The 72,089-nt window shown below is 46.9% G+C and overlaps 2 protein-coding genes across 6 annotated transcripts; one reads left to right on the forward strand and one right to left on the reverse strand.

Moving 5' to 3' along the window:
* The first annotated feature begins 23,916 nt into the window (after nucleotides 1-23,916).
* LOC103634135 (glutamate receptor 2.9) lies at nucleotides 23,917-30,138 on the forward strand. 3 transcript variants are annotated; one of them, XM_035961028.1, is made up of 5 exons: nucleotides 24,110-24,241; nucleotides 24,404-24,455; nucleotides 24,540-25,834; nucleotides 26,345-27,052; nucleotides 29,410-30,138. In XM_035961028.1, exons 3-5 carry the CDS (start codon nucleotides 24,962-24,964, stop codon nucleotides 29,911-29,913), a joined length of 2,085 nt encoding a protein of 694 aa, XP_035816921.1. In that variant the 5' UTR covers nucleotides 24,110-24,241; nucleotides 24,404-24,455; nucleotides 24,540-24,961; the 3' UTR covers nucleotides 29,914-30,138. The 3 variants fall into 3 exon arrangements, with proteins under 3 accessions (XP_020397242.2, XP_035816921.1, XP_035816920.1); XM_035961027.1 differs by having other exon boundaries at nucleotides 24,128-24,241; nucleotides 24,385-24,455; XM_020541653.3 differs by having other exon boundaries at nucleotides 23,917-24,455.
* A 9,657-nt stretch (nucleotides 30,139-39,795) lies between these two features.
* Nucleotides 39,796-41,864, reverse strand: LOC100382127 (uncharacterized). 3 transcript variants are annotated; one of them, XM_008653430.2, is made up of 4 exons: nucleotides 41,328-41,864; nucleotides 41,095-41,224; nucleotides 40,533-40,933; nucleotides 39,796-40,457 (listed from the first exon to the last, which is right to left on the reverse strand). In XM_008653430.2, exons 1-4 carry the CDS (start codon nucleotides 41,461-41,463, stop codon nucleotides 40,090-40,092), a joined length of 1,035 nt encoding a protein of 344 aa, XP_008651652.1. In that variant the 5' UTR covers nucleotides 41,464-41,864; the 3' UTR covers nucleotides 39,796-40,089. The 3 variants fall into 3 exon arrangements, with proteins under 3 accessions (XP_008651652.1, XP_008651653.1, NP_001168359.1); XM_008653431.3 differs by having other exon boundaries at nucleotides 40,539-40,933; nucleotides 41,328-41,863; NM_001174888.1 differs by having other exon boundaries at nucleotides 39,827-40,933; nucleotides 41,328-41,618.
* Between the last annotated feature and the right edge of the window lie 30,225 nt (nucleotides 41,865-72,089).

The following is a 72,089-nucleotide window of genomic DNA, read 5'->3' on the forward strand; positions in this document are numbered from 1 at the left end:
CAATTCGATATACTGCATAAAAATCTGTTACCAGCTGCATGCACACGAATTTATGATGAAAATAATGTGCAATAAAAGGAAATAAATTACACGCACAGAAACAAAAAATCATATTTAATGTTTTATTTCCTTCATAAATATAAGATCCCTCCAACAGCCATGCAGCTAAACACATTAAATCTAGTTTATGATATATACTGATACAAATTATACTACATGATGTAGATATTTATGCAATTCGTTACACTGCGTAAAAAATCTGGCATGTTGTTCACTGGTGGACGCATCTCCGGGTTAGAGCGTAATAACCTTAAGTTTTGAGCATAAAATCCCTCAATTATAAGCGTATATGCTGAGCCAATGTGAGAGGTTGATAGATCTAATTGGTTGTTATTACGATCCTATTTTTATGACAGATCCGAAAAACATGGCAGCCGCATGCATGCAGTTATACAGATCCAAAAATTATGGCAAAATGCATGCATGAGTCAAACATGTTCCCTTGCATGCGCGAGTCAAACATGTTCCCTTGCATTCGCGTAAATTTAGGAAAGATATGTGTGACGGTTTCTATTTTAAATGCTTTATTTCTTCCATAAATTTAGGATCGCTGCAACAGCCATGCAGCTAGACTCGTAATTATTATTTTATGATATATAGTGATACTAAATATGCTACACTGTGTAGATAATTATGCAATTGGGTATACTGCGTAAAAATCTGTTACCAGCTGCATGCACACAAATTTATAATGGAAAGAATATGCAATGAAAAGAAATGAATTGCATGCATAGAAACAAAAAATCGCATTTAATGTTTTATTTCCTTCATAAATATAGGATCCCTCCAACAGTCATGCAGCTAAACGCATTAGAACTAGTTTATGATGTATATTGAAACAAATTATACTACACGGTGTAGGTATTTATACAATTCCTTACACGCATTAGAACTAGTTTATGATGTATATTGAAACAAATTATACTACACGGTGTAGGTATTTATACAATTCCTTACACTGCGTAAAAAATCTGGCATGTTGTTCACTGGTGGACGCATATCCGGGTGGAGCGTAAAAACCTTAAGTTTTAAGCATAAAATCCCTCAATTATAAGCATAAATACCGAGTCAATGAGAGGTTGATAGCTCTAGTAGGTTGTTATTACGATCCTATTTTTATGACAGATCCAAAAAACATGGCAGCCGCATGCATGCGGTTTCTATTTTTATACATATCCAAAAATTATGGCAAAATCGTGAGTGTTTCCATTGCATGCGCGCAAATTACGAACATCATAAATTAAGGAATTGCCTTTCCAATGTGCATGCAGTAAACTGATATACGAACTCCGTGTTCAATCATAAAATCGTACAGTTTTTAGCATAAATAGTACATGTGGTAGGCATAAAACACAATAATCGAAAAGAAAACTGCGCCGGATCGGAGGATGTCACGCGTGATCATCGCTGCGCGCATCTCGCGCCTTCCGTGACGTCGCTCGCTCGAACATCGCGCCTCATGCGTCGCCGTCGCTACTCGCACGTCGACGGGCGTCGCTTGCTCGCCGGCCTTGGAAGTGCCTCCTCCTTGGTGCTTCGGTGACGCCGCCGCTTGCCCGCACAAGGGCCCCGCTGTGGATCGAGGAACCTCCGCCACCGCGCGTCGAGGTAATGGAGTTGTGGCCACCGGCCTGGGAACCGCCGCCACCGCACAAGGGCGCTGTCGCCGCTCGCCCTCTAGATCGGGGGCCGCCACCGCTAGCCTGGGAACCGCGGCCATCGCATGTCGAGGTCGGGGAGCCGCGGCCACCGCAGCCACTAGCCGGGGGTCCACCGCCGCGCGCGCTATCGGGAAACCGCCGTCGCTAAAGAATCGAGATGGGGCGTGAAAAATTGATCCCTAGCACTACGGATTTTCTTTTATAGACGTCTGGACCTGGTCCGGCTCGACCGGATTGCACTGTCTGCCCTGGGCTTCCTTTAGTTATTGGAAGCCCAGGGCTCCTAATATACAATCTATATATATATAGAGAGAGAGATGTGTGTAAATATATGTATATATAGATGAAACATATATAAATATATGTGTATAATTATGCTCGTGGGTATACCTGCGGGTTTGTGGCACCCACGGATAGCGTGTATGTATAGCATATTGTACCCGTCATGGGTAACATGTATCGGTGCAAGTTTAATATTAAATCCATGGGTGTGGGTTTATAAACCCTATACTCCATCCATGCATGTGCGCGAAACACACTAGACGCCTTACAAACAAGACTCAGCAGTAATTATGAGTAACACAGTCTTTATATAGTAATTTATATATAGTAATTAAAGCTCTTTATTTAGTTTTAGTCGCTAAAACCAAATAGAGGATTCTAGTGACTATACTTTAGTCACTAAATTTTGGAAGAGCCATTAAATACACCAAACGTGCCTTACAAGTCAAACATAAAAGTCACTCGCACCTGGCTCCAACAACTCCAACGGCAAATCAAGCCAGATTGGACCCGCACACCAGTGACCCATATGCAGTTACTTCCAAGATCAGCCCACGAGAGAAACCCAAGAGTATCGAGTAGATATAATATAACTAGCATATAGCTCGTGCTAACACTACGATCCTAGAGAGGGAAGAGGTCGACAGCGACAGCGACGACATGAGGGAAAGGGTTGACGGTGGTGGCGGCACGAGTGAGGGAGAAGGGACAGCCCAGGATGTCGGGATTGCGAGGAGGCAGAGAGGGAGGGATGAGGAATGATCTAAATAATATTGTCTATTGGATTTTAGTGAGTAAGAGAGAGAGAGTGTTATCTAGCGATCTGAACCATTGATTTTGAAGTGTGTTAAGTATGAGTGCAATTTGTTTCGTGGATTTAGTTGAGATTATGAATGTGGGATAATTTGGTTGAGTGGCTTTTGTAAAGTTTAAATTGATGAATTATATAGTGTTATAGAAGATTAAAGATAGGGCCGGTCCTGAGGGAGGGTAGGGTGGCAGCCGTTCTGAGTCTCCGAAACTATGGGGCCCTAAGTATGTACCGAAACTTTGGGGCCCTAAGTATATACTATAAGTATATGATGTATGTTACGATTTTTTAGTAATTGATTTTAGTTTTTCACCATTCAGTAGCATGTTCATTAGCTACAGCTTGTTGAAAATCTAAGAAACGAATTGATGAGTCAGTCACAGTCTTACAAGAAACAAAAACAAATTGTCGCAGACTGCTAATATGACGCGGCGACATGTTGAGTGTGCGTTCGTTAAATGACTAGCCATATTGTATAGTATACTAGTCCTTGTATTATAATCCCTCTGTTTCAAAATAGTATCGTTTTAGTTGTTGATTTTTATGTCTATATTCAATTAGATGGTGATGAATCTAGACACATATATAAAACGCATACATCAGATGGAGTATATGTGTGTGTTTTAATCTGATAGATTAATTGTTGATCATTGAATATTCTAATGTCTTCATTGCATATAAAATCTTATTTATTGTATCGATGACTGTTCCATCGGTCGAAAAAAAGCTTTTTAAACTAAAATTATTGGAGAACTGTTTGAGATCAATTATATGTTCATAAGTTTCTATATATAAGTACATATATTATACACATAGATATATGTGTACACATATGAAGATGAGACGGGCCTCTATATTAACTTTAATTTAAAGAAGGTACGTTGCAATCAGTAAACCTTTTACTGAGCTGTTCATGCTGTATAATCACTGGATGCTAGAGAATCGATCGACGCCGCTTTCGTGTTTGTTCTGCCAAATGCAACCGTTGTAAATTCGCGCGAGATCGATCTCGACAGCCGCTGCAGAAAACTGACCGTTTCAGTGTGGCCGGGACGTGAATCAACGCCGGGCGATGATAGTCGGCCGGCCGGTGTTCCAAACTTGCGTCGTCGTCGATATTGGCCACTGGGTTCTCAAATTCAGCCTCCAGAAGTTGCTGTCTCGAAGACTTTTGACCGCACCAAATCGTATGGTTCTATGCCTCCCTCACGCATGTGGGCGGTTGACGCTCGAGAGCTACACGCGGCTCCCACGGCGCCACAGCCACGGCCGGCTTGAAGCCCTAGCCGCGCGCGGCCGGTCGTCCCGTGCCGACACGAAAGTACGTACGCCGGGCTCGCATTGCGTGGTCCTAGACTCCTGGCCCAAAGGTCCAATCGCTCTTCAGGTTCAACCATGGACATGCGTAGACGAGAGGGATCCCTAGCCTCCTCAGCTCCCACGGCACGGGCGGCGCTGTACTGTATGTATGTCCGTGCAGCGAATGCGCCACGCGGTTAATAAGCGCGCGCGCGTGGTGACCGCGACCGCAACCGCGACCGGCCCTGGTTGGCGCGATGGGCACCTGCCCCGTAAGTGCGTGTGTACTTGTGATATCGGCAAAGGCGTGGCGTGTTCTCGCTGCATCTGCATGTAGATAGATAGGTCGGCGCCGCACCGTGGCACTCAGGGCAACTACTAGTCGTCTACTGGCGCCGAGCGAGAGCATCGGCTTCTCCTTTAGGTGACTGTCACTAGTAGAAAAGAGCTCAAAGCCTGCGGCACCCATAAATTATCACTGGCGGTTTCAGTTATCACGCGCCAGTAAAAAAAACAAGGTGGACCCGACTTAGGAACCGCCAGTGGAAACCTATTTCCACTGGCGGTTATCTTAACACAACCGCCAGTGGAAATAGGGTATTTCCACTGGCGGTTCTGTTACACCAACCGCCAGTGGAAACCTATTTCCACTGGCGGTTGGTGTAACAGAACCGCCAGTGTAAAGACCCTATTTACACTGGCGGTTGTGTTAAGATAACCGCCAGTGGAAATAGGTTTCCACTGGCGGTTTTTCAAACCAACCGCCAGTGAACTGTCTGTTATAAATACCCATCTTCCCCGCGACAGTGAACTGTATGCTCGCAGCCAGCTTCCATTGGAGGCGATTTTGGAGGTCCAGATTTCACAAAAATATAAGGGGGGAGGTTTTGGTCTTCATTTCTTGGAAGAAGGTGGATAAGAAAGGTTGGTTTATGTTTCTTTGTCAATTTTTGTTCATTCTTGCTCAATTTTAGCCACATTTTGGATCTAGGGTTTCACATGTGAGAGAGAAGAGTATAGATTGGTAATTTTCTCTATTTTCTCAAATGAGGTTGCATAAGATGGTTAGTTTTTGTCTATTCCCTCTCTTTTTCATGTTTAGTTGCTTAATGAATGGTGAATGTGTTGTATGGAAGATTAGTTATTGTTAGTTATTGTTTATTTTTTGCTCAATTTTAACTACATTTTGAAACTAGGCTTTCACCATATGTTAAAGATAGGTTTGGGTATTAATTTTTTTTTGTTTATTAGTTGCTAGGAAAGTTTGGCTTATGTTTCTTTTGCCAAATTTTGTTTATTTTTCCTCCATTTTAGCCACATTTTTGGATATAGGGTTTCACCATGTGTTTTATGTTACTTTTTTACAGGTGGTGATGGAGAGGACATCCTGGATGTATAACTTATCAAGGCTAGATCCATCATACATATCCGAGGTCCATAGGTTTATTGATGTCGCTACGAACCATGCTTGGAGAATAAAGACAAAACACATATATTGTCCATGCATGGACTGCAAAAATGCTGCTGTATTTAATGACACAGAACAAATCATATCTCATCTGGTATGCCGAGGATTTATGAAGGATTACACAATTTGGACAAAGCATGGAGAGGGTAGCTCTTCGCCTTATACGACTGGAAACCCTGAGAACATCGACGACAGATTTCAGTTCGTTCACGAGACACACCAACCTCTTCCACAGAGCGAACATGTAGTGCAAAATGTTACTGATCATGGTTACGCTGGAGGAAATGAACATGATAGACCTCATGTTCTGCCAAGTGTTATGGATGAGGAAGATGCAGAGTTGCTAGAGGCAATGTTGCGTCGTCATACAGATCAATCGATGTTCTTAATGAAAGGTATGGAGTCCCTAAAGAAGGCAGCAGAAGAGCCTTTGTACGACGAGTCTAAGGGTTGTACCAAAGAGTTCACGACGCTCCGGTCTGTGCTAAAGCTGTTGATGTTAAAAGCTAAATATGGTGTGTCTGATGCTGGCTTCGATGCGTTCTTGAGTATTATCGCAGACATGCTTCCAAAGGAGAACAAAGGTATTATTAGTAATAGTTAAGTATGTATTTATGTCATTAAAGATGCAAATGTGTTATTATTGAGTATAAATAGATGATGTTTATAAAATTCCTTTACAGCAATTTCAACGAGGAAACCCGGAGAACTTGACCGAAGCTGCATTGTATGGCATAGTCGAGGACCTCTGCACATTCATATTGAAAGAGGTCATTCCCGCAGAAGGAAAATATCACGATGCTTCCGGGACATTAGCTTTGCCAGAGTTCAGAATACTAACAGAAATTAGTAGATTATCTCTTAGCCGAGATAGTTATTAGAGCTTAGGTGAAAACTTATGATGTATAGAATGCATGAAGCATATATGGTTGTAAACAGAATACTTTGATGTATATAAATGTATGATAGAATTTAATTTCATGTTGCTTTCAATATCAATATAGATATATATATATATGTTTGTGTGTGTGTAAATAAATATATATATAATTCAGTATTGTTTGAAATTTTGAAAAAAGGCGGGAAAACTTCCACTGGCGGTTTTATAAAGAAAACCGCCAGTGAAAAGTGCATTTCCACTGGCGGTTCGTTAAGAAAACCGCCAGTGAAAATGCATTTCCACTGGCGGTTTTCTTTATTCAGCCGCCAGTGGAAATGCACTTTTCACTGGCGGTTCGTTAAGAAAACCGCCAGTGAAAATGCACTTTTCACTGGCGGTTCCAAAATAACCGCCAGTGGAAATGCTGATTTCCACTGACCCCTAGCACTGGCGGTACTGAAAAACGCCAGTGTAAATATGTTTAGAACCGCCACTATAGAGCTTCTGTGTACTAGTGTGTCCAGTCCGGCAGTCCCCATGCATGAGCCATGAAAGCGGGAGCGGCTGCAGGTCAGCTGGCAGCGGGTGCGCGCTCGTCTGGTTCCGCGGCACTCTCGTTCCTTCCTCTCGCCGTCCTCCTCCTCTGCCTCGTCGGCGCCGAGCAGGCGCCGGCCCTTGCTGCCGGTGCCGGAGACAGGCGGGTGGACGTGGGGGTGATCCTGGACCGAACGACATGGCTGGGGAACATCAGCTGGGCGTGCATGGAGCTGGCCCTCCATGACTTCTATGCCGACGCGAGCCACGCCAACTACAGCACCAGGGTCAAGCTGCACCTCAGGGACACCCCAGCCGGGCCGAGCGCCGTCGACGCCGCGTCGGCAGGTACGTCCGCGCGCGGTCCGCCTACTGCGCTGCTCATTCCATTTCGTTGATTCGTCTAGCAGAGCCTACCTGCTGTGCGCTCTTATTATTAATATCAGCATCTGCACAAGACTTGAATATATGTTCGCTCGCAAGAAATCACAATGCGAGCTTACCCCCCTGATCGGAGTAGACTGCTAGATATTGCGCCGAAGCTTGTTGGACTTGATGGAAGAGCTCACATTATCGGCTAGCTCAGCTTTATATATGGTTGTGTTGCACCTTAGAACATCCGGTATGAAAAGTTGCGTAACATACTGAAAATTTAAGGTGGAGTAAAGAAGATGGCCCTTTATTTGGCTCTTCTAGCTAGAGTCGGTCAGGTCAGTAAACTGGATCTTCAAAGCCGGTCAGTCCGCCATCCGAACCTGGCCTCACCAGCTTTCTATTGCCAGGGCAGACTTTTCTTAAATTTCAAACATATTCATTTCTAAACCGGGATTTAATGTGGGAATTTGCAAAACGCATATTGGTTTTCTTTTCTACTAGAATAAAAAAGCCTGTCTCTATACATAAGAGGGTCGTGGTTGATTGACTTATCCAACATCCAATCAATTAAAAATACATCTACAATCTCTTTGTCTCATTTTTCTCTCCATTCGCTTGTTCATTATGTCTCCGTACAAGATTTGACGGTGTTCTAGGTGTCCTTATCGATCCTAAGACACCCTCCACGTGCTTCTCCTTGATGGATCTTTGCGGGAGTGTTCAGGGGTCTACCCGACGAAAAATATGATTGATATTGGCTTAATCGATCTCTAGATTAGTTTAATCGGTTCACTAGGTTCCTCACTACGTTCAAGGTTATATGTTGATTGTGTGCATGCTAGTCCTTGCTTGTGTGTATTGGATCTCTTCTAATGTCAACACACGTTTTGTCAACTCTGCTGTGAAGAAGACTATCAAGTTCTAATCTACTAACAATATATTGGGTAGTGATAGATCTAAAGATAGAGAGAATCACATTGATCCCTTCAATTCTAAGAACATCAACCATCTGATATCACTTGAACAACTTCCTAATGAGCTTCATCAGAAGATTCAGAATCAAGCTTGATACCAATATGAAAGCTTTTTTAAAGATTTGTACTAAAAAACAATGGGACAAAGTGACTCAGTTTCGTGAGCCTGACTTTGGTGATATTGTTGCTTCTACATCCACTATACTAGAGGTAAATGTTGATGAAGAGGTAACCAATCCTCATTCTACACCCATGCTAATTATTCTATGATGTTGTGAGATTAGAAAGTTATTATTGATAATAATATTGTAATAGGATTATAGCACACTTGATAGATTACAGGGTAGATTGTGAGCGTACTCTAGAAAGGGCAAAAGTCAATGTGGTTTATTTATCTTCTAACTATTATGTGATTGGAAATGATTCAACGATGGCTCAGTTTGAATTTGCTACTCAAAGTGTCGTCTTTCACAAGCCTAAGGATTCAATTAGTCATCTCAAGCCACTACATGTTGGTGGATAGTGGGGCAATAGTAAACTTCATACCATATTAACTTTATAAGAAGTTTAGTGGCATGGATAGATGATGTGTTGATCAAGACCAACACGATGATCAGTGGAGTTAGAGGAGGTGATCCTATTCTGGCCGAAGGAGTTGCATGCATAGAGCTTATCGTCAGAACCAAGACTTAGACCATGGCCTTCTTTGTCATAAAGGTGCAATGTAGCTATAATTTAATACGTGGGTGTGATTGAATTCATGCAAATTGGTGTGTCCCTTATAGCTTGCACTAGTTTCTCATTCAATGGGTGGGGGTGATGTTGTAATTGTGCATCTAGATTCATCAACTTGTGTTGCTACAGTCAGTGCTCCTTCACTTGGGGGTATGATGGTATTGCCTTCTTGTCTGGTCAGGACCTTACTATTTTTAGTTTATTAGTATCACTAGGGAAGGTTTTGTATATGTCTCTTTAAATCCTATTAATGATTGACTCAATATCATCATGTAATCATTTAATAGATGCTAATATTAAATGGTTAAAGCATCATGTTGAGTAATATCAGACTTCTAAGATTGATGCATGTGAAGTTATAAATGCATTTGATGAGCTTGATAAGCTGGGCCAAGGTTTCATGTTGGCTGACTTATTACAGAAATTTGATATTGGGGATGGCTTCATGGCTATGCCAATGTTTATAAATCAAAACCTAAAAGTTGATTATAAAGTTGAGTCAATTGCACTTCTCAAAATGTATGCTGATTGCTTTGCATGGAGTTATACTAAGATACCTAGATTAAGTCAAGGGCTTGTTGAGCATCAGCTACATATTAAGCATAGATTCAGACATCATAAACAACATCATCACTCCTTTAACTCTATTATATATGATCAAATTAAGCAGAAGATTAATCAATTGTTAGAAGGAGGTTTATTAAGCCATACAGATATGTGAAGTGGGTCTCTAATATTGTGACAATTGAGAAGCTCGAAAGTTGAGAGCTTGTATTGATTTTAGATATTTGAATAGATATACTCTAAAATATAAACATCCAATGCCTATAGTCGATATTCTTATTAATGATGCTTCTAAACATCGACTTATAATTTTTATTGATGTTAACTATCATACCCGGTTTTGGGGGCAAAACCGAATGCATAGCCTATGTGTGACAGGATCCATTTTTCACACATATGTTGACGTCACAAGTGTAATATATTGAAAGACAATGCAATAAAGGTGTAAAGAGAGTATAGTAACTTTATTACATCATCCATACATATGTGTCTTAAATAGTATCATCATCAAAAAACAGCGAATAAAACATGGGCGATCTTCCACAGGAAGACGACTGGCGCATAGTTAGACTTAGTACTCATCGGTAAAGTCTTCATCACCCTCTGATCAAAATATTAGCAAGGGGTGAGCTCACTTATGATCGGAGCTCAGCAAGTGGGAGGAGTAATGCAAGTTTAACAAGGTAGGCTATGGATAAGCGTTAAGCATTTTAGTTGGTCAATATTTTACTAACAACGCCTGACTTACTAGTTATAAGTGCATCACAAAATTCCCAATTAAACATAAGTACAAGATTATATCTCAAAAACACTTAATCAAACCATTTATAAATCATTGGATCACGATTTATTTTCCATCTTTAAGTTCAATTATCATGTGAGGGTCCAGGTTGCTCTTAACCGTGAGCACGGCTGACATATCAGTTTTACACTCTATAGAGGTAGTACAACTTTAACCACAAGCCATGTATCCCATCTAGCCTAGGTTGTACGGACCCATAAACACTACCGAGGTGAATGGCTAGGGATCCATTATGAGGCTTTCATAAAATATCCTTACTACAAAGCCACCCGCTAAGGTTTCCACGTCAGTATTGATGGCCCTCTAGGCGACGTAACTTAGCCAAGGATACCACCCTATGTTAACATGAGCTGCCATCAAATCACTACCGCCCCCTCTTGCCCATCTTTCAGGTAGGATTGCTAAGCACTAAGTCTATAGAGCTAATTACCAAAGCTAGAGCCATTATAACACTCGTGGTTGCACGGTTATCCTGGGTGGTCACTCCATGTTCCATTTAATACGAAATGAGCTTGTTTAACCATCAGGTTAACATCATAATACAAACTTCATTTTCCGGAACAATAGTATCATTAAATAGTGACATCATAATTATCAAGTTGAGCAGTAGCAAAAATTGCTAAGCATAGTATCTATCCTAGGGTAATCAAGGAATAGGGTTGGTAATTCTAGGAAAATCATATTTAGGTAAATCCCATCAAATTATGCAAATATCCAAAAAGTAAACATTATTATATGCATTGCTTGGGTACAAATAGAAATATAGAGGGAGTATCCACTTGCCTTGCTCGAACGTGTCCTGCGGGTCGTCTTCGAACGTGTTTGGTTCCTCTACCATACAGTCAGCTTCTAATATCGATTCGCATATCGTACATACAAAAGAATGCATACACCAAATAAATAAACATACACCATTACATGGGTAACATTCATCATTACATGAACAATCATATACCACACAATTATACTTATGAATAATGCCTAAAATAAACGTAGTTCATATTCATTTAAAATTATCTTTTTCAATGAAAAAATATCTAAAATAAAACTGGGTTCGTAACTACCATGTAAACTTACTCCCACCTTAAGATCCTTTATTAACTAATTCATCTCTCCCTTTCTTTTAGAAAGAAAATTAGATGGTTCATAAAAATTGATGAACAGATTAATAAAGTGTATATAATTAGCCATGGACAAACCAAATATAAGTTTAAATCCGTAATTTGTGGAAACGATAATTAATCTATTAAATACATATACTTTCAATTTAGCGACAAATGATTTAATTTATAAATAATAAAATTATGTTTATCAATATTAACTATCATTTTAGTTATCTTTTGAACAATTTTACTAATTGTAATCCAAAATAACTTACAGGAATGTGCAACTCATCGCAAATACTAACCTAAAAATGTTTAGTATTTTGATTACGAGCTAACCAAAACAATAAATAACTTAATTGTACTCACATATGCATGTCTATATTGGAAGATATTGCGCAGGGCTAGATAACAGATTAAAGGTAGACTTTGGGGGCTAGTACATAAGAAAACATGGTTTCTAGTTAAACTTTTTTAAATATTATAAGTATGGATGCAATATTTACAAAAGTCAGGGACCAAAACAGAAATCGTCCATCTTCTACCTCCGGCCAACTCTTGTGCACAGGGAGCTGAGGGTGAGCGGGGTGGCTGAGCAAGGGGCAGGGGCAGGGGCAGTGGCGTCGGGGATGGATGGTGGCGCGGACGGTCCGGTTACACGGCGCGGTCGAGACGCAGGGGCACAGTGCGACTCGGATGGGGGCGGACGGTCTGAACGGCGGCACGGGCAAAATTCTGGCGAGCAGGGCGTGAGCGCGGAAGAGAGAAGGGACAACGGTTTTGGGCGAGCTCGACAGGGGAGGAGCAAGGGCTCGGCTGTCCAATTTATAGAGGGAGAGGGATGGCCGGCTGACTATCATAGCCATTGATGGCGCCGGTGTCATTAGGGGGGAGTGAATGGGGGAGGGAGATGAAGAGTCGTCCATTTCTGGCTCGGAGGGAGATGAGAGGGCGTAGGCCGGGCGGTGGTTCGGCCGGGGTTGGGCACACGACCGGGCTGGGGCAGGGCGCGGGCACAGGACGCGGCGGCGGCGCGAGTCGCGCGCGGGCGCGACGCGAGGAGGTAGAAGGGGCCGGGGTGGGCCCCGCGTGTAACTGAGAGAAAGGGTGAGGGGCCGGTTGGGCCGGTTCAGCTACCCTAATGGGTCGGTTCAACCGGTCCGGCTAGGGTTTGGCATTTTTTCTTTTTCTTTTATCCCTATTTTCTAAAAATATAAATAAATATATTTTTAAATGTTTTTGAAAATTCATAATAATTATACCCAAAAATATTACAATTAAAGAATTTATTTTTGGACCAAAGTTCTCATATTAATTAATTGGGTTTTCAATATAAAAGAAATTCCACAAAAACAACCATCAATCAAATATAAGCAAACAAAAATTATTCTAAAGGTAAATAAGATCAAACAATTCAAAGAAAAAAATCTTTACTATAGTTACCACTAATAATCTAAATGCATTATTTTAGTTGATGGTTTTGAGGTGTTACATTAACACTAGCTATAATTAGATTTTTATAACTAGAGAGAATATGTTCAAAACAACCTTTATATGTCCTATATTTATTGACCCCTTTGAGTGGGTTGTCATGACATCTAGATTGAAGAATGCAGGCGCTACCTATCAACATTCTATGAATTTGATTTTTCATGATTTGGTTGATGTGATCATGGAAGTCTATATTGATGATACCATGATCAAATCGGACGCCCATACATCTCATTTGGCCAAAATATATCTTGTTTTTTGAGAGGATGCAATATGGTTTAAAGATGAACCCACTCAAATATGCTTTTGGTCGATCTATTGGTCGAAAAGTTTCTATTCATTATTCTCGATAAAGGCATATAGATTGATCATAAAAGGTAGAGGCTATCAATAGAGTTCAAATGCCTACATGCAAAAGTTCCTAGGAAAGGTGAACTACTTGAGAAGATTCATTGTAATTTTTAAATTTGTTCAAGAAAATTATTCATTAGTCCTATACTCCGGTTGAGAGATGAATCTAAATTTACTTGGGGAAGGGGGCAGAACAGCAAGAGTCATTTGAGATGATAAAGTAATATTTGTCAACACCACTAGTTCTTCATACACCTAGTAGAGATATTCCTTCTAAATTATATATTTCTTCCAAAGAGAAGACCATCATTGTTGTTTTGACACAAGAAGGTAAAAATAAAGAATATGTGACTGCTTATATTGGTGGACGTCTTCTTGATAAGATAAGGTACACCCATATTGAAAGGTTTTGCTTGTCCTTATATAATGCTTGTGCTAATATGAGACAATATTTATTGTGCTACTACATGTGTTATTGCTTGCCAGACCAATGTGACTAAGCACATATTATATCGGTCAATCCTTAGTGAAAGGATTGACAAGTGGGCATACCCATTAATTGAGTATGATTTGACCTTTAATTCGTTGAAACCATTGCAAGGTCAAATCATTGCTAATTTCATTATTTAGCATGGTATTGATTTAGGAGATCATATCAATTAGCTAAGTTCTACCCCATGGAAGCTTTATTTTGATTAATCGTCTTGTAAAGAAGGCCAAGGTGTTGACATAGTCCTTAATTCTTCTAAAGGTATTGAATTTGAGATGTTAAGCCAATTGAATTACTATTGCACCAATAATCAAACCAAATATGAACATATCTTATTTGGTTTAGAAATTTTGCAATCTATGGATGTAAAACATCTTGAGGCCTTTAGTTCCTTGTTGGTCGTAGTGCATCAAGTAGTTGGTGAGTTATAATGTTTAGAGTAATTACTCAATATTTATCTTGATGGATGCCTTGATTTTTTCTTCTTTTACTAAATTTTGAATTTGACATATTCCAAGGTATGAGAATTATAAGGCTAATGACATGAGTGGATATAACTTTTCTATCAAAAAAAGATATAATGCTAATGTTTTCATTTGACTCTAATCGGTTAGATTCACCCAGACTAGTTTTGGGAGTCAACTAGATCGACTTTTCTCTCTTCCGCATAAGTGTGCCCAACCTAGCTAGGTCAGTCCCTAATGGTGGCTAGGTCGGCTTTCCTAACCTAGTTAGCACGGCTCTAGAAGTCAGCCAAGTTAACTTCTCGGTGGAGGACCAAACTGGCCTATTTTGAATACTAATGATATTGAAACCGATTTGGATGATTGGAGAGCTCTCATAGTAAAACATTTATGTGATACAAGTGCTTAAGTTAAAAGGAGTGTTCGGTGAAGTGCATTCAAGTTTATATTGAATAATGATGAGTTATATAGAAGGACTGTTGAAGACTTCCTATTATACAATCCAGGATTTGATCAAGCAAGAATATACATGGGAGAATTTCATGAAGGTATGTGTGACACACATCAATTGGCTCTAAAGATAAAGTTGTTATTGTGTAGAGTTGGTTTTTATTGGCTTAATATGATGGTTGATTGCTTTTATTACTACAAAGGTTGTGAGAAGTGCTAACGATTTGAAAATATTTAGTTGATGCCTATTATTATGCTTCATCCTATTACCCAAACCATGACCTTTTGCGGTTGGGGATGAGTTTATTGGCTAGATTCATCATTTGTCTTAGTTCTTATGGATTACTCCACCAAATGGTTTGAAGATGATCCCTTGAATAATATGACACATAAGGAGGTAAGTTCATTATTGAGCATATCATACATCTATTAGGCATCCCTCAAATATTAACTATTGATTAAGAGACATAATTTGTGTTAAAAGGAGTGCAATATTTGTCAAATTATATAAGAACAAATTACTCAAATCATCTTCATACTAATCTCAAACTAATGGCCAAACCGAGTCTAGTAATAAAAATTTGATCAAGCTTATCAAAAAGAAGATTGGGGATAATTCGAGGATGTGGCATGAGGTTCTATCTAGCTTTATGTACACATCGTGTATCTAGACATGGTGCTACTAAAGTTACTCCTTTTAAGCTCAATAGACCTATCGGGCACCCAAGAATGGGGTGCCCAAAGAAAGCCCAAGAAACTCCCCAAGAATGGCCCATCCGACCAAGTCCCCCGTTGAACAAGTTTGCGAGGCGGAGCGGACAACCAAGTCCCCCACCGAGCAAGTCTACAAGGTGAAGCGAACGACCAAGTACCCCGTCGAGCAAGTTTGTGAGGCAGAGCGGACGACCGAGTCCCCTGAGCAAGTCGGTGAGGCGGAGCGGACGACCAAGTCCCCCACCGAGCAAGTCTGTGAGGCAGAGCGGATGACAAAGTCCCCGCCGAGCAAGTCTGCGAGACAGAGTGGATGACCAAGTCCCCCTCCAAGCAAGTCTGCTCGACAGGGCGGGCAACCGAGTCCCTAGCTGAGCAAGTTTAAGCATGGAGCCAGAGCTGCAAGCATACGTCGACCACATTAGTACCGAAACCTCTACAATGACAAGTATGGCAGAAGCAACAAGATAGGACACCATATCGAACAAAACAATCCACATGCACTAAAGGACAACACCGATCCTACAAAGGCGAAGGGGAACCATGCCGTGTCAGCCGAGTCCCAGGCTTGCACCATGCGACCCGCCACGCATCACCATGAGGGTGTTAGCCACGAACCCGCCGCAGGGACAAGAACAATAGGTGTCACCATGTCCGGGAGAGCTACTTTGAGCAACAAGCAGAAGGGGCTTGGGCAATGGATGAAATACTTCTTCTTCTCTCTCTATCTATCTCCCTCTCCCTCTCTCTGTAGAGGGAATAATGTAAGCTTTGACCCTTGGGATACAAAAGGGAAGGACCCTCTTCCTCTCAGATGGATAGGGACACAAGCACACAAGTTGTAACACACTCAAAGCAATACTACTATCATCACTACACTGGAGTAGGGTACAAAACCTAGACCAGTATAAACCCCGTGTCCCAAGTTCTTCATTCGAGTCCCAGTGATTAACCATTTAGAGTGAGTCCGCGCTAGCACCCCTGTTGAACACAAATCTTACTGCCCCTGGTTTCTGAAACCACGACAAGACCATTTTACCTATCGAGGTGAAATTGGATCCATATAGTCTTTGTAAAAAATTGTCGCCTATTATATATCATGATTTGATGATGAACAATATTGATGAGGTAACAAAGAAGAGATTGAAAGGAATGTGGACGCCTAAGAGGGGGATGAATTAACACAACTATTTTCCCACTAATCTAGGCCTCTTATTTTTCTCTTAAACGAAACCTATGTGGATAACCAAGCATTGATATGTGCAACTAATGTCTTGCCTAAGTGTTACTATCTCCACCACAAAATGAGTTTTGTACCCTAGGTTCTAGACCTATCCACTAGCCTATAACTAAGCTAATAAGATAAAACGTAAAACACGAGGAAATAATATAAATGTGGAACCTTAAGTATGGCAGAGATACAAACTTTTGATGACATGCCTGTGTTTTTGCTAAGGTATCAAGAAGCGTGCAAGCTTCTTAGTATTTTTGTTGGGGCCCCTACACAAAGGGTAGCCCACATGAGGACCAAGCTCTCTGTCAGGTAATTCCATATATAGTTATGGTCCTTCTCCACACATAAGTGATCTTGTTCTGGCCTCTCTCGAATACTCCACACCATCTTCACTATCGAGCTTCTGACTAAAACGTTATGGGCCTTGTTCCCTACGTCACATGATGGTGGCGCCACCATAAATATAGTTGGTGTGATCTCGCAAGACACGATCCCTCCCGGTACAACTACAACAACGTGTGCATGTCTTGATGGATAAATTGGTGCATGCAAACACCAAGGGTTTGAGGATGTCTAACCTAACTCCTAACAACTAGGCATAACCTATACCAAACGCTAATAATTAGTCTCACTAATCTAAGCACTTCACAAAGCACCTATGATAATCATCCAGTGATTCTTGGATCACTTGTGTGTTTAAAGCTAATGGACTGTAGTCTCAACTCTTTTTGCTATGTTTCTTAACTCCTACATTTGAGAAATGTTGGTGGTGGCACTATTTATAGACCCCAATCCCGAAAGAGTTGTTGGAAACGTACACACTTTTATGTGCACCACCAGACACATCCGGTGTGTTCCATGCCACCTAACTGTTGCAAAGTAGCTTTTGAAGAGTAAACTCTAGCCAGGTGGTGGAATGCACTCGCCTAATCCTAAGAGCAGAGGCAGCCTAGGGTTTGCCTAGTGAGATGAACAAACACAAGAACACACAAGGGTTTAGAGTGGTTCGGGTCATCAGAGCGTAATACTCCACTCCACTGTGAGTTATATTGGTGAGAGCTTGAGAAAGCCTAGGACTGGATGGAGATGTCTCCATGTGAGTTCAAGTGAGTCTATCCCCGCCCTGAGTCCTTAGACGGGCTTGAGGGCCAGTCAAGTGTGTGTCCCCTTGCTAGGCATGTGTCCTCCCTTTTACAGCCTAAGGGGAGCACGTAGAAGGGAGATGGACCACAACAAGTGGGCCTAGGAATAAAATAATATGTAGCAAGGAGCAATAGATAGAGCTGGTGAACCAAAGTATTCCCTTGCGGTAGACAAATATCTTCTCTTGATCACCATGTGGATTTCCTGGCCAGACTCACCTTGTCTTGTTAGCGTGTGGGCGAAGGTTGTGGTGTAGACTGCGATGTAGATTGGTACATCGATGTGTGTAGAGGGGTACATGGACGGTGTCATCTCATCCCCTCTGCCTTTCCGCCTTGCAGTCGGAATAGTAGAAATCATGATAAGGGTCACCCATGTGCGACGCAGCGAGTCAATGGTATTGCCTTAGTAATGTGTGGGTTATTAGCGTGGCCCATGCTTTGCGGACTGTGCATGCTACCGACCACAAGTGTGGAGATGCGTGTATCCTGCCCGCATTCAATACGGGTGGTCCCCACACCAGAAGCACGCAACGGGCCATGCCTGGCGGCTCCTGCCATGCGCCACAGGCCACATGCTAGTACCAGATCTCTATCTGAGCAAATAGTAGGGTTGGGAACGCATGTAGACGTGGCGGCGCTGGACCCCTAGATGGGGGTCCGATGGGCACTTGTGGAAACCCGAGCCTCACCCATAATGGCCGGAGGTTTGGATGGCACATGTAGAAGTCCATGTTCCTGTAGGGGTCTGGCCCCAGGTTTGTAGCCGCAGAGTGCTTTTACTCTGCGTCGGGGATTTGGTGGGTCCTTGCCAGGGTCTGGGACTCCACCGTGGGGGCCTAGACCCTTAGTCCGGCTGAACTACCCGTCACCCCATGGCTACGGACAACCATAGGGGTCTCGCCTAGATCCAGCAGGAGTGGGTACCCCAGTATTGGGGTACCAACAGTAGCCATTAGCGACCATTGAACCTATGGGTATTTTTATCATCAATGTAAACAATAGCAAACACATTATTCCAAATGGGTATGTTGATCATTAATCACCAAAAGCTTTAAAAAATATGTTGTGGTCCATTTTCCTTATATAGATTAAATGCTCACAAGTATATGGAGAAAGATAAGACTCAAGTTGCCCGAGCATACAATAAGAAAGTTAAAAGTAAGCCATTTCAAGTCAAAGATCTAGTGTGAAAATTTGTACCACCAATTCGAGCAAACAACAACAAGTTTGGCAAGTTGTCACCAAGTTGGGAGGGCCCTTATAATGTGAGCAAAGCAATATCTAGAAATTCATATGTTATAAAGATGTTGAAATATGATGGTCTCTCTAGAGCAACCAACGAAAGATACTTTAAAAAGTATGTTTTCAAGTGTTACCTAGAGTACTTTCTAAAGAATGACCAATACTTATATCGCCCACCATAAATATGGCCAATACATCATCTTTAGATGTTGGATAGTTGATAAGTTGAACATGATCATTGTTTAGTGTTTTTAGGTTATTACGTTCATGCATTAGGCACCTAAAAAGGAGGGGGACATGTTAACACGCTAAAATATCTAGCTTAGAAATTGTGCAACATAATTAAAAGCATAAGGTAGAGTGAAACTTGGCCTAGCCATTAACCCCCGTCAAGCTAGGTTCAGAAGTTGACCAGACCATCCTCCAAACCCGGTCAAACTAGTTTCCTATTGCCAGACCATCTGTAGTAACCATTGTAAAACTTGGCCTAGCCAACTTCTGCTGGATTTTCAAAAATGATTTGTTTTCAAATTGGGGTTTGATGTCAAAACTTGCAAAAATATATTTGAGTTATTTCGTGCTAAGATAAGCATACTATATATATATTATCATGACTAATTGAGGTATCTAACATCCAACCGATCATGAAAGGAACATGGACGCCTAAGAGGGGGTGAATTAGGACAACTATTTCATGCATGAATCTAGGCCTCTAGTTTTCCTACTAGTCAAACCTATGTAGATAACCAAACAAGCATGTGCAACTAGTTTTTGACTAAGTGTTGCTATCTCTACCAAAAAATAGAGTTACACAACCTACACCACATTGTTGAGAAAGACAACTAGCTTGTAGTCTTTTTCATCTTGCTCCTCCTACTCAAGTTTAGCACTTCTTGTGACGTATCGAGTATTCCACTATCGCTTGTTTGCTTTACAACAAATCCAAGGCTTTCCACACCTGGCGATTGCCTAAAGCCAATGGCCAAAGCCCAACTCTCTTGTTCAAGGTTGCTAATCTCTTTTTAGCTCTCTCTAGCTTTTACGACCGGAACATATGCTCAAAGATCACTCCTCTATCTGTTCTATTTACTCTGTAACACATAATCTCATAGTAAGAATTATCTCTTACCAAGAGAGGGGTAGAGGCACTATCAACTTGCTAGGAATGAGTTATAACAATGCTAGGCACTTAGACAACTTACAACCGTGGGAGGGGGTATATATAGCCCTAAAGCCAAACTAGTTATCACCAATTCTATAGATTCTAGTCGCAATGGACCAACCACTGTTATAGGTTCAGTGCACATCGGACCTCTAACTGTTCCTTCTAGGTTAGTGACTGTTCTACAAAATTGTCAGCTTGTCAGCACTCACCAAATCGAACGATGCACCAATGGACCTTACCACATCAATGCCACATCATCTGACCATTGTTCAAACCCTTTTGACCATTGTACATACTATTGGTATGGTGCACACCAGACTACGGTGCAGTGCACCATCTTCCTGATTTTTTAAAACATCCTTTCTACATACTCGGTCAGGTGCACCATCTGCTTGAGTCCATCAAACAACTTCTCTGCATTCTTGGTTTGGTCCACCATTGGACTCGGTCTGGCATGCCAAATGAAGGTTTATGGGAATGCTACACTAGTGCAAAACAAAATTTTCGAGCCCATAAACCAAGAACTACTGATGTTATAGGTCATGGAATTACCACTAGACGTGCAAGGCGGTGGAAGCCGTCTCGATGTAGACAAACGCATCGAGCAGTACCGTGCAGTCGCCGGTGTCCTTCACGTCCTCGTGTGGTTCGTCCTAGTACTCCAGATGCAGCACCTCCAAGGTATCCACACGTACAGGGAGGAAGCATCGCATACCGAACTGCTAGGTTTGTGATGGCGGCTAAGCGAGGGCGAGAGGGGCATGGCTGCTAGTTTGCAGATGCTGAATTAGGTTAACCCTAACTGTGCCCTCGCTTCTCATTATATAGGGGTTATGGTGGGCTTCTAATTCCGAGGCCCATCAGCAACCCTAAACCCAGTCTATTTCGGATCCAATCCGAATTAGACTTTCTTCCCCTTAAGTGTGTGACACTATAGGTTCACGTACACATAGGCATGGCCCGAGTACTCTTACTTGGCCTAATAATTGACAACGTCATCTAGCAAGACATGTCAACTCCTATACACACATAAAGATCATACCAAACGAACCATTGCAACATTACGTACATGTTGTTCCCTTTGTCTCACGATATTTGGTCTGCCTCTAAGCTGACCTCTCTTTCTCGATATTGTGAATTGTAATCCTTTCAATGGTTAATGCTTAACCCTAGCACGACCATGCATTTCTTGATCCAATCGCTCAAGGGGCCCAGAGATATCTCTCTCACGAAAAGAGAGACAAATTCCATCTTGACTAACCATGCCTCACAGCATGCTTCCTGACAAACCGAAGACTACCTTTATAACTACCCAGTTATGAAGTAGCGTTTGATAGTCCCTTAGTAGGTCAATTCACATCTTGAGAACATGCGGCAATCTTAGGTCTAAGAACACATTGTACATGTTGCAAAAGAGAACTATATTACAATATCTCACGTTGGGTCGGTCCAGCCTCATGTCATACATGCGCCCATATTATTAGCTTTGATATCTTCATGTCCATAACATGTGAAAAGTAGTCATCAACTAATACATGTCCTAATCATGGACTCGGACCAAGGACAACATTTAGAATAACCATACAAGTAAAGAATCTCACAAACAATTCACATAATTGCTAATCAATACAAGGTGTCTTCCATGGATATTCAATTAAGCAATTTATATATCATGGATACAAAGAAATATGCTTATCTATATGGTTATCTATAGGGCATATTTCTAACACCAAAGTCTTTTGCACCCAAAACAAACTTTGCAACTTTGGTCTGGTGCACCACCAGACCTGGTCCGGTGCATACATCAGTAGCTAGACCATTGTCCATTTTTGCATAACTTCCTCAACTTCACTTGGTTTTTCTTTTGGGCACTTTTATGACTTAGACACATATCTCTTGAGTCTACCCAAACATTCTAACCCGATCCATTTGTTCCATCCCACCTCCAACTCATTTTTCGTCTTTTCTTCAGCCTTTGCCTTCAACTGACTCCTATAACACTAATCTTCAATTCTAAGAAATCGGGCTACTCCATTGAGTTCCAATATGTTTCTATGGTCATCAAGAACATATTCAAACACTGGAATGACCCAAAGTCCAATTCCTTCTTGATTTCTCACTTTTGAACATTCATATCAAAGTCTGCACATCAGTAAGTCCTTTTAGATTATTTTCTTTGATACCTTCATTCTTGAACTTGTGATCATGCTTCTTCACTTCTCTTGAGTTAAAAACTTTAATAGTATAAAAATAAATATGAAATAATGATAAAAATTCTTAACATATTTTTCTAACATAAGTTATGATGTCCTCAATCACCTCAAAAAATATGAAGTTGAATTTCAATTTGTACGTGGACAAACAAAAAGGACAAATCTCCCTCTGTTAAGATTTGTCTTTTTCGTTTCTCCATGTAAATTTGAATTTCAAGTTCATATTTTTAGGTGATTGTGGACATCATATCTTATGTTAAAAATATTAAAAAAATTCATCATTATTTTAGATTTAGTTTTGTACCATTAAAATTATTATCTTATCTGATCTCTAACCTATCAAAACAATTATAAAAACATAATATATTTTTCGAGACTAAATTATGCTATTAGCTACTACTCCCTCCGTCCCAGTATATAAGGTGTAACTACCTATGGTTCAAAGACTAAGAAATGTATTTAATTCTTTCTATATCACTGTATCGATGTACGTGTGTCTAGAGAGAGCACGCCTTATATTATGGGACGAAGGGAGTAACCAACAAAAATTTGAAATGAAAACCCAATTTGTACATAAAGAGATAAAAAAAACAAATTTTGTTAAGGGGTAAATTGAACCAACACAAAGCTGTGGAGGGGTAAAATGAACTAAAAAATATTTTAAGGGGTTATGTGAATATTGTCCATAGGTGAAGGGGTAATTTGGAATTTCTCCATTAACAATTAGCTAGTCTATTAATTGATCTGTTCTAAAAATTTTAACTAATTTTTCCTGCTAATTATTATTACTTTTAGAGGTCTAGAACAGGGTCTTAGAGTGTGTTTGTTTCAATAGTGAGCTATGAAAAAAGTTGTTATGAGCTGTCTGTTGTGAAAAACTGCTATGAGAAAAAACGTTGAAAGTCATTTGGTTCGAACTGCTGTGAGTTATCTATTGTAAACAAACTATATATTATTTATATGCACTTTGTTTAAATCTCTTAACTAATATATCTAATATAAAAACAGATTTCACATTTATGTTCATGATACTTTTACAAATAAATTAAATTTAAAATTTCATTTTAAATTATTTTTTAAAATATTTTTATTTCATTTATTATAACACTTAATTATTTTTCATCATATGTTGGTCTCTACTTGCCTCATCTATTTATTAATATAATGAACTCAGATAAACAGTAAAAATAGGGTCCACGCTGCTATTAATTTTTCACTACACAAAATATGTCTTTTTAAAATAGCTGCAAAAAAAAGCTGAACCTACTTTTTCGAAGTAGAAGCAGTTCTAAAAGCTCAACTAAATCAACGACAATCAATGACAATCAACGATCGTGTCTAACAGTTTATCTGTACATCCAAAACACTATTTTAGACGGTAGACTACACAAAATTTTGAATATGAGGTGTAACCTGACGTGAGAAAAAAATATCGTGCCCACTGCGGTGGTCGGCTCGAGCCAAGCCAGAAAGGACCCAATAGCCAATGTGGTCTGTCAGTCGTGGGCTCGCCGTTGACTAAAGCAGACACCAGCTCAGCCCAACGACGGCCCAGAGAGTTCTAGCCCATAGCAACATGCCAACATCCCGCCCCGGAGCTCTCAGTTCTCACTTTTCGGACGGCAGCCGACGACACTTCCGGCGGGCGGCGGCGAAAGATTCTCCTTCTCCCGCGCCGCCGGGACCCTATCGACTCGCTCCTGCTCTCCTTGTCGTTTCATTTCTCTCGGCATTTAGGTTTGTGCACGCAAATTGGGGTTTCCCATGGTTCCATGGACGCCTGAGAGCTACAATGCCGAATACGTAGCTCATCCTTGCTTTCATTTTGGATAAGCCCATAGATGCTTATTTTAAACCTTGTTTTTTTTCTGCTTCTGAAGTTTCCCTTTTGCATCCTAGTCTCAGAATCCCTGGATCTGCTGCAGGTTTCAAACTAATTTTGCATGCTCAGGTAGGATGAATGAATGTCACCGAACTTTTCGGTTTGATAAATCATTATTCGCTGACATGTTTGCGTCTTTGGGAACTACTGCAGGTGTTGATTTACTGAAAAATGTCCATGTGCAAGCAATCGTCGGGCCACAGACATCTACTCAAGCTAAATTTCTTACAGAGCTTGGGAACAAGACATCAGTTCCAATCATTTCCTTTTCTGCAAACAGCCCGTCCCGGTCATCCAGCCAGACCCCATATTTCATCAGGACAGCATGGAACGACTCCTGCCAAGCTGAAGCTATTGCCTCACTTGTCCAGAAATACAATTGGAGGGAAGTCATTCCTATCATCGAGGACGATGATTCCAACACTAGATTTATCCCTGATCTCGTTGATGCCCTGGGACATGTCGATACTCGTGTTCCGTACAGGTGCAAGATCCATCCTTCTGCTGGAGAAGATGAGATAAAGCATGCTATATCAAGCTTAAAAGAATATTGGACAAGTGTCTTTGTTGTGCGCATGTCATATCAGTTAGCCCTTAAGTTTTTCCAGCTTGCTAAGGATGAGGGAATGATGGGCCAGGGCTTTGTCTGGATTACAGCATATGGTTTGACAGATATCTTCAATGTAGTTGGTTATCCTGCACTTGATGTGATGGAAGGTGTTGTTGGGATTGAGCCTTATGTTCAAGAAACTGCGAAACTAAACAAATTTAGGCAAAGATGGTGTGAGAAATATAGGTCAGAAAATCCTGGTACATCAATTAATGAGTCTATAACGTCTGGTCTGTATGCGTATGATACAGTATGGGCAATAGCATTGGCTGCAGAGAAGGCCGGATATGTTAATTCTGATTTTGTGCTATCTGAAACAAACAATGGTTCCACTGATTTCAACAAAATAAGTACTTCTAGGGCTGCTAAAAAATTTCATGCTGCATTCTTGGAGGTTAATTTCACAGGCATTACTGGCCAATTTGTCATTCAAGATATGCAGTTCCAGTTAGTATCAACAACTTACAAAATAATCAATGTAGTTGGTCATGAGAGGAGAGCAGTTGGTTTTTGGACTCCAGGATTGAACATATCCAGAATTCTAGAAAAGAAAGATGATATCAGTACTATTGTATGGCCAGGAGGCAGTGAGAAGACACCTAGAGGATGGCTTTTGCCAGTGAATAAAGTACTCAAAATAGGAGTACCTGGGAAATCTGGGTTTAGCAGTTTTATAAGATCTGAAGATGGTATCCCCAAGGGTTTCTGCATTGACATATTTGAGGAAGTTATTAGTAAACTGCCCTACAAAGTTCCCAAGCACTATGTGGAGTTTGGAAATGGAAAAGGAGAAAGTAATGGAACTTATGACGAACTCGTCTACAAAGTTTATCTTAAGGTATGTATGGTCTATTTTTCATTTTTTCTTGCATTTTATTCCTTGTTATTGTTACAAGCATTTTATTCCTTGTTACAATCAAACTGGAGGTGTTAAAAAACTGGGCAGGTATGCTCAGTTGTTACATGATCAGAAATGATCTGAACTTGGCAATTTGTTGTCCTTGTTGCTCTTGAGTGCACAGAATTAGTAGCATGTGATTAGTCTACAGATTGTCGATGTCAACATCTAAGGTAGCTTACAGATGGAAACCAGTGGTTTTATGGATGGAAACCACTGCAAAAGGGGCAGAACCTGCATGAGCCGTCGCTAATACTATTAAGTATTAAGCTTCTAATTTAAATAGCATATAGCACTTGTAATATGTAGCTGGCTTGCCTGTTTAATAGGAGTGACATCAGTGACAGTGACAATATTTTATTGTCCCCAAATGTTTAGCACTTTATTCTGTGCAAAATGGTTTAGGTTTCTCCTAAGTCTAACGACCAGTTCTATGTTAATTGCTGGCAGGAATTTGATGCGGTAGTAGGTGACATAACAATTTTAGCCAACCGTTCTCTATATGTGGACTACACTCTCCCTTATACTGAGTCCGGGGTACGCATGCTGGTTCCAGTTTGGGACCGGAGACAGAAGACTGCATGGACATTCCTAGAACCTTTAACAGCTGATCTATGGTTACGAACTGGAGCCTTCATTGTCTTCACCGGCTTTGTAGTTTGGTTTATCGAGCACAGAACAAATCAGGAATTCAGAGGACCGCCAGCCACTCAAATTGGATCACTCTTCTACTTCTCCTTCTCAACATTTGTATTTGCTCATAGGGAGAGGATTGTGAACAACTTGTCAAGAATTACAGTAGTAGTTTGGCTTTTTGTGGTGCTAATATTGCAGCAGAGTTATACTGCAAGCTTAAGCTCAATTCTCACTGTAGAACAGCTTCAACCAACAGTCACCAATTTAGATGAAGTTATCAGGCGAGGGGATTATGTTGGCTACCTCAGTGATTCTTTCATGCCTGAGCTTTTGAAAAGGTTGAAAATTAATGAAACAAAAATGATCGCTTTCAGCTCTCCTGAGGAGTACAATGACGCCCTATCAACTAGAAAAGTTGCCGTCATTGTTGATGAAATACCATATCTCAAAGTGTTTCTCTCAAAGTATTGCCACAACTACACTATGGTTGGGCCAACTTACAAATTCGATGGATTTGGTTATGTAAGTAACATTTCTTTGACTTCTCTACAGTTGTCTGTTTTCAGTAGAGCTAGGTGATGAATCAAGTAGCATCTACTTTGTTGCAGAACTCTGCTATTGTACTAGATCATACTTTCTAAAATCTGATGCTGTGAGAGTAGTTTTTGGCCTTTGAGAAGAAAAGAGCATTTTTTTTACGAAGATTGAAGTTTATTGTTGTCTGGGATTCTTGAATCCTGTAGATGTAAAATTGGCAAATGATGAGCTGAATAATCAAAACTCGATCTGCGGGGATAAGACCATCCCCACGGTATTATATTAAGAAGAAGACCTTCCCATGCAGGTTGAGAAAACCCACGAACCTCGGTCCCACCTATACACAGCAGCATCGTAACCCATGTGAGAACGACCGCGACCAGGCCTTGGGCCTGTGCTTTGGCGTGGAACAGACGATGGGATTTTTTAACCACATCCTAAAATTCGCTCCCACGGGGAGTCGAATACTCCCCGAATCCTGAACTTGAGGAGTGCTACTACCTAACTAACTCGACTAGAGGTTCTTTCACATGAGCTGAATAATCATATTTGCCTTCTTGTGGAAATGAAACTCAACGAGCAAATTTTATGGTTATGTGGTGCCATGTTATTGACTTCCTGATGGGAGGGTGGGAGGGGGCATAAAAAAAGGCTTACATTACATGTTTTTAGAAGTATTAAATAACACAAATAAATTTACTTTACCAGATTTTCACGCAGTTCTCATAATTATCTGGTGCTAGTTCAGTATGTCAATGAGATTGCTAACCACCTAATCCCAAATTATGATCAATTTAATTGTCCCCACCTCTAGGGTTTGTGCAAGTAACTGGCGCACTGTTACATTGGGTCTTTATAAATGATTAATACTCCCTCCGTCCCAAAATATAGCTCTTTCTAGCCCATTCCTTCATTCAAATTGTCGGGTACCATAATTAGAGGTACCCCAACACTCCTAAACTCGGCTGGTAATCACCATCAGCACAAACTGCAGAGACTGATGGGCGCAATTCAGGTCAAGGCTTCGTCTACTCAAGGGACGCGGCCTCGCCTCGCCCGAGCCCAGCCTCGGGCGGGAACTCACCAACCGACCGTATCGCAGGTGCATTCAATGCAAGGATCGTCTGGCGCCTTATCCTGACACGCGTGCCTCAATCGGCAAGGTCGAAGTGACCGCAGTCACTTCGCCCTCCCACTGACTGACCTGACAGGAAAACAGCGCTACTCGCCCCCCTCCGACTGCTGTGCCACCCGCCAGGGTGAGGCTGACAGCAGCTGAGTCCAGCCTCAGGCGCCACAGGAAGCTCCGCCTCGCCCGACCTTGGGCCTCGGCCTCAGGAGAAGTCTCCGCCTCGCCCGACCCCAGGGCACGGCCCCCGCCTCGGCCTCGGAAGGTGGTCTCCGCCTTGTCCGACTCCAGGGCTCGGCCTCAACTTCGACCTCGGAAGGTGGTCTCCGCCTCGCCCGACCCCAGGGCCCGGCCTCAACCTCGACCTCGGAAGGAATCGCGTCCTCGCCCGACCCCGGCCTCGGCCTCAGGAGGAGTCTCCGCCTCGCCCGACCTTGGGCTCGGACCGACCACGCCGCAGGGGGTACATCATTACCCTACCCCTAGCTAGCTCAGGCTAAGGGGGAACAAGACTGGCGTCCCATCCAGGCTCGCCCCGGTAACAAGTAATGATGGCTCCCCGCGTGCGTCCATGACGACGGTGGCTCTCAGCCCCTTACAGAAGCAAGGAGACGTCAGCAAGGTCCCGACAACCCCAACAACTGTGCTTCTACAGGGCTCAAACGCTCCTCCGACGGCCACGACACCACGTACACAGGGCTCGAACGCTCCTCCGACAGCCACGTTGGCATGTACATAGGGTTCTGGCTCCTATCTGTCGGACACGTTAGCATATTGCTACACCCCAATTGTACACCTGGACCCTCTCCTTGCATCTATAAAAGGAAGGGCCAGGGCCCTCATACGGGAGGGTGGTCGCGCGGGACTCCCTCTCCCTCGCGAACGCTTGTAACCCCTACTGCAAGCGCACCCACTCTGGCGCAGGATAACACGAAGCCGCGGTTTCCCCCCCTTCGTGTCCCGTCTCGCGCCAATCCATCTGGGCTGGAGCACGCAGCGACAATTTTACTCGTCGGTCCAGGGACCCCTCGGGGTCGAAACGCCGACACAAATGATAATGAATATTAACATACATGCAAACTGCATTCATATATTACTTAATGAATGTGTGATTAGTCTAAAACGAATTATGTTTTGGGATGGAGGACTAAGTCACATGGTGTTTTAAGAATAGCATGTTTTTGTGCTTCTCATTTCTGTGCTATTCCTTCAGGCATTCCCTCGAGGCTCTCCACTTACGTCTGAAATTTCAAGGGGAATACTTGAATTAGCATCAAATGGCAGAATGGATGAACTGGAGAAACAGTTGTATGGCGATACATCGTGCCCGGACAAAGATGACTCCCAAACTTCAAGCAGCCTTACATCGCGTAGCTTTCTTGGGTTGTTCATCATCACTGGGACATCTTCATTACTGGCTCTAATTTCGCATGTTATTGCAACTCTTTATGATCATCGGAGTCATTGGATCAACGGCGGCAGTCAGATATCATGGCGTGAATTGCTCGCTGTTCTCTTCAAGATCTTTCATGAGCGTGATAGCTCTAATACTCCAGATAAGGAGGAGCCTGGAATGGAAGGTATATATCCTACTGCAGCTGAGACTCCATGTAGCATGTCTACTCACGTCATCAAGAACGCTGATTCAGGCACTGATATGGTAAGCACACCAGATGACCAGAAGAAGAAACTCCATGCAATTGAATCGGGGTCCTAGTCCACCATCATTTGCATTCATGCATTTCTGAGGGGGTAATGGTGTAACTAGCATTCTTTAATCTCGCACTGCGAGCACCAATATAACTCTATGGGCGTATTGCATATCATCCAGTGTGATCCCCCTCAATTGATGCCTGTAGTTTCGATTCGTGGTTAATACAAGTTTGTTATCATGTACTGCTGATTGTTGTTATGGCTAGTTAACTAGAAAATTTAACATCGTGTTGACGCCTTTTCGGAGCGCCAAACACTCAACAAGAATCGTGGCGGTGCCCTCTGTACAGGGGCGGACGGTCCGCGCGCAGGGGCCGGACGGTCCGCGGCCTGGTGCGAGGCGCGGTGGTGCTCTCTGCGCAAGGGCGGACTGTCCGCGGCCTGGGGCCGGACGGTCCGCGGCCTGGTGCGCTGCTGGGACTTCTGCCTGACGGTCGGACGGTCCGCGCCCTGGGGCCGGACGGTCCGCACGCACGCAGGGACGGCGGAAGATCGCCGACGGCGCCTGGATCTCGCTCCCGGGAGGGACCCCGTCGGGGAGTAGAGATCCTAGGTGGTGTCTAGGCTCGGGCAGGCCGACCTAGACTCCTCTAATCGACGTAGAGTCGAGGAGAGGCGGAGAATTTGGGGATCGAGTGGCTAAACCTAAACTAGACTAGAACTACTCCTAGGATAAAATGCGAATAAAAGTTGTATTGATTCGATTGTTGATGATTACAAATCGGCCGTAGACCTCTCTATTTATAGAGGAGGGGGGCTGGACCCTTTACACAACTGATTCCGAGCTAATCCCGCGAATATAGCTAACAACCGTAGCACAAAACTCGGAACCCTAATCTGTTCTGCGCACGCGCGGACCGTCCGGCCCACAGGCGCGGACCGTCCGGCCTCAGGGCCGGACTGTCCGCCGGCTCAAAATCGGTTCGAACATATGCCCCCCTGCCTTTTGGTGGAGCTGGGCGAACCAAAAGCAACTAACTCGATGTGATCACATCGGTTTTCTTAGGCATCTTGCCACATACTAGGATGGTACTGTTTGAGGAAACGCCCATTCAAAGCCTTAGGTAAATCCTTGCCTTGTAATGTTTGTAGTAAATAAGCGTTACCAGACATCACCTGTTTCACTTTATAAGGACCCTCCCAGCTTGGCGACCATTTCCCGAACTTTCGGTCTTTATTCCTTAGAGGTAGAATGGTCTTCCACACCAAGTCTCCTACTTGGAATGATTTTGCTTTGACCTTCTTGTTGTAGGCCCTGGCTACCATGATCTTGTCCTTTTCTATTGCTCCCAAAGCTATCATCCTCTTGTCGGTCACCTCATCAATATTATCCATCATTGAATTATAATAATCAGTAGCAGTTAGATCATTTTGTTTGGCAAACCTGACAGCATTCAAACTTATTTCCACAGGTAACACTGCTTCCTGCCCATAGACAAGCTCAAAAGGAGATACTTTAGTAGCACTATGCTTAGATATTCTATGAGCCCATAAAGCTTCAGACAAAATCTTATGCCAATGTCTAGGATTATCAGATACCTTTTTCTTTATCAAATTAATCAACGTCCTATTACTAGACTCGGCCTGTCCATTGGCCTGAGCATAATATGGAGACGAATTAAGCAGCTTAATTCTGTATAATTCAGCAAATTCACGTACCTCCTTTGACATAAAAGAAGTACCTTGATCTGTAGTCAAGGTCTGGGGAATGCCGAATCTATGAATAATATGCTCAGTTATGAACTCAATTACCTCCTTGTGCGTCATGTTCTTTAGAGCAACAGCTTCAGTCCATTTGGTGAAATAGTCAGTGGCAACTAACACAAACCGATGCCCCTTTGATGACGAAGGATGAATTTCTCCAATAAAGTCTAATCCCCATCCTCTGAATGGCCAAGGCTTGATGATAGGATGTAATTCGGCTGCAGGGACCAACTGTAGGTCGCCGAATTTTTGACACACTTGGCACCCCTTGTAGTACTTGAAACAATCAGCTGTCATACTAGGCCAATAAAAACCAGACCTTCGCAACAACCACTTCATCTTTGGAGCTGATTGATGGGTACCACAAATTCCTTCATGTACTTCGGCCATGGCTAATATAGCATCATCTGGGCCCAAGCACTTAAGCAGGATATCATTAACCGTTCGGCGGTAAAGTTCATCACTCATCAACACATACTTGAAAGCTGTTCGCCGAATGTTCTTATCTGTCCTGATATTGGGATTTTGCAAATAATTAAGTATAGGTGTCCTCCAATCACTTGTATCGGCTTCATTGTCAGCCGAATCGATTAAGAGAACCCTTCTGGTAACCTCGGACGGTCCGGCGTCAACACGCGGACGGTCCGCGGCCTGGGAATTTGGCTCTGCACTGGTTATCAGATTTTCAGTTTTGTGAAATTTCCCTCTCTTTATCCGATAACCCGATGCATCTTGTGCCAAGTTGTTAGCTCTATGATTCTCAACTCTAGAGATATGCTGAATACTGAATTCATCAAAAGAATGGATTATGCTCCAACATTTCTCAAGATAACTATTTAGAGTACCATCAAGACATTGATATTCTTCTAACACTTGTTGGACAACCAGCTGAGAATCACCAAATACCTTCACATGTTTTACTCCCATACCATTTAACAGTTCTAAACCGAATAGGAGGGCCTCATATTCAGCTTGATTATTAGTGCAATACGTTTTCAATCGGCTAGAGAAGTCAAAGGAGACATTACTTGGTGAAACAAGCACAATGCCAATTCCTTGCCCTTCATTGCAAACCGATCCATCAAAATATAAAGTCCAAGGAGTAATAGTGAGGTATGATATGTCTAGTTCATGAATATCATTAACCCGATGCTCTACAATAAAATCTGCTATGACTTGGCCTTTCATAGATTTCAATGGTTCATAAGCCAAGTCGTATTCTATGAGTGCATAAGCCCACTTACCAATTCTACCACTCATAATTGGGTTATGCAACATGTACTTGATTACATCGGCTTGACCAGAAACAGTGCAATGACTAGACAGTAAATAACATCTACATTTGGTGCATGCATAAAACAAGCATAAGCATAACTTTTCAATAAAAGTGTACCTTGTTTCAGCATCCACCAACCTTCGGCTTAGATATGTCACCACATGCTCCTTCCCCTCAGTTTCTTGTGTCAGAACAGCCCCAATAACCTTGTCTTCAGCTGCAATGTATAATCTGAATGGTGCTCCTACTTGTGGTGCTTTTAACACGGGAGCCGAAGACAAGTATTTTTTAATGAGATCAAATGCTTTCTGCTGCTCTGTCCCCCAAGTGAATTCAGCATCATTCTTAAGCCGAAGGATAGGGGTGAAGGCATCAATCTTCCCGGCTAAGTTAGAAATAAACCTTCGTAAATAATTCACCTTGCCAAGAAACCTCTGTACTTCGACCTTACACGTCGGAGGCCCCACATTCCGAATAGACTTGATTCGGTCAGGGTCTATTTCTATACCATGTTCATGGATGACAAATCCTAAAAACTTACCAGCCGACACTCCAAAAGCACATTTACGTGGGTTCATTTTTAAACCATACCAACGCATTTTATCAAAGGCTTTGCGCAAATCAGCTATATGAGAACTAAACTCAGCCGATTTGACTACAATATCATCAATGTAGACTTCCACAGTGTTTCCTAATAACTCATGGAAGATCAGATTCATAGCCCTCTGATAAGTAGCACCAGCATTTTTAAGACCGAATGTCATGACAACCCATTCAAATAAACCAATGAAGCCTGGACATATAAAGGCCGTTTTAGACGCATCTTCTTCGGCCATGAAAATCTGATTATATCTGGCATTACCATCAAGGAAGCTAATAATTCTATTTCCTGATGCATTATTGATTAATGTATCGGCTATGGGCATGTGATATTCATCCTTAGGAGTTGCTTTATTTAAATTACGAAAATCAATGCATACTCTAAGCTTACCTGACTCCTTCTTCTCCACCGGCACAATATTGGAGACCCACTCTGCGTATCTGCAAGGTCTAATAAAATTAGCTTCTAGCAGCCGGTGGATTTCGTCCTTGATTCGTGGGAGAAGATCTGGACGAAATGTTCTAGCTTTCTGCTTGAAAGGTCTGAAACCAGGCTTAATAGGCAGCCGATGTTCGACAATTTCTTGGCTTAGTCCAGGCATTTCAGTGTAATTCCAAGCAAAACAATCTGAATATTCCTTCAATAGACCGATCATCTCATTTCTAGAATTGGTCTCCAGGGTCTTGTTTACAAAAGTCGGCCTTGGAGTTTTACCATCTCCTATGTCAATCTCCTCCAAAGGATCGGCCGATGTAAACCCCTGTCCTAGTTTATCAAGATCTCTGAATTCCTCTATCATGTCCCCCACAGAGGAATCAGATGATCTTTGCGTGATGGCGGACTTTCCGGTCTCGGGGACCGGATCATCCGTAATACTGTTTTTTCGCTGTGGTAGATGTTCGGTCTTAAAGTCCAAACTCTTTTGTGAAAGACCAGACCCTCCGGCCTTGGCGGCCGAACTGTCCGTGACCAAAGACTCATGAACTTTGTGTGTATTCATCATTTAACTTTATTTAGGATTTAGCCGATTCTCCATCGGCTCTAGCATTACAGGAATGAAACCTTTCTTATCTATACTTATGAATTGATAATCAGAAAAGTCTACTCCTGTGAGACATGTAGCAGTCTCATAAGTCCAGAGTACAGGGGCATCGGCCACAGCGATGCAGGCCGATACATCAGCATGTACTTGTTCTATGTCATCGCCTACCCATTGTATTAGCATTTGATGTAATGTAGAAGGTATACATTGATTGGCGTGAATCCAATCTCTGCCTAGAATTAAACTGTAATTTCCTTCTACGTCAGCGACGAAGAATGCAGCAGCAAGGGTCTTAGCCCCGATGGTTAATTCAACGGACGTGACTCCCCTGGCTTTGATCGAACTATCAGTTCCAACACCGCTGAGGGTCATGTTGGTCTTGACAAGTTCGTCATCTTGTTTTCCTAATTTTCTGTATAATGAATAAGGCATTAGATTTACAGCCGCCCCTCCGTCTACCAACATCTTAGCAATCGGTATCCCATCAATGTGACCGCGCACGAAGAGCGGCTTCAAATGATTTACCGATTCCTTTGGTTTAGTAAAGGCGGCTTCTTTAGGACCAAAATCAAACTGGGCAACAACAGGTTCATCGTCGCCGATGATAGTACAATCGGCAGAAAATGTAATAATATTTATATCCATACCTGGGCGTTCTGGAGAAGCCTCGTAGTTGACCAGGTCTTCTCCCAGCAGGTCGTCCTCTTCCATTGATGTTGTCGTGTTGTTGGAGGCTTCCTGGTGAACGGCGGACGGTCCGCGCGCATAGGCCGGACGGTCCGCGCCTGGTGTAGGTTGTCCAGACGCTTCCTGGTGAAAGCCGGACGGTCCGTGCGCAGGGGCCGGACGGTCCGCGCCTGGTGCAGATTGTCCCGACGCTTCCTGGTGAGGGACGGACGGTCTGCGCGTAGAGGCCGGACGGTCCGCGCCTGGTGCAGGTTGACTTTCTATTTCCGTGGCCGTTTGTTTTTTCTCGACGGCCTTTGGTCTCCATTTCTTTTGCGGTGGCGGGTATAGTGGATGCGTGTCATTGAATATCTTTTCCGCCTCTTTCTCCTGGCTCTCCTTCACTCTTAGGCGCTGTAATTTTCTCTTTTGGGATCGTGTCAATCCTGTCGGGCACCATCGAGGCATGGAGTATTTTGGATCGGCTGTTTTGACGATAGCCGTATCCTTTTTGGTTGTGTTATCCTTTTTGGTTGTGTTGGCCGATTCACCGAAAATCATCGGCCCTTTATTGTCTCCCTGTATGACAACATCTGCGGTGCCTATTTTGATGATGTCCCCTTTTGTTGTTTTTTGAGTTGCTGCAGGCATATGCCCCCCTGCCGGATTGGTCGGCCTTGAAGGCCGAGTAGTCCGGCAATCCTGTTGGGTTTGTGCCTGGTGACCGGATTGAGCAGTGCTCAATCGGTCTTGTACTGGTGGCGTCAACCTGTTGAAAACTGATGTTTGGGGTGCCCCCCAGGCGGGGTACTGTGGCATCCCAAATGGATATGGTGGCATGCCCCACATTTGATTTGGGACATATGGCGGAGGTAAATATGTGTACGGATATGGCATAGGTGGATATGGAGGTGGAGGTGTCCATGCAGGTATGTTAGGTCTTACTTGTATAGTATGACCTTTCATTTCTTCCGATTGGTGGGGTGGTCCAATCGGCCTACCCTGGCGCTGCTCATGAATGGGTGAGCGGGGTCGCTTTGCTGGCCGGTCACTGGGGCCGGCCTTCTTTTTTACGTATTTAGACAATAATTGATCAAAAGTTGGGCCGGCTTTAACCAACCGACCAGCTGCTTTAAATGTATTTGTTTTCCACGTACCTATCTCTGGTCGTCGTGGTTTGAAAGTACGTGGACGTTGTGAATCCTGAGTACGGCCAGACCGTCCGCCGGAGCTCTCCGGACCGTCCGGTGGGGTCCCGGACCGTCTGCGCCTATGTGCCGGACCGTCCGGGATACGCAGCACGGGCTCCTGCATCTGTCTCCCTGTCTGCGCTTGCCCCCCGGTACTGGAGGCTGTGATGGTCACCTTTAGGGTCTCCCCTCCATCGGGAGTCTTCTCGGCCACCACTCTCCTGCAAGAAACTTTACGATCCCCATCGGCCTCTTTAGCATTGCCGATGATTGTCTCTTTGCCTTTATCGGCTGTGTTTGGCCGAACTAGGACTTTCTTGCCCTCGAAGTCAATCATGTTCATCGGAAAGGGCTCTGTATCCACCTGCATTTCCTGAAATTTCAATCGTCCTTCGTTAATGGCCGATTGAATCTGTCGACGGAATACATTACAATCATTAGTGGCATGAGAAAATGAGTTATGCCACTTGCAATATGCACGACGTTTTAGCTCGTCGGCGGATGGAACAGTGTGATTTATTTTAATGTTGCCATTTTTAAGTAATTCATCAAATATTCTATCACACTTACCAACATTAAATGTAAACTTAACCTCCTCTTGCCGTTTCTTTTGAACCGGCTGTAAGGAGGCACAAGCTGAAGATTTGGCCTGCTTTGGCCAAACCATTTCAGCAGCATACACCTCTGCTGATTCGTCTTCTGAGCTACTTTGATCGCATTCTACTACATGTACGTTATGACGAATTGTTTTAGTAGTTTCTTTGCTTCGGCTTTCACAAGCCAAAGCTCTCTGGTGTAATTGTGCTAGTGTAAAGAATTGGATGCCTTCTAATCTTTCTTTTAAATAATATCGCAGACCATTAAAGGCTAATCCTACTAGCTGTTTCTCTGCTAAATGAATTTGAAAGCATCGGTTTCTTGTATCTCGGAATCTCCGGATGTAATCATTAACCGATTCATCTTTTGTCTGTCGCAACGACACTAAATCTACCAAATCCAACTCATAGTCACCGGAGAAAAAATGATCATGAAATTTTTGTTCTAGATCCCCCCATGATGAAATGGAATTGGGAGGTAAAGTGGCATACCATGCAAACGCGGTTCCTGTTAGTGACAATGAAAATAAACGTACGCGGAATGCCTCTGTGTCGGCCAATTCTCCCAATTGTGCTAAGAACTGGCCTATGTGTTCGCGTGTGTTTTTCCCTTGATCACCCAAAAATTTTGCGAATTCGGGTATCCTGGTTCCCTGTGGGTATGGGTGGTGATCAAATCGGCTGTCATAAGGTTTCCGATATGATTGCCCCCCAGGGACCATGCTTACTCCGAGCTTATCTCGGAACGCCCCGGCTATTTCTTCCCTTACTATATCAATGGCAGCCGGTGCGAGACCACCGGCTCTCTGGTCAAACATAGGTGGGGTTGGCTGGATATTAGCATGTTGTCTTTCCCCCCATTTGTTTGAGTCACGCGGTGCATTTTCATTTGCTCTATATGGGTCATAGGTTTGATCGTTTCTTTCCGGCCTCCTAGGTGGGGCCGGAAAGTTTTCCTGGGCTTTGGATCTTGAATTAATGGGTTGATGCATTGTATAGTGCGATGGGAAGTGCTGCTGGGACGGGTGAGGATTCCGGTAACAATCCTCCTCAAAAAGGTCATGTGCGGACTGTCCGGACATTGGCCCGGACCGTCCGTAGTTATGTGCGGACCGTCCGTTGTTGTACGCGGACGGTCCGACTGGGTAGTTTAGATTCTGCGTCGTGTGTGGAGGTTCGGGCGCATATCTAGGTAACTCATTAAAAATTGGCCCGACTGTTGTTGGTCCGGACGGTCCGCGCTCACGTGCGGACGGTCCGGGCATGTGCAGATCGGCTGTTTTGCTGCCGATTTGCGGTTGCTCAGGGTATGTGTCCATCGGCATCCCATAAAGGGGTTGTGACTGGTCGTGACAACCTGTAGCCGATGTGTTACGCGTGTTACCTCCTAACTCAACCTCGTGCGACGGAAAATTTGTGATACTAGATTTATCAAATGCACGCACTAGTCTCTTAAGATCGCTTTGCATACTCCCTATGATGTTCTGCATTTGTTCACGCTGATCTTCTACATAATTTCTAAGAGAGTGCAGATCGTTGGTATTACTTACATTGGGGATATCTGGCGTGGGTTGGAGCGAAGCCGGATCCGTCGCCCGATGTCGGACGACCTTGTTGTTCCTGTCCACTTTGAAGTTGGCCAAAAACTTTGCTTTTGCCTCCTGGATCATCCGCTCCTTGTGCTCCTCGAACTGGAGCTGCTCGTCAGCCGGCAAGGTTTCCCAAGTCGGCTCTATGATGTTGCTTGGAGAAATATCAGAGCTTTCCCTTGAACCGGCCATTGAGGGCCGATTTGATGAGCTTAGATGTTTTTCCCCAGCGGAGTCGCCAAAAAGTATGTTGACGCCTTTTCGGAGCGCCAAACACTCAACAAGAACCGTGGCGGTGCCCTCTGCACAGGGGCGGACGGTCCGCGCGCAGGGGCCGGACGGTCCGCGGCCTGGTGCGAGGCGCGGTGGTGCTCTCTGCGCAAGGGCGGACTGTCCGCGGCCTGGGGCCGGACGGTCCGCGGCCTGGTGCGCTGCTGGGACTTCTGCCTGACGGCCGGACGGTCCGCGCCCTGGGGCCGGACGGTCCGCACGCACGCAGGGACGGCGGAAGATCGCCGACGGCGCCTGGATCTCGCTCCCGGGAGGGACCCCGTCGGGGAGTAGAGATCCTAGGTGGTGTCTAGGCTCGGGCAGGCCGACCTAGACTCCTCTAATCGACGTAGAGTCGAGGAGAGGCGGAGAATTTGGGGATCGAGTGGCTAAACCTAAACTAGACTAGAACTACTCTTAGGATAAAATGCGAATAAAAGTTGTATTGATTCGATTGTTGATGATTATAAATCGGCCGTAGACCTCTCTATTTATAGAGGAGGGGGGCTGGACCCTTTACACAACTGATTCCGAGCTAATCCCGCGAATATAGCTAACAACCGTAGCACAAAACTCGGAACCCTAATCTGTTCTGCGCACGCGCGGACCGTCCGGCCCACAGGCGCGGACCGTCCGGACCGCGGACCGTCCGGCCTCAGGGCCGGACTGTCCGCCGGCTCAAAACCGGTTCGAACACATCGTAAAATGTTTGGTGAAAGAGGTGCCTGTGCATCTTGTAGGAACTATATGATGCGTATGGGCTCTGGCTCTCTGGCTCTGAAATAAACAGCAAATTTGTCCGGTTTCCAAGTGGACATTATCTGAACATAAAGTTCATTACCCGTGTAGACGTACTGTCCAGTTTATTAGTCACACAATTGATCGCATACTGTCACTGAGTCAGCTTTGTGTAGAACTGCATCAGATATACAAAACTCTTATGTTCCAATCCTGAGTGTAGAACTGCATAATACTGAGTTGATGTTCCAATCATGAATTTCTGGAGGAGATTAGTGTATATGTCGCTATAGCAAAACTCTTATGTACATAAGCACATGTACCACTCCCATCCAGCATTGACAACAAACGCATATCAAGCAGATTCAAGTCTTCAGAAAGGAAAACACACCGAACGATGCACGATAATATGATATCACACGTCCCCGCAACTAAAATTTCATCAATCACACATATCTGTATATATCTTACACGTGCTGCTAGCTAGTAGTGCATGTCTGCAAAGCTTCTAGCACTGGTTGTGCCCTTGCACGTAGTCATGGAACACTGAATCCACTCCAGGAGTGGAGCAGCAGGAGCCCCAAGAACCAACGCTGCCGTTCGCCGTCTCGTGGTGGTCCGTTGCCCTGAAGCAGTGGTCTATGCCATCGTCGCCGATGTGGCTGCCGTTCTCCCCGAAGCACTGGATCTGCCGGAGCAACATGTCGATCTCATCGTCCATACTACCCCCAAACGTGGCGGAGGCAGAGCTTGCTGTCGGCGTGGAGCTCGAGCTCTCCACGCCTACTGCCGTCGTCATGGTCTCTCCGGTGGTGCTAGTAGAAAGCGGCGGTGTGCAGGTGCCATCCATGTTCTCTTGCCGCACTACTCTAGCTCCTGCGTAGCCGAAGCTGCCTGGCATGTGAGTCCAGAGCCCCCCGGCGGAGTATACGTAACCAGTGGAAGTAGCACCTGTACCGGGTGGTGGCTGCCGCGGCAGTATCTCCGAGGTCTCACTCGCCGCCGGCGAAGGAGAAGAAGAGGGAGACAGCAGGCTCGGCCATAACGGCGCACCGAGGCTGCCGTAGTTGTTGTACAAGGTGAAGGCCGCCGCCGCCGCCGCCGGGTCGTCGAGGCGAGGCTGGTGTCGCCGGTGCAGGCGCGTGCTGACCTGCATCCTCTCGAGCGCCGCCGCCGACGAGGCCAAGGAATCGCGGTGCTGCCAGAATGGGCTGGTGGTGAGGAGCTGGAGGCGCGCCTCTGCCCTCGGCCGCCGGCCGCCGCCGAGCAGGCGGCGCTTGAGCTTGGTGTTCCAGTGGTTCTTGACGTCGTTGTCCGTCCTCCCCGGCAGCTGCGCGGCGATCGTTGCCCACCTGCCGCCGAACAGGCAAGACATATGATCAATGGTTAGCAATAATCCCTCGGCTAGCTGGGCTGCTGATTTGACTCTCTGAATTAGTTGCGGTTGCAGTGCGGTTGGAAAGGTGCTTGAATATTAGCTACTGAAAGTGTACGACGACGCGTATATGCTCACCTGCCCCCGATGCTGATGTAGAGGTTGCATATCAGCCTGTCCTCCTCCTCCGTGAAGCCGCCGTGCCGGATGTTGGGCCGGAGGTAGTTGAGCCACCGCAGCCGGCAGCTCTTGCCACACCTGTTCAACCCTAATACGTACAATAATATAAATTAGCAAAATGGAACGATCCCGTTCAGCGTTCATGCTATATGCAGATGATGATCTCAGCTCACTGCTATGCTAACTCCTACCGATCTTGTGGGGGAGCTGTATCCAGTTGCCGCCGGCGCCGTGCTCGTCGATGTAGGCCTTGAGCACGGCGTCCTCCTCCGGCGCCCACGGCCCCTTCTTCACCGTCGCCTTGTCGCAGCACGGCGCCCTGCCCATCTCTCTCTCTCTCTTAGCTGCCCGTGCCTCTCGCGGCGGTGAAGTCGATCGGCAGCAGACCGAGCTCCCTCTCGAGTCGAGTGGCTTGGAAATGGCGTTAAGGCGGCGCAGCAGGAACGACGCTCTCTGCAGAGACTAGGACTAAGACGGCGTGGCTGAAGCCTTGTGGCCAGGGATGGCCGGATTGTTTTATTTATATAGGAAGGGACCTTGATGTGTAACATTAGTTTTATTTCCTGTCACCGTACTACAAAACAGTCCATCAGCAGAGCACGGCGTATATTACTTTTGCTTATCTTCTTGTATTATTACAGCCTATATATTAGGGCAGGCGAATATATACACGCACATATATAGTAGTTGCTATAGTTTTTACAGTGAAATAGTACCACGTTATATTATATGGATCACATGCATGAATCTACTTAATTTTATGCTAGTTGCTTAAGTGTGTCTGACTCGTTATACTTGTATAAATTTTAATTGCAAATGATTGCGGCCAGTTTATAACGCAATTCCTTCGTCGTATGATGTTCCATGTTGCTTTAGTTAATTTCTAAAGCTGTGGCTAATAATTAGCAGCGTACGTTCACTATTGAAGACAGCTTTTTTTTTTGCCGAGTGCCAAAAACACTTGGTAAAAAATCAAATGCACTCGATAAAATAGAGTGCCACGCTCGGTAAAAATAGTTCGGTGAATTAAACATCGACAACAACAACGACGACCTCTAACGTTAGAACCGTTCTTAATTAATAAGTCACTTTATAACTTGCATATTAGCACAATTGATTTTTAAATCTCATGCAAATATTCTCAGCATATATATATATATATATATATATATATATATATATATATGTGCTGTGTGTATATATAGACACGGCATTTTCTGAAGACCATAAAACCACATTTTCTTCTCTAATAAGAATAACATTGCCGTACTAGCCACTTTATTATTATATAGCCTGGGTTACTATTATATGACTGGTCGGCTGGTCCATGCAACTTGAACGACGACCCTCTTGACACGCATTTGTTGGTGGTGCTGCTTCTCTAAAGTATTTTGTCAAGTTGCGCACAAATATCTGTGAGGAAAACATCTATTATAAGGATGCCATAATATACACTGATATATGTAGCCTGATCTCATAATTAAGCAGGATACGATTACCAACTGTTACCAAAAAAACAAAACCCCTTCTTCTACGATTACCAAAAAAACAAAACCCCTTCTCACTAGTCAACCATTGCGAAGTGTGGTCCAAATGTCCAATGCAGGATTTTTATTTCAGGCAAGCAAACTGCAAATTCAAGTGTAAATTTAAACCAGCGACCGAGGCCATGCAAGAGGCAATTATGCTGACGAGCGCATGCAACGACTTACTCCTATATATGATATATAAGGCCGGCCGGCCCGTAAGTAATAGAAATGCATTTTTATACAGTATAACCAGAGCCGGTTATTATGGGTATTTTTCTTCTCTCCAATATATTTCTATCAGTCTTTGTTTTCTTTTGTCACATTATTGTTTGTTACAAACATTGTTTTGGACGTTTCTCCTAATCTTTTAACACTAGTAAGGCAGCAGGTAAGATAGGTCTCACGTTTGATTATACTAGTGTCGGGGACCATAATCACTCCCGGAATCCGAGGCTTTGCCGAGTGTTGTATTCTTTGCCGAGTGCCTTTTGTCGGGCACTCGACAAAGAAGGCTTTGCCGAGTGCCGCACTCGGTAAAGTTAGGCTCTCGGCAAAGAGCCCCTTTATCGAGTGCTGAACACTCGGCACAGGACGGCACTCGGCAAAGCCTTTGCCGAGTGTTTTTAAGGCTTCGCCAAGTGCTTCAGGCACTCGGCAAAGCGATTGATTCCGGTAGTGAATTAGGGGTACCCCCAAGACTCCTAATCTCAGCTGATAACCCCCATCAGCACAAAGCTGCAAAGGCCTGATGAGCGCAATTCAGGTCAAGGCTCTGTCCACTCAAGGGACACGATCTCGCCTCGCCCGAGCCCAGCCTCGGGCAAAAACAGCCGACCCAGGAGGATTCACGTCTCGCCCGAGGGTCCCCTCGAGCAACGGGCACACCTTCGACTCGCCCGAGGCCCAGCTCGGGCAGGCTTCGCGGAGAAGCAACCTTGGCCAGATCGCCTCGCCAGCCGACCGGGTCGCAGGAGCATTCAATGCAAGGATCGCCTGACACCTCATCCTGACGCGCGCTCCTCAGTCGACAAGGTCGAAGTGACCGCAGTCACTTCGCCCCTCCACTGACTGACCTGACAGGAAAACAGCGCCAACTGCCCTGCTCCGACTGCTGTGCCACCCGCCAGGGTGAGACTGACAGCAGCCAAGTCCAGCCTCGGGCGCCATAGGAAGCTTCGCCTCGCCCGACCCCAGGGCTCGGATTCAACCTCGACACCGGAAGACGGTCTCCGCCTCGCCCGACCCCAGGGCTCGGACTCCACCTCGACCTCGGAAGACGGTCTCCGCCTCGCCCGACCCCAGGGCTCGGACTCAACCTCGACACCGGAAGACGGTCTCCGCCTCGCCCGACCCCAGGGCTCGGACTCAACCTCGACACCGGAAGACGGTCTCCGCCTCGCCCGACCCTAGGGCTCGGACTCAGCCTCGACCTCGGAGGAATTACCGCCTCGCCCGACCTTGGGCTCGGACCGACCACGCTACAGGGGGGCCCATCATTACCCTACCCCTAGCTAGCTCAGGCTAAGGGGAACAAGACCGGCGTCTCATCTGGCTCGCCCCGGTAAACAAGTAATGATGGCACTCCGCGTGCTCCATGACGACGGCAGTTCTCAGCCCCTTACGGAAGCAAGGAGACGTCAGCAAGGATCCGACAGCACCCGACAGCTGTGCTTCCACAGGGCTCAAGCGCTCCTCCGACGGCCACGACATCACATGAACAGGGCAGCAACACCTCTCCAACAGCCACGTCGGCATGTACATAGGACTCTGGCTCCTCTCTGCTAGACACGTTAGCACATTGCTACGCTCCCCGTTGTACACCTGGACCCTCTCCTTACATCTATAAAAGGAAGGTCCAGGGCCCTCGTACGAGAAGGTGGTCGCGCGGGAGGACGGGCTGACGCACAGGCTCTCTCTCTCCCTCGCGAGCGCTTGTAACCCCTACTGCAAGCGCATCCGCCCTGGGCGCAGGACAACACGAGGCCGCGATTCCCCTTACTGTTTCCCCCTTGTGTTCCATCTCGCGCCGACCCATCTGGGCTGGGACACGCAGCGACAATTTACTCGTCGGTCCAGGGACCCCCCGGGGTCGAAATGCCGACAGTTGGCGCGCCAGGTAGGGGCCTACTGCGTGTTGACGAACAGCTTCCCGTCAAGCTCCAGATGGGTAGTCTCCAGCAACCTCTCCAGCCCGGGACACTGCTCCATTTCGGGAGTCTTGAGTTCATGTACCTCGACGGCAGCTACGACATGATACTCCTTCCTCCGCCGCGCGACAACGACGATGGCGACCGTCAGCCCGCCCGCCGGCGGCGGAATCGACGACGTCTTCCCCACGTGGCGGAAGAGCAACATTCGGGTCTGTCCCGTCACCTTCCCCGCCGACGGAGGAGGAGGCGGGGCAACCATGGCCAAGCAGGAGGCGGCACCTCGGCTATCGAGCGAGTCGACAGCGCCGGCGCCCCAGCGGGGGACACGTCGGGCGTTGACCTCACGTCTGAGACGAAGACGAGCGTCGTTTCCCCGCAACACGCCAACCCCAAGCAGATAGACGACACCAGCACGCTCGCGAAGGGCTTGCTGGGCGTTAGCCTCGTACCTGAGATAACGGTGCAGTCCGTCCCTGACGCGACTTCGTCACCATCCGTCGATCAAGAGGTACCGTCCGTTTCCCATCCTATGCCTTTTAGATTCAGCTTCGACCCACCGAGCGATCCCGCTTCAGTGGACGCTTTCATAAAGGCATATCCAAACCTCCCGGGGTACCATATGTGGTCAACCTGGGACCGACTGACGGACGCCTCGACCTACGGGCCCCCGGGTTCCGTGGAAGATGACGAGCCCGACTCTGGTTGGGATTTCTCCGGACTCGGTAACCCCAGTGCCATGCGGGACTTCATGACCGCATGTGACTACTGCCTCTCCGATTGCTCCGATGATGGCCACAGCCTTGACGACGAGGACTACGGCCCAAGTCGCGAATGTTTCCACGTCGATCTAGGGGGTCTCGACGAAGGCAACCACCTTGGTATGCCGGAGGACGGCGATCCCCCTAGGCCTGTGCCTCGCGTTGACATCCTTCGGGAGCTAGCTGTGGTTCCAGTCCCTGTGGGGGGTCAGGACGCACAGCTCGAGCAAATCCGCGAGATGCAGGCCAGGCTCGACGAGGAAGCAGGACAACTTGTACAGCTCCGGCAAAATATCGGGCAGGAGTGGGCAGGACGAGCACCGGCCGGAGAAGCGCGTCATCTGGCCCAGGACGTCCAGCACCGCATCGCCGATGATGCCAGGGCAAGGCTGCCCCCGGCTTCCAGTGGGGTCGGCCAGAACCTGGCTGCAGCAGCAATACTACTCCGAGCGATGCCGGAACCATCCACTACCGAGGGGCGGCGTATCCAGGGAGAGCTCAAGAATCTCCTGGAAGATGTCGCGGTCCGACAAGCCGAAAGCTCTGCCTCCCGAAGGCAGGGGTACCCCCAGAGCATCGCGCCGCGACTTCCCGATTCATGCGGGAAGCCTCGGTCCACACCGGGCGCACGCGGAACACAGCGCCTGCGGCCCCGGGTCGCCTCGGCAACGACCACCACCGCCGCGACCGTCGAGCCCACCTCGACGAGAAGGTGCGCCGAGGCTACCACCCCAGGCGTGGGGGACGCTACGACAGCGGGGAGGATCGGAGCCCCTCGCCCAAACCACCCGGTCTGCAAGCTTTCAGCCGGGCCATACGACGGGCGCCGTTCTCGACCCGGTTCCGAACCCCGACTACCATCACCAAGTACTCGGGGGAGACAAAGCCAGAACTGTGGCTCGCGGACTACCGGCTGGCCTGCCAGCTGGGTGGAACGGACGATGACAACCTCATCATCCGCAACCTTCCCCTGTTCCTCTCCGACGCCGCCCGAGCCTGGCTGGAGCATCTGCCTCCTGCGCAGATCTCCAACTGGGACGACCTGGTCAAAGCCTTCGCTGGCAACTTCCAGGGCACATACGTGCGCCCTGGGAACTCTTGGGATCTCCGAAGCTACCGTCATCAGCCGGGAGAATCCCCGTGGGACTACATCCGGCGATTTTCGAAGTAGCGCACCGAGCTACCCAACATCACCGACTCGGATGTCATCGGTGTGTTCCTCGCCGGCACCACTTGCCGCGATCTGGTGAGCAAGCTGGGTCGCAAGACTCCCACCAGGGCGGGCGAGTTGATGGACATCGCCACCAAGTTCGCCTCTGGTCAGGAGGCGGTCGAGGCCATCTTCTGGAAGGACAAGCAGCCTCAGGGGCGCCAGCCGGAAGACATCCCCGAGGCGTCCGCTCAGCGCGGCGCGAGGAAGAAGGGCAAGAAGAAGTCGCAAGCGAAACGCGACGCCGCCGACGCAGAACTTGTCGCCGCCGCCGAGCACAGGAACCCTCGGAAGCCTCCCGGAGGCGCCAACCTGTTCGACAAGATGCTCAAGTTGTCGTGCCCCTATAATCAGGGTCCCATCAAGCACACCCTTGAGGAGTGCATCATGCTTCGGTGCTACTTCCACAAGGCCGGGCCCCCGGCGGAAGGTGGCAGAGCCCACAACAACGACAAGAAGGAGGATCACAAGGCAGAGGAGTTCCCCGAGGTCCACGACTGCTTCATGATCTACGGTAGGCAAGTGGCGAACGCCTCGGCTCGGCACCGCAAGCAAGAGCGCCGGGAGGTCTGCTCGGTGAAGGTGGCGGCGCCAGTCTACCTAGACTGGTCCGACAAGCCCATCACCTTCGACCAGGGCGACCACCCCGACCGCGTGCCGAGCCCGGGAAAGTACCCGCTTGTTGTCGATCCCGTCATCGGCAACGTCAGGCTTACCAAGGTCCTCATGGACGGAGGCAGCAGCCTCAACATCATCTATGCCGAGACCCTCGGGCTCCTGCAGATCGATCTGTCCTCGATCTGGGCCAGCGCGACGCCTTTTCACGAGATCATCCCTGGGAAATGCGTCCAACCCCTTGGGCAACTCGATCTGCCCGTCTGCTTCGGGACTCCCTACAACTTCCGAAAGGAAACTCTCACTTTCGAGGTGGTCGGGTTCCGAGGAACCTACCACGCAGTGCTGGGGAGACCATGCTACGCCAAGTTCATGGCCGTCCCCAACTACACCTACCTCAAACTCAAGATGTCGGGCCCCAACGGGGTCATCACCGTCGGCTCCACGTACCGACACGTGTACGAATGCGACGTGGAGTGCGTGGAGTACGCCGAGGCCCTCGCCGAATCTGAGGCCCTCATCGTCGACCTGGAGAGCCTCTCCAAGGAGGTGCCAGATGCGAAGCGCCACGCCGGCAACTTTGAGCCAGCTGAGGCGGTTAAGTCCGTCCCTCTCGACCCCAGCAACGACGCCTCCAAGCAAATCCGGATCGGCTCCGAGCTCGACCCCAAATAGGAAGCAGTGCTCGTCGACTTTCTCCATGCGAACGCCGAGGTTTTTGCGTGGAGTCCCTCGGACATGCCTGGCATACCGAGGGATGTCGCCGAGCACTCGCTGGATATCCGAGCTGGAGCCCGACCCGTGAAGCAGCCTCTGCGCCGATTCGACGAAGAAAAGCGCAGAGCAATAGGCGAGGAGATCCACAAGCTGATGGCTGCAGGGTTCATCAAAGAGGTATTCCATCCCGAATGGCTAGCCAACCCTGTGCTTGTGAGAAAGAAAGGCGGGAAATGGCAGATGTGTGTAGACTACACTGGTCTAAACAAAGCATGTCCGAAAGTTCGCTACCCTCTGCCTCGCATCGATCAAATCGTGGATTCTACTGCTGGGTGCGAAAACCTGTCGTTCCTCGATGCCTACTCAGGGTATCACCAAATCAGGATGAAAGAGTCCGACCAGCTCGCGACTTCTTTCATCACACCTTTTGGCATGTACTGCTACATTACTATGCCATTCGGTTTGAGGAATGCGGGTGCGACATACCAAAGGTGCATGAACCACGTGTTCGGAGAGCACATTGGTCGAACGGTCGAGGCTTATGTCGATGACATCGTAGTCAAGACGAGGAAAGCCTCCGACCTCCTCTCCGACCTTGAAGCGACATTCAAGTGTCTCAAGGCGAAAGGCGTAAAACTCAATCCCGAGAAGTGTGTCTTCGGAGTCCCCCGAGGCATGCTCCTGGGGTTCATCGTCTCCGAGTGGGGCATCGAGGCCAACCCGGAGAAAACCGCGACCATCACCAACATGGGGCCCATCAAGGACTTGAAAGGAGTACAGAGGGTCATGGGATGCCTTGCGGCTCTGAGCCGTTTCATCTCGCGCCTCGGCGAAAGAGGCCTACCTCTATACCACCTCTTAAGGAAGACCGAGCGCTTCACTTGGACCCCCGAGGCCGAGGAAGCCCTCGGGAACCTAAAGGCGCTCCTTACAAGCGCGCCCATCTTGGTGCCCCCCGCTGCCGGAGAAGCCCTCTTGATCTACGTCGCCGCTACCACTCAGGTGGTCAGCGCCACGATCGTGGTCGAGAGACGAGAAGAGGGGCACGCATTGCCCGTCCAGAGGCCGGTCTACTTCATCAGTGAGGTACTGTCCGAGGCCAAAATCCGCTACCCGCAAATTCAGAAGCTACTGTACGCGGTAATTCTGACGCGACGAAAGTTGCGACACTACTTCGAGTCTCATCCGGTGACTGTGGTGTCATCCTTCCCCCTGGGAGAGATCATCTAGTGCCGAGAGGCCTCGGGTAGGATCACAAAGTGGGCGGTGGAGATCATGGGCGAGACAATCTCGTTCGCACCTCGGAAGGCCATCAAGTCCCAAGTCTTGGCATACTTTATGGCTGAATGGGTCGACGCCCAACTTCTAGCAGCTCCGATCCAACCGAAACTCTGGACCATGTTTTTTGACGGGTCGCTGATGAAGACAGGAGCGGGCGCGGGCCTGCTCTTCATCTCACCCCTCGGGAAGCACCTCCTCTACGTGTTGCGCCTCCATTTCCCGACGTCCAACAACGTGGCCGAGTACGAGGCTCTGGTTAACGGGTTGCGCATCGCCATCGAGCTAGGGGTCCGACGCCTCGACGCTCGTGGCGACTCGCAGCTTGTCATCGACCAAGTCATGAAGAACTCCCATTGCCACGACCCGAAGATGGAAGCCTACTGCGACGAGGTTCGGCGCCTGGAGGACAAGTTCTACGGGCTTGAGCTCAACCACATCGCTCGACGATACAACGAGACTGCGGACGAGTTGGCTAAGATAGCCTCGGGGCGGACGACGGTTCCTCCGGACGTCTTCTTCCGAGACCTACATCAACCCTCAGTCAAGATCGACGACACACCCGAGCCCGAGAAGGTCTCGGCCCTGCCCGAGGCACCCTCGACTCAGCCCGAGGCACCCTCGGCCCACGAGGGTGAGGCACTGCGTGTTGAGGAAGAGCGGAATGGGGTCCCGCCTAATCGAAACCAGCAGACCCCGTACCTGCAATATCTCCACCGAGGAGAGCTACCCCTCAACAGAGCCGAAGCTCGGCGACTGGCACGGCGCGTCAAGTCGTTCGTCTTGCTGGGTGACGGAAAGGAGCTCTACCACCGCAGCCCCTCAGGCATCCTCCAGCGATGCATATCCATCGCCAAAGGCCAGGAGCTATTGCAAGAAATACACTCGGGGGCTTGCGGCCACCACGCAGCACCTCGGGCCCTCGTTGGAAACGCCTTCCGACAAGGTTTCTACTGGCCAACCGCGGTGGCCGACGCCACTAGGATTGTTCGCACCTGCCAAGGGTGTCAATTCTACGCAAGGCAGACGCACCTGCCCGCTCAGGCCCTGCAAACAATACCCATCACCTGGCCGTTTACTGTGTGGGGTCTGGACCTCGTCGGTCCCTTGCAGAAGGCACCTGGGGGCTACACGCACCTGCTGGTCGCTATCGACAAATTCTCCAAGTGGATTGAGGTCCGACCCCTTAACAGCATCAGGTCCGAACAGGCGGTGGCGTTCTTCACCAACATCATCCATCGCTTTGGGGTCCCTAACTCCATCATCACCGACAACAGCACCCAGTTCACTGGCAGAAAGTTCCTGGACTTCTGCGAGGACCACCACATCCGGGTGGACTGGGCCGCCATAGCCCACCCCATGACGAATGGGCAGGTACAACGTGCCAACGGCATGATTCTGTAGGGACTCAAGCCAAGGATCTACAACGACCTCAACAAGTTCGGCAGGTGATGGATGAAGGAACTCCCCTCAGTGGTCTGGAGTCTGAGGACGACGCCAAGCCGAGCCACGGGCTTCACGCCGTTCTTTCTAGTCTATGGGGCCGAGGCTATCTTGCCCACAGACTTAGAATACGGTTCCCCGAGGACGAGGGTGTACGACGGCCGAAGCAACCAGTCCAGCCGAGAAGACTCACTGGACCAGCTGGAAGAGGCTCGGGACGTAGCCTTACTACACTCGGCGCGGTATCAGCAGTCCCTGCGACGCTACCACGCCCGAGGGGTTCGGTCCCGAGACCTCCAGGTGGGCGACTTGGTGCTTCGGCTACGACAAGACGCCCGAGGGCGCCACAATCTCACACCTCCCTAGGAAGGGCCGTTCATCATCGCCAAGATTTTGAAGCCCGGAACATACAAGCTGGCCAACAGTCAAGGCGAGGTCTACAGCAACGCTTGGAACATCTGATAGCTACGTCACTTCTACCCTTAAGATGTTTTCAAGTCGTTCATACACCTCGTTTACATACGCAAATAAAGTCTAACCATCAAGGAAGGGTCAGCCTTGCCTCGGCAAAGCCCGACCCTCCCTCGGGGGCTAGAAGGGGGGAACCCCCTCTGCGTCAAAATTTTCCTCGGAAAAAGTCTTGCACCAAAACGACTTTCGTGTTTTCCAGCTATATCAGTAACAGAACCCCGAGAAACGAATAAGAGTGCATGTAAACGGCAAGGCCGACCGAGCCGAGGGACTCCTACGCCTCCGGGATACGGATACCTCACTCGTCACCTACCGCGAAAAATAACTCTTACTTGGGTAAGCGATCCTGCTACTGACGAACAAGTCCGGATACGCGAAACAGGAGGAAAAGAGACACAGCTTTATATCACGACGACAAAGTGTTCAGGCCTCGGCGGCCGCGAAAGACACATACATATTCAAAATAAACTGCTCCGGCAGAATCAGGCATCGCCCGGGGGAGGAGCTGCACCCTCGGCTTCGTTTCCACCCTCGGCGAGATCCGCCCCGCCCTCGGACGGCGGCACAAGCGGAAGGATCTCCGCCTCGAAAGTGGACGCCAACACCATGCTTGGGCCCGCGGCGGCCGCATCAAGCCTCTGAACTTCGGCCATGGCAGCTTCATCTTCATCGGGAAGGCAGTACCCCTCGCTGACCCGCTCCAGATCCACATCGTAGTGAGAAGCGAGCACGGCGAAGGCCCACCTAACACCGTGAAGCAGCGCCTCGCGGAGTCTGCCACGCACGTGGTCACCCAAGGCCTGCAGGCGACTCTGGGGGGAGCTCCCCGAGGGGACGTCGTCAAGACCAAAGATCTGGCAGAAGGTTGAGACAGCCTCGGACATGGCCACGCGGTCGACCTCCTTCTGCTCAGCCGCCTGGGCAAGTGCCTTGGCGGACTCGTTGAGGGCAGACTCGAGCTCTGCAAACAGCCAAAGCAGAAGTCTTCAAACACGAGTTGAAGAATGAAGCTGAATCAAAATCTCAAAACAGCCAAGACATACCTTCGGCCCGGGCACGCTGCTCTGAGGCTGCGGCTTGGGCGGACTGAGCAGACCCGACGGCCGCGGCCAGGTTCGCCGCAAGGGCTCTGGCCCGAGCAAATGCCTCGGCTAGCTGGCCTCTAAGGGCCTCAGCCTGGCTTTCAGCCTCGGCGGCCCGGCCCCGAGATTGGTCCCGCTCACCGATGACCTGGCCAAGCTCCAACTGCCGCCGCCGCTACCTCTGCCCCCAGCTCGTCACAGAGCAACTGAAGGTCCGCCGCCTCGGCGCTCCGTTGGGAAAGGCGCTTGGTAGCCTCGGCAAGCGTGGTCCTCAGGAACCGCAGCGAACCCCAGACGTCGGCCTCGCGGCGGATGAACGACGACTTGGCGGTGCTCAGATCCGTTAGATCCTGAGGAAGGGAAGCGGGGCGTCACAAAGAATGCCTTGATCACATGAAAGGTATGCCTAAAATCCTTACCTGGAGGATCCTGGGAACGTCCCTGGAAAGGACCTCCAGGGTCGACCGAAGCGACCCCACCGTTGCCTCGGCACACTCATGAAGCTCGTCCCAAGCCTGCTCCTCTCGCTCATCGTCAAGATCAAAGAGGGGTTTCGAGGCACCACGGGTCCAGAATCGGAGCCTCTCCCCACGCCGTTCATTGGGACCTCGCCGCGCGAGGATGAGGTCGCCGCTCCCCAGGACGGGCCACGGTTCTGCACCCCCTCCTCCAAGGCGTCGGCACCACCCCTACGGTCGGCGCATCAAGTACCTCCTCGACTAAGGGGGCAGGCCTCCGATCACCGGGCTCGGGTCGCAGCGCCTCAGCCATCTCAGCATCGGCGGCGATGGATGGCCCCACGGGCAGAACGGCAACAGCCTCGGCCGAGGCTGGTGCCGGCGTCGGCAACACGTCAGGTGGTGTGAAGGCCGCGGCCGCGCCAGTAGTCTCCCCCGGCACGACGGCCGCCTCAGCAGAGGGGTCAGCCTGAGGAGCCCGCCCCACGGCAACTCGTGCCGCCTGAGCCCCCGCTTTGGGGCATCTTGTGAGGAGGTCAGCCGGCGGCGAGGCCCGGTGCGGCACTGGCTGCAGAAGCCGACGCCGTCTTGAGGACCTTCCGGGGAGCGAGACCGGTCGAGCCGTGCCTCCGTTTGCTGGGAGGAAAAGGAAAGGCAGGATCAGGACATACGAAGAAGGAACCGGGACAGAGGTATCCTCAGATACTTACCCACTCCGGGCCACGACCAATCGTGCCTGCGGGGAGGCCCCTCGAGCCTCGGTCCCCGCGGGCACCACCAAGGTTTGCCCCGCTGCCGGCTTCGACACCATCCCTGCCTCGGGCGCCCGGGGCGCCGAAGGGACGGTCCGCCCAGGCACAGACACGACGACCTGAGGATCAGCCTCCTGTGCTGCCGGCATGGGCAACGGCTCTTCAGGGACAAGTGGGTCGGCCTGACTCCCCGGGGTCACCTCAACCACCTCAACCACCTCGGCCTGCCCCTGTTCTTCAGACCGGGACCCTGATGCCCCGGCCCTGGATACTGACGGCGCCAGCCCACTCGGGGGCCGGCTCGACGACCCCTGGCCCAGCCGCAGATCTGGGCTGAGGCCGAGGCAGGCCGCCATGTCGTCGTCTTCGTCGTCTTCGTCGTTGTCATCGTCGTCGTCATCGTCAGGCGTCTCCGGCGACGGCTCCCTCGGGAGCCCGTCCCTCTCCTGCCGCCGCCGACGCTTCTCTAAGGCATCCCGAGCCCGCGTCCGCTCGCGGGCCCGAGCCTTCTTCGCGTCCTTCTTCTGCTTCTTCTTCTCTGCAGCAACCCTCCGCGCGGCTCGGTCCACCCATTCTCCGGGACCGGTGGCAGGGAAGGCTTGTGAAACCCCACCTCCTAGAGACGGACGAAAAGTCTTGGCTGTGAGAACCAAGGGAAATCTGACACAAGTAGGAAGAAGGAGCGGACACTCACCAGGGACATACACCCACGCTCGGGACGCATCGGGAGCTGGGTAAGGGCGCCGACTTCTAGCCTCCCAACCATGCCAGCTACCCGCCTGTGGAGGTCATCGGCGGGGAGGGGGACCGAGGACATCTGCAAACCCCCCAAGTCGACCCCCGGCGTCATCTCCGAAAGCAGCAGCCGCCGCTCCGTCAAGGGGATCACCCTCCGGCGATGGATGGCGGCGACCACCCCCGCGACGGTAAGCCCTCCGTCTCGCAGCTCCTGCAAGGCCTCCAAAAGGGGCTGGAGATTCTTCTGTCTGTTGCGCGGGGCCCCATAGCGCCAGTTGCTGCCGGCGGCAGTCACCACTCGATGAGAAAACGACGGGAGCCTCCCATCGTCGTTCCGGAGGTAAAACCACCGGCGCTGCCACCCCTTGTTCGAAGACACAAGGATGGCGGGGATGTACTGTTGCGCACGCGCCTGCCTCAACTGGAGGATGCAGCCACCGGCCCGCACCGCCATGCAAACTCTCCTTTCCCCCGTCGTCAAGGCAAAAGGCTCCGCGGAGAAGAGATGGGTCCACAGATCCCAGTGGGGGTCAATCCTCAAAAACCCTTTGCAAACCGCCGCGAAGATGGCTGCTTGCGCGATGGAGTTGGGGTTGAGATTGTGCAGCTCCACCCCATAGAAATGCATAATCGCCCGCATAAAACGACTTGCAGGCACTCCGAACCCTCGCTCATGGAAAGAGACGAAACTCAGCACATACCCCGACGACGGGGACGGGGCGGCTCCGCTCGGAGGAGCCATCCACTCCGGCTGCGGGTCACCGAAGAGGGGACGGAGCAAGCCATCGGCAACAAGGGCCTCCAGATCATCCACCGTGACGGTGGAGAAAGGCCACGGGTCACGCGGCGGAATGACGGTCACCCGGTCGGCCATCACCAAGCGAAGGAGGTGTCGGCGGAGCGGACAAGGTGCGCAGTTTTCTTTCTCTGGCTATTCCCTCAGGTTGCGGAAACCTAAGAGGGAGGCAAGCAGCAGAGTAAAGAACCACCACCAGTCCCTCTTCCGAATATATAAAGGCCCGGGCGAGACCCGTTCAACACTTCGCCCGAACCCGCCGCGAAATTCAAAACTCGAAGGCGAAACGCCCGTTCCTCGAACGGCTCGCGCAACGGCTGCCCCGCCAACCATTCATCCCGTCGCATTAACTCTACGGCAGGGCAGGCGACACCTTTGGCAGGCGAAGCGGGCGACGCTTCACCTCCGCCATGATGACCGCGTCAAAAAAGGTGCGCCACGTCGTTCAATTTCGTATCCTTTTCCTCTTCCCCTTTCTCTCTCTTGCTACAGGGACCGGGAAAGGGGATACTCTGAAAGGGATCCTTCTCCGCGAAGGAAGCGGGCCCCGAGCCCTCCTACTGATCAGAGGTTCGAAGGCTGGCCCCTCGGAAGGGTTCGCCAGCCGCCTCAGAGCACTCGGGCTCCACGCCCACTATTGGTCAGAGGTTCGAAGGCTGGCCCCTCGGAAGGGTTCGACAGCCGCCTCAGGCCACTCGGGCTCCGCGCCTACTACTGATCAGGGGTTCGAAGGCTGGCCCCCCGAAGGGTTCGACAGCCGCCTCAGAGCACGCAGAGCGAGGGATGACTCTGGGTATGTCCGATACATGGCCGAGGCTCGGGCTACGCTCCCGAGGTACCCTAGGACATTTCCGAGACCAGCAGGAGTGATTCTGTAACGGAATCCCATCAGAGGGAGGCATCGAGCCCTCAGACCCTATCAAACGGGACCGGGTCCGGTAAATCACCTGCAGGTACTTTTGGAGCGCGCCTCTGGGCCACTAGCCAACCCTTATCGAACAGGGCACGGACGTCCACTCGGATCACCCGTTAGCAACTCACTGGAGACACCATGTTCGGCGCCCTCCGAGGGCAACATGGCGCTTTCCCCCCTCCTCCTTGCGGAAAGGCGACGAAGGGGCATATGATAAAAGCCGAGTCAGTCCTTGACCGTCCTCTCGCTCTATGCGGAGGCTCGGGGGCTGCTCTCGCAAACCCGGCTCCGGCCAAACCGTTGACAGCGTCAACATACCAGCCCGAGATCTCGGAACCTGACTGTGCACCCGGGCAACGACCAGTTCGCATGAGGGAACAACCAGACCGGCCGAGGCGTCACGAAAAGCGCTAAGACCTCAGAGGAGTCAAACCACTCCTCCGAGGCCTCGGGGGCTACACCCGGCGGGTGCGCTCGCGCGCACCCACCGGAACGAAATACAACCGAGAAAGGCCAGTCCCCTTGCAAAAAAAGTGCGACAAAAGCCTCCAAGCGAGTACCAACACTCCCTTCGAGGCTCGGGGGCTACTGTCGGGGACCATAATTAGGGGTACCCCCAAGACTCCTAATCTCAGCTAGTAACCCCCATCAGCACAAAGCTGCAAAGGCCTGATGGACGCAATTCAGGTCAAGGCTCCGTCCACTCAAGGGACACGATCTCGCCTCGCCCGAGCCCAGCCTCGGGCAAAGACAGCCGACCCAGGAGGATTCACGTCTCGTCCGAGGGTCCCCTCAAGAAACGGGCACACCTTCGACTCGCCTGAGGCCCAGCTCGGGCAGGCTTCACGGAGAAGCAACCTTGGCCAGATCGCCTCGCCAGCCGACCGGATCACAGGAGCATTCAATGCAAGGATCGCATGACACCTTATCCTGACGCGCGCTCCTCAGTCGACAAGGCTGAAGTGACCGCAGTCACTTCGCCCCTCCACTAACTGACCTGACAGGAAAATAGCGCCGCTGCCCTGCTCCGACTGCTGTGCCACCCGCCAGGGTGAGACTGACAGCAGCCAAGTCCAGCCTCGGGCGCCATAGGAAGCTCTGCCTCGCCCGACCACAGGGCTCGGACTCAACCTCGACACCGGAAGACGGTCTCCGCCTCGCCCGACCCTAGGGCTCGGACTCCACCTCGACCTCGGAAGACGGTCTCCGCCTCGCCCGACCCCAGGGCTCGGACTCAACCTCGACACCGGAAGACGGTCTCCGCCTCGCCCGACCCCAGGGCTCGGACTCAACCTCGACACCGGAAGACGGTCTCCGCCTCGCCCGACCCCAGGGCTCGGACTCAGCCTCGACCTCGACCTCAGAGGAATTACCGCCTCGCCCGACCTTGGGCTCGGACCAACCACGCTACAGGGGGGCCCATCATTACCCTACCCCTAGCTAGCTCAAGCTACGGGGAACAAGACCGGCGTCCCATCTGGCTCGCCCCGGTAAACAAGTAATGATGACACTCCGAGTGCTCCATGACGACGTCAGTTCTCAGCCCCTTACGGAAGCAAGGAGACGTCAGCAAGGATCCGACAGCACCCGACAGCTGTGCTTCCACAGGGCTCAAGCGCTCCTCCGACGGCCACGACATCACATGAACAGGGCAGCAACACCTCTCCAACAGCCAAGTCGGCATGTACATAGGACTCTGGCTCCTCTCTGCTAGACACGTTAGCACATTGCTACGCTCCCCGTTGTACACCTGGACCCTCTCCTTACATCTATAAAAGGAAGGTCCAGGGCCCTCGTACGAGAAGGTGGCCGCGCGGGAGGATGGGCTGACGCACAGGCTCTCTCTCTCTCTCTCTCCCTCGCGAGCGCTTGTAACCCCCTACTGCAAGCGCATCCGCCCTGGGCGCAGGACAACACGAGGCCGCGATTCCCCTTACTGTTTCCCCCTTGTGTTCCGTCTCGCGCCGACCCATCTGGGCTGGGACACGCAGCGACAATTTACTCGTCGGTCCAGGGATCCCCCGGGGTCGAAACGCCGACAACTAGTCAGGTAAAACAATCCATTTTGGGGCTTGTTTCGATTGCGGCTAGATTGAAGAGTATTGAAGGAGATTAAATTCTTTCTTAGTCAAAATTGAATAAAAGACGATTTAATCTCCCTCAATTCCTTCGATCCAAACGCAACCGAACAAGCCCTAGCAGGTGTTTGGTTTTTAGTGACTATTTTTTAGTCCATTCATTTTATTTCATTTTACTCCCTAAATTACGAAACCAAAACTCTATTTAATTTCCGTATTTAGTAATTTAAGAACTAAAATAGAGCAAAATACAGGGACTAAAAATCAGTCCCTACAAACCTAAGAATCTGTCCCTTAAAATCTAAGAATTAGAAACTGTTAAAAGCTAATTTAGAAACCTAAAAATTAGTCTCTAGAAACCTAAGATGATAGATTATAGTGAAAATGGCCCGATTCGAATTAGGATAATTTATCATCGAGTTAGCATAATTTAAAAATATTTAACAACCTAAGAATTAGGAACTGTTAAAGGCTATTTTTGTTCCTAAGAATTTAGTAAGTTTTTTAGAAACTAATGGAGATGCTCTAATTAACAAACTACCCCGGGATGACTTCATTTCTCCTTTCAAAACATATAACAAACAGACCGGCCCTATTTGTCAAACATTATTATGCTCAATGACGGCCTACATATTACAACGCAACCAAAGTCAGCGTGCCTGCACACCAATGACGCATCGACAACAGCAGTATTAATTAAGTTATTTTGTCAAGTCCACATGCATAAAATTGGATCCTTATCATTGGGAAACAAGGTGATGATCTCACGTACGTACGTATATACATGTGCATCCACTGACAGCTAATACAGCACAAGCTATATATTTTGATTCACGCTGTGATTAGCATATAGGCAACAGTACATGCATAGAGTGCACTGGTTAATTATTTAGACTAACATATATACAGGCACGCACTGGCTATATGATTGGAAAGGAGAATTTCTTCCGAGAGAAAAAAAAGGCAATAATTTTTCAGGATAAAGAATGCCGTATTCTTCATTTCTTCATCAATTAAGGTTAGGACATTTTATTTCCACCAGTTTTCTGCTCAGGTCCTATACACATTTCTTTCTTTAGTACATAACAAAAAACACAAAAAAATTGTGTATCATTGTAATTAAGTAGAATAGTTTAACCATACAAACAACACGTTTCTGGTGAGTTTATTATTTGGTAGTATAATATCGATAGCTTGTTATTTATAATTAGCTAAATTTAAGATACTTTAACTTTTACTCAGTAGCATGCATGTTGGAATTGTACAATTTTATAGACGAGAGGGTAATATAACATGGACAGGTGACAATAAATGTGTGTTTGGTTTGGCTTATGCTCCCTAAAAGCCAACCAAAGGGCTGAATCCGAAAGCACTTTTTTTAAAAACTTTCTCTCAGTGCAAAACCAAAAGCACCATTGGACCTGCTTTTAGTAGATTTCGGATGGAACTGTGAAACATATATCGAACAATTCCACCAAACGGTTTTTAGCTTTTTAACAGCTCACAGCCTATAACAACTTTTTTCACAGCTTACAGACCAGAACAACTTTTTCACATCTACAACCCAACCAAACAGACCCTAAGAAGCTTAGTATTTTGTTTAAATGCATAGACTTAATTAGGACATGTCTTAATAATGACCTGGACATACAGTTGCGTTGCGTTGAGTTGCGTTGCGCAGCTGGTCCATTCGGAAGTTTCTTCCAACACTACACTACAGTACTACACACAAGCGCGGCGCCCGTCATTCACTTGTGAAAGCGGAAACATTCTTCACCGCCCCAGTAGCCACTCGTTGTTCCCAATAAAGCTTTTCAGACCAGAGATTAGTTACAATATTAGCCTTTACTTTACCAAAATAGTCGCTGCGGAATTGCAGAGAGGAAATAAGGTCCAGCGCATAAAGCTCCTGCGGCGTCCGTTCTGTCGTGTTCTGACCGCCGTGGAGAAGAAGATGCCACGGAAATGTCGCAAAGCTTGTGCATAGTGGAGCCGGCCATTAGCGACTTCGGCTGCACAGTAGTGGCTAAAAATCTGCTGGTTTAGATGTCACAGCTCTGTCGTCGATGTATATTCTACTGAATCGTGGGGTTCACACTTCCCAACCCAACCGTACTCCTTCGCTGGTACGGACTGAGTACTATTGCTAGTCTGTTCTTGTTCTAACATGCATATGACCTTAATTCGTTTTGGCTACGTGTTGGAGCAATTTTGCTAAAGAAAAGATTGCTAAGAAATTTGTGATTATGTCTACGGCCGTCAATCAAATTCTTCCACACAGGCATCATCTTCAATTTGCCTTTCGCGCCTTAATAGCATTCACCTTCTTTGTCTTGGTCATGATCGTTGTAAACCATGTCCTAAGACTCCTGCCGGCGTCTTTTTGGGCCAAGCACTAATGGTCCCTATAGCTCGCTCACGAGGTGTCGAGACCTTGGGGAGCTCTCTGCCAGGTGTCGGACGGCCCACGTGTAGGTCACCATGGACCAGATAATTATGATATTCTCCGTAGACGTACGGACGGGTGGCGGATCGTCTGCGCTGGCGATGAGGGCTTTGTGTAGAACCTAGATCTCGCTTCTCGGGAAGAACCTCGTGTACCGTAGGGTTGCTTTAGGATTGGTAGACCACACAAAACACCTCTATACGACGTAGAGCCGAAGAGAGGTGAAGATTGAGATTGAGAGACTATAACTAGAGCTACGTTACTTTTACTCCTAATTTCCTAAGGCATGAAGATAAATAATGTAAATAGATTGGATTATGTGTGTCCTAAATCAGTTGTACCCTAAACTATATATGGACCTTTGGGCTTGCAATAACTAGAGGAAGCCTTGATCCAACGGCGTCATCCAGTTCACCAGCACCAAGTGTGTGCGACTATAAAAGCACCCCTAGGCTGCCAGGGATTACGTTTTAGCGGCGGTGGCGGTCGCTCGGGCGTGCGAGCGACAGCGAGGCTCCCCTGATGCGGGCGAGTGGTGGCTCCCTGGGGCAAACGACCGGCGGCTGCACTCCTCTATCTCTCTTGGCTTATAACTGTGTCAATACGCAATCTAGAGAGAAATACACGTTAAAGGGAGATAGAAATGATTAAAAAAGAGTACACTTGTTTGTTGCAAAGGTGTACTGAAAGAGGACACCTAGGGGGTCTTTTATGTGGATGTAGGCAAGCATTTTGGATTAAACCAAAAGGCCTCATAGTCATTGCCGTTGCTATGATTCACAAAGCTGCTGGAAATATGCACTTTCTCGGGGGCACCAGATCAGTCTGGTGCGTCACCAGACCAGGTCCCTTAGCCCCCAGTCCGAGATCTGATTGCTACTTTCCATCTGCTAACAGACACCGGACCAGTCCGATGAGCCATCGGACCAGGTTCCACGTCATCTAGCCGTTGCAGCGCCTGCGCCATTGGAAGTAGTCGTTGGAGGGTGGTCTCGTGCACCACCGGACTACGAACAATGAAGTCGGTGAATTCTAAAAATAATTGCCGAGAGTGGTGTGTTCATCCGTACGGACGGTCCACTGCACATGGACCTGATCTGGTGCGCTAGGCTGCCGAAGCCTTCAGCCGGGCCCTCTGCTTAGTCGGTCTGGTGCGCCAGCGGACCACTCATGTTCATGTCCGGTGCGCCGAGACATGTTGTAGTGAGGGCTTACTTCTCTAATCTTTCTCCTTTTGACTTCAACTATTTGGGGTACTTTTCTGTGACTTAGACACATAGGATTAGAGTATAATCCAATTGACTAGGTCTCAGAAAGTAACCTTCTTCTTAATCTTTCTTTAACTTTTCTGTTTCTCCTCAAATAGAGCCCTGAATGACACTTTCTCTATAAATCGAGTTAGAGAGCAAACCAAAGTGCCATATTCATAATATTAGGTGTATGCAATATAGCTAAACACTCAAACCTTGTACACTTAACTTTTTTCATCTTTTTTGCACCTTTTGGCATATTTGAGGTCGAGGTTGGACTCCAAAGCCTCAAGTCAACTTGACTTGATATCTAAGGCTGTCCATGAGCTCCAACACCCTACAATGGTCACATAGAACATTTCCAAACACAAGAATGACCCAAACTAAAGGTTAGAGACTACTTAGCTCTTTGGGTCACTTCTAGGTTCTGGCTTTGATACTCCTCTTTCTAGTGACCATGTCCATCTCCTTAAGCTATGATCTTGAGCCTTATAACTTGAACCATATACCTTAGGAATTACCTCCATGGTTCCAAGTCACTTCCTTATGTAGTGATCCTCATTCCTCAATGCACCATGACCTTCCTCAGCTGATCAACCTTGACTTTTGTAGAGTCCCTTATTCACCATGGCTTTAGGTACCTCAGTCACCTTGACCATCTCCCTTGCTCTAGTACCTTGAAGATCTCGTGCCTCCATCCTTGGTTCAATCTAGTTGACTCCAAGTCATTCACATTGATTCTCATGTAATCAATGACCATATTTCACTTAGCTTGTGATGTCCATTATCCATAGTCATCTCAGCCTTTGAACCATCACACTTGATCTCCTATGTTGAACCTTATGAACTTTGCACTAAGCACTTTCAACACTTAGCAACATATGTTAGTCCTTTAATTGGGTTGTCATCCAAACTTCCAAAAGCCACAATGCAAGAGAGCTTTCAAATATCTTGTCACACTTAGCAACATTAAATGTGAACTTAACGTCTCCTTACCGATTCTTTTGAACCGACTGCAGGAAAGAGTAAGACGAGGGTTTGGCCTTAGCATGCCAAACAAGCTCAGTGACATATAACTCTTTTGGCTCGTCATCTAAGCTACTACTGTCATGATGCTCATTTTGACGAGATAGTTCTTTGCTTCGGCTTTCACAAGCTAAAGCCCACTCATACAACTGAGCTAGCGAAAAGAACTAGGTGCCATCTAGTTTCTATTTCAAGTATGGACACAACCCATTAACATCCAACCCTGCTAGCTGCCTTTCTGTGATATGGATCTAAAAACATCGATTCCTAGTATCCCTAAACCTTTAGAGATAATCATTAACAATTTATTTATCCCCTTGCTGGAGTGATGCTAGATCAACTAAATCTAACTCTTAATCACTAGAGAAAAAGTGTTCATGAAACATATGCTCTAGATCATCCAAGGAACTAATCGAGTTAGGAGGCAAGGCAACATACCAAGTGAATGTAGTGCCAGTAAGGGATATTGAGAACATGCGAGCATAAAAAGCTTATATGTCAGTCAATTCCTCCAATTATGCTAGGAATTGGCCCACGTGTTCGTGAGTGCTTCTACTCCTAAGGCATGAAGATTGAAATTGAGAGACTACAACTAGAGCTACGTTACATCTACTCCTAAGGCATGAAGATAAATAATGTAAATAGATTGGTTCGATTGGATTATGTGTGTGTCCTCAATTGGTTGTACCCCTTCATATATATAAGGGGAGGTATGGACCCATTCCTAAACGAAATCCAACAGATTCCCGCGAGTCTGTTAGGATAACCACACATAGGATAAAGACTCTAGCCTGAACTAATCTAATCGCAAATCATCTAAGCTACTACTATAGACCGTCCAAGGCATGGACCGTCCGGGCCTCAAGGTCGGAGCATTCGACTATCCAAGAGCCAAATTTGATGTTCAGTAGCCCTATTGCTAGTATCATAGATCATGTTAGACAATAATGGTTCTCACGCCCCTAGGTATGGATTTCGTTTCAGTTTTCGAAGGACAAATAACAAGGTTAAGGACAAACTAGTTCTAACTATCATTTGAAGTTGAGAGACACATAAGGGCTAGTTTGGAACTTAAATCCCTTCAGGGTTCTCGGAGATTGAGAGAAAAAATAGCTTATTTTTCATTCAATCCCCTGAAATCTCGGAAGAGATTTAAGTTTCCAAATTAGTCCTAAGTTGTTTAGACTGTCTCTAGTAGAGTGTGTAAAATAGAGGATGTATAACTGTAGATGACACTTTTTGACAATGTTTGTAAAAATAAGTTTAAAATAAAGGATGTGATAGAGGATAAGATGAGGTCCTGATGTTTTCCTCTTTTCTTTTGTGTTCTTGGATCGCTTAATCAGCCGATCAGCAGAAATTATAACTCTAGTAGGAACTTGACCTTGTGCGGCTGCGGTCGTAGAAGCTGGAATTACTTTGTTTCTAAAAAATATATTATTTATTGCGAGTCCTAATAATTTAGAGCAAGTTCTACGGTTGCTTTTCAAATAATAGAGGTGCAAAAGCTAACCAGCAACGTGAAACGTACTGCTACTGAATCTGCCTTCCGGTCAAGCAGAAACCACCCGGCAGCGACCATGCCGCTTCTAGCTGCTTTTGGAGAAGAAAAGGGAAACAAAATCTCCCCCCAAAAGGCACTCAGCTGGCAACTAGGCAACTAGCCCTACATGCATAGTGCAGCCGACAAGATCACTATCACTTTCTTCAAACAAGACGACAAACCCAGCTGAGGATGCTGATCCGTGTGCCACGCGACAAATCTGCCACCTTAGTGCTGTAAATTTGTAATCGCTGTCATCGAACGACAACTTAACTTTCAGTTTGTAACAATCCAATTCAGGTCAACATGAACGCTAGCTCTTTATTTTTAGCTCTCTATTTAACTCTTTATTACCTTTTTATAAAGATTACACTTTATATGTAGCATCTTAGAGCATCTCAAAGAGTATAGCTAAATAGCTTGTCAAGCTAAATTTTAGCTACTTAATAACAAAATAGCTCTCCAACAGGCTATCCATTTAACTTGACAAGCTATCCGGCTCTCTAAATTGACTCCCTCACTAGCCAAATTTGGCTAGCAAATCTCGCTAGCCAAGCTAACTTGCATGTTGCAGAGTCTGTTGGATTGAGATGTTATATTTAGAGTTTAATCTTTATAAAGTGACAAATAAAGAGTCAAATAGAGAGTAAAAAATAAAGAGTCTTTTGGAGATGTTCTTACCCCAACAGACTATCTATCTAGTTTTGCGAGTCAGATGACTAGTCTGTTGGAGAGTCAATCTAGAGAGTCAAATAGCTAGTCTGTTAAAGAGTTATTTTGCTGTTGATTAGCTAAAATTTGTCTTGACGAGCAATTTAACTAGTCTCTTGGAGATGCTCTAATATAGCTAACCCATGCTCTGTATAGCTGAGGTTAAAAATTCCATAATTAATCAAAAAAAATCCGGGTTTTGCGGTCTCTCACATCGTTCATTTTTAACAGAATATATATAGTATACTGCAATATGTTTGAGGTCGTAACAAACTTATATTTAATGATGGCTTCAATATGTGGAGTAAATATTTATCCCAACGAATTATCCAACGCTAAGGACTAGTTTAGGAACCCTATTTTCTCACGAGGTTTTTATTTTTCCGAGAAAATTTGGTTCATTTTCTTTTGAGAAAATATGATTTTTTTGAAAAAAATATAATTCCCAAACTAGGTCTAAGAGTTAATTAATACTCGTAGTAACCGTTTATACTCGTACCTGGCTATCTGCAAACCACGGATACATTCACCCTAAATTAGACTACTATTTAGAATAGATAAATTCTTTGTATCTTAAACACTAATGGGTAAAGAAGCATACCCACGCTCGTACCACCATGTAGAATCTTGTACATATATTATTATACATGGAGGAATTTTGTATTCACACTCATCAAGTATACAGTCACAGGTCCAGGAATGAGTTTAAGATGAGCTAGTTTTCTAATGACTAATTGTGGAGGCAACACAAGCTGGTTGGAGACATATTTTTCTCCCTTCCTCTTTCTCCTCCCTTGTTTACCCTCTACCTCTTTCTCCAATAAAGTGGAAGGCTTATTTTTCTCTTTTCTTTCTCCGCTCTTCTCCTCTACTCTACACCTTCTCCAATGGAGTTGCAGGAATGTATGGAGGCTGGAGCACCCCCTTCAGATCCGCCCCTGCAAGTATAGACCCACGGATACATGTACTCACAATCCGTTGAATGCAATACATGTAGGGGCTGCACTATTAGGTAGGATTGTCATCCCTATCTATATTCATACTTTTTTCTTTATTTGCATGATCTTAAGTGTGTCTTTAATCCTAGATTTATGCTCCCTTTGGTTGGTTTTCAACATGCTATCACTACACGACGGTTCACTTACAGCGACCTACGGTTGGTTACTAAAACGGCCTTCAGCGACCTACGGTTGGTTGCTAAAAACTTTTAGCGACCCATAAGGATGGTCGCTGTAAATGTCGTCGCTAAAGGCTTTAGCGACCGACATCTTTTTAACGACCGACCGTCCGTTGCTAGTATTGTATATTTAGCGACCAACTGTGGGTTGTTGTACTATCGATTTAGCAACCAACCGTAAGTCGTCATACTATACATTTAGCAACCAACAGAAAGTCACCCTTTTTACAGTTGTTATTAATAAAAATATACATTTAATTAAGCACCACAAATCACAGATTTTTATACACAAATCATAAAGACATACACAACTAATCAGTATACCACAGTCATAGATCCATCACATAAACACAAAAGCACCACAATTATATATTCACAAAAGAATCACAATTATAACATCATTCACAACTAGATCATTTACAGATAGCTAGCTAGATCATTCACAAAAGCTCCAGAGATGATCAGTCACAAAAGCACCACAACGACATCACTCCAGCTTGAAGCAGTTCAAAAGCCCACAACTACATCACTAATGTTTCATATCACTCCAGCTATTGTTCAAAAGCCCACAACTACCAGCTCTTCTTTTAAATCAACGTTGAAACAGCAGATAGGAGCTGAGCAAGCTGATGAGGACATCCTCCACTATTACCCGTTGGCAAAGACGCAATTGGCCCAGTTGGCCTAATTGTAGTCGAACGGTGACCGTGTGAGCCTCAGAATTATCCCACCTCGCTTAACTTGGGAGGAGGAAGCCACTTTAAAAGGGAGAGCCACCCTTCCCCCATTGGACTAGTCTTTTGGGGCGATTGGGCCTTTCCCTGAGTTGGGTGTGCTTAATGAACTGTTGGGCTCCGGGCAACCCTAACATGTTGGGCCTCGGCCAACCCAAACTGGGCTGGGTGTATCATCTGGTATCAGAGCTAGAGCCCATTTTAAGAGGGTGGGAATGATGAGGACATCCTCCACTATTACCCGTTGGCAAAGACGCAATTGGCCCAGTTGGCCCAATTGTAGTCGGACGGTGACTGTGTGAGCCTCAGAATTATCTCACCTCGCTTAACTTGGGAGGAGGAAGCCACTTTAAAAGGGAGAGCCACCCTTCCCCCATTGGACTAGTCTTTTAGGGCGATTGGGCCTTTCCCTGAGTTGGGCGTGCTTAATGAACTGTCACAAGCTATGCTGAATATGCATTTCAACAGTGGAAGCATGAACATGGCTACATCAGTTCTTCTCGTCTTCTGTTTTGTCTGACTTGTCTTCCTTCTTCTCTTGCTGTTTAAGAAGAGAAATAAAGAAACCTTCATATTTTCACATACATAGATTACTAGACTAGTCAAGATTCCTAAATACAGGATAGCAGTTCATGTGAAGATTTGGTGACAGATAATATATTTATTCTTATTTAGTCAAGGTGAAGCTGAATAATGCTATAGTCTAGAGGCAACATGAATTTCATTGCATCACAATACAGAGACCTTTAACAGATGGATCATTGGGATCAACACCAGGAAGCTGTTATTTTACACATAAAGGGCCAATAAATTATTGAAGCTGCATCTAAAATGTACCTATATGCCATTAGTTTAAGAATAATACATACCGAATTAAGGATAGATGACACAAATGTTCTGTCTTCAAACACCTTACTCATATCAGTGTCACTGGACATGTTTGCATCCTGGACAGACATTTGAAGAGCTGCATATAAACAGAGTATGTGAAGATGTGATTGAAAGTCGCCTAGAGGGGGTGAATAGGAAAATCTGAAATTTATAAACTTTAAGCACAACTACAAGCCGAGTTAGCGTTAGAAATAAAGTCGAGTCCGAAAGAGAGGGTGAAAACAAATCAACCAAAGAAAATAGAGCGGATGACACAGTGATTTGTTTTACTGAGGTTCGAATCTTGCAAACCTACTCCCCGTTGAGGTGGTCACAAAGACTGGGTCTCTTTAACCCCTTTCCCTCTCTCAAACGGTCACCTAGACCGAGTGAGCTTTTCTCCTCAATCAAATGGGTCACTTAGACCCCACAAGGACCACCACAACTTGGTGTCTCTTGCTTTGATTACAAAGGTGTTGAGAACAAGAATGCGGAAGAAGAAAAGCGATCCAAGCGACAAGAACTCAAATGAACACAAATATCTCTCTCTCACTAGTCACGAATTGATTAGAGTGATCTTGGACTTGGGAGAGGATTTGATCTCTTGTTTGTATCTTGGAGTGAAGTCTAGAGCTCTTGTATTGAATGCAATGGCTGAAAACTTAGATTCCTTGAAGTGGTGGTGGTTGGGGGTATTTATAGCCCCAACCACCAAACCAACCGTTGGGTTGGGCTGCTGTCGATGGGCGCACCGAACAGTCCGGTGCGCCAGCCACGTCACCCAACTGTTAGGGTTCGACCATTAGAGCTCTGATAGACTGGGCCACCGAACAGGTACTGTTCACTGTCCGGTGCGCCTTCTAGCACCTGCTCTGACTCTGCGTGAACTGTCCGCGCACTGTAGCGCTTTTCAGGTTTCCGTTGGAGTCGACCGTTGCGCTGTAGCCATTGCTCCGCTGGCACACCGGACAGTCCGGTGAATTATAGCGGAGTGGCTTTTCTAGAAACCCGAAGGTGGCGAGTTCGGGTTGATTCACCCTGGTGCACCGGACAGTCCGGCGCGCTAGACCAGGGCAGCCTTCGGTTTCTTTTGCTCCTTTCTTTTTGAATCCTTTCTTGGACTTTTTATTGGTTTGTTTTGAACCTTTGGCACGTGTAGAACTTATAATCTAGAGCAAACTAGTTAGTCCAATTATTTGTGTTGGGCAATTCAATCACCAAAATCATTTAGGAAAAGGTTTGACCCTATTTCCCTTTCAATCTCCCCCTTTTTGGTAATTGATGCCAAAACAAACCAAAGCAAATATATAAGTGCAGAATTGAACTAGTTTGCATAAGATAAGTGCAAAGGTTACTTGGAATTAAACCAATTTAAACTTTCATAAGATATGCATGGATTGCTTTCTTCCTTTTAATATTTTGGACCACGCTTGCACCACTTGTTTTGTTTTTGCAAATGTTTTGGGAAATTCTTTTCAAAGTCTTTTTGCAAATAGTAAAAGGTATATGAATAAGATTTCGAGAAGTATTTTTAAGATTTGAAATTTTCTCCCCTGTTTCAAATGCTTTTCCTTTGACTAAACAAAACTCCCACTTAATGAAATTCTCCTCTTAGAGTTCAAGAGGGTTTTTATCATTTGAAAGAGGATCAAATATTTTAGATACTAATTTTGAAAAACTCCTCCTTAAAATATAGATACCAAATGAGATAGAATTTCTTAGAGGAATACTAATTTCAAAAATACCAATTGAAAACGACTTTGTTTCGAAAAGTTTGAAATTGGCGTGGTTGGTGGTGCGGTCCTTTTGCTTTGGGCTAATATTTTCTCCCCCTTTGGCATTAATCACCAAAAACAGTCTTTAGAGCCCATTTTACTTTCTCCCAATGGTATGAGTAATAAGAGTGAAGATTATACCAAAGTGGAGAGCGATGCGGAGTGACGACGAAGGTTAAATGATACCGGTAGAGTGGAGTGGAAGCCTTGTCTTCGCCGAAGACTCCATTTCCCTTTCAATCTATGACTTAGCATGAAATACACTTGAAAAACACATTAGTCATAGCAAATGAAAGAGATATGATCAAAGGTATGTAAATGAGCTATGGGTGCAATGTATCAATCAAAGTTCCTAGAATCAAGAATGTTTAGCTCGTTCCTAAGTTTGGTAAAGGTTTTCTCATCTAGTGGTTTGGTAAAGATATCGGCTAATTGTTCTTTGGTGCTAACATAAGCAATCTCGATATCCCCCCGTTGTTGGTGATCCCTCAAAAAGTGATACAGAATGGCTATGTGCTTAGTGCGGCTGTGCTCAACGGGATTATCCGCCATGCGGATTGCACTCTCATTATCACATAGGAGAGGAACTTTGGTTAATTTGTAGCCATTGTCCCTAAGGGTTTGCTTCATCCAAAGCAATTGCGCGCAACAATGGCTTGCGGCAATATACTCGGCTTCGGCGGTAGAAAGAGCTACTAAATTTTGTTTCTTTGAAGCCCAAGACACCAGGGATCTTCCCAAGAACTGACAAGTCCCTGATGTGCTCTTTCTATCAATTTTACACCCTGCCCAATCAGCATCTGAATAACCTATTAAATCAAAGGTGGATCCCTTGGGGTACCAAAGACCAAACCTAGGTGTATGAACTAAATATCTCAAGATTCTTTTCATGGCCCTAAGGTGAACTTCCTTAGGATCGGCTTGGAATCTTGCAACACATGCATACAGAAAGCATAATATCCGGTCGAGATGCACATAAATAGAGTAAAGATCCTATCATCAACCGGTATACCTTTTGATCTACGGATTTACCTCCTGTGTCGAGGTCGAGATGCCCATTGGTTCCCATGGGTGTCTTGATGGGCTTGGCATCCTTCATTCCAAACTTGGTGAGTATGTCTTGAATGTACTTTGTTTGGATGATGAAGGTGCCCTCTTGGAGTTGCTTGACTTGAAATCCTAGGAAATACTTCAACTCCCCCATCATAGACATCTCGAATTTTTGTACCATGATCCTGCTAAACTCTTCACAAGTAGATTTGTTAGTAGACCCAAATATGATATCATCAACATAAATTTGGCATACAAACAAATCATTTGCAATAGTTTTAGTAAAGAGAGTAGGATCGGCTTTACCGACTTTGAAGCCATTAGTGATAAGAAAATCTCTTAGGCATTCATACCATGCTCTTGGGGCTTGCTTGAGCCCATAAAGCGCCTTAGAGAGTTTATACACATGGTTAGGGTACTCACTATCTTCAAAGCCGGAAGGTTGCTCAACATAGACCTCTTCCTTGATTGGTCCATTGAGGAAGGCACTCTTCACGTCGATTTGATAAAGCTTGAAGCCATGGTAAGTAGCATAGACAAGTAATATACGAATTGACTCAAGCCTAGCTACGGGTGCATAGGTTTCACCGAAATCCAAACCTTCGACTTGTGAATATCCCTTGGCCATAAGTCGGGCTTTGTTCCTTGTCACCACACCATGCTCATCTTGCTTGTTGCGGAAGACCCACTTGGTTCCTACAACATTTTGATTAGGACGTGGAACAAGATGCCATACCTCATTCCTCGTGAAGTTGTTGAGTTCCTCTTGCATTGCCAACACCTAATCCGAATCTCTTAATACGTCTTCCACCCTGTATGGCTCAATAGAAGACACAAAAGAGTAATGTTCACAAAAATGAGCGACACGAGATCGAGTGGTTACCCCCTTATGAATATCGTCGAGGATGGAGTTCACGGGGTGATCTCATTGTATTGCTTGGTGGACTCTTGGGTGTGGCGGTCTTTGACCCTGAATTCCTTGATCATCTTCCTTGTCTTGATCATTGTCATCTCCCCCTTGATCATTGTCCTCCTCTTGAGGTGGCTCATCCTCTTGATCTTCATTATCATCATCTTGAGCTTGATCCTCATCTTGGGTTGGTGGAGATGCTTGCATGGAAGATGAAGGTTGATCTTGTGCTTGTGGAGGCTCTTCGGATTCCTTAGGACACACATCCCCGATGGACATGTTCCTTAGTGCGATGCATGGAGCCTCTTCATCATCTAATTCATCAAGATCAACTTGCTCTACTTGAGAGCCATTAGTCTCATCAAACACAATGTCACAAGAAACTTCAACTAGTCCAGTGGACTTGTTAAAGACTCTATATGCCCTTGTGTTTGAATCATATCCTATTAAAAATCCTTCTACAACCTTAGGAG

Source organism: Zea mays, chromosome 7 (genome assembly GCF_902167145.1).
Source record: "Zea mays cultivar B73 chromosome 7, Zm-B73-REFERENCE-NAM-5.0, whole genome shotgun sequence".
Classification (NCBI taxonomy): domain Eukaryota; kingdom Viridiplantae; phylum Streptophyta; class Magnoliopsida; order Poales; family Poaceae; genus Zea; species Zea mays.

Coding starts and splice junctions, on each gene's coding strand:
- LOC103634135 (XM_020541653.3), top strand. CDS start 24,962: ATGTCATATCAGTTAGCCCTTAAGTTTTTCCAGCTTGCTAAGGATGAG. Junction 25,835..26,344: donor TCTACAAAGTTTATCTTAAG/GTATGTATGGTC, acceptor AATTGCTGGCAG/GAATTTGATGCGGTAGTAGG. Junction 27,053..29,409: donor AATTCGATGGATTTGGTTAT/GTAAGTAACATT, acceptor CTATTCCTTCAG/GCATTCCCTCGAGGCTCTCC.
- LOC100382127 (NM_001174888.1), bottom strand. CDS start 41,463: ATGGGCAGGGCGCCGTGCTGCGACAAGGCGACGGTGAAGAAGGGGCCG. Junction 41,225..41,327: donor ACAGCTCCCCCACAAGATCG/GTAGGAGTTAGC, acceptor TGTACGTATTAG/GGTTGAACAGGTGTGGCAAG. Junction 40,934..41,094: donor TACATCAGCATCGGGGGCAG/GTGAGCATATAC, acceptor GTTCGGCGGCAG/GTGGGCAACGATCGCCGCGC.